The sequence below is a fragment of the Phaseolus vulgaris genome, chromosome 11, assembly GCF_000499845.2.
Source record: "Phaseolus vulgaris cultivar G19833 chromosome 11, P. vulgaris v2.0, whole genome shotgun sequence".
Taxonomy (NCBI): Eukaryota; Viridiplantae; Streptophyta; class Magnoliopsida; order Fabales; family Fabaceae; genus Phaseolus; species Phaseolus vulgaris.
This window is the reverse complement of record NC_023749.2, coordinates 24,833,417-24,905,505: the sequence shown is the minus strand read 5'-3', so window position 1 is coordinate 24,905,505 and position 72,089 is coordinate 24,833,417. Positions and strand designations below refer to the sequence as shown.

At 37.5% G+C, this 72,089-nt stretch overlaps 4 protein-coding genes and 1 pseudogene across 4 annotated transcripts; 4 read left to right on the top strand and 1 right to left on the bottom strand.

The window, feature by feature from the left end:
• Positions 1-14,418: 14,418 nt before the first annotated feature.
• On the top strand, positions 14,419-17,741 carry LOC137837845 (uncharacterized; annotated as a pseudogene).
• A 15,200-nt stretch (positions 17,742-32,941) lies between these two features.
• Positions 32,942-33,337, bottom strand: LOC137837836 (uncharacterized). Its single transcript, XM_068646987.1, has one exon. It carries the CDS (start codon positions 33,335-33,337, stop codon positions 32,942-32,944), a length of 396 nt encoding a protein of 131 aa, XP_068503088.1.
• Positions 33,338-48,848: 15,511 nt separating this feature from the next.
• On the top strand, positions 48,849-49,961 carry LOC137837826 (uncharacterized). Its single transcript, XM_068646975.1, has one exon. It carries the CDS (start codon positions 48,849-48,851, stop codon positions 49,959-49,961), a length of 1,113 nt encoding a protein of 370 aa, XP_068503076.1.
• A 2,037-nt stretch (positions 49,962-51,998) lies between these two features.
• Positions 51,999-52,358, top strand: LOC137837812 (uncharacterized). The gene has a single exon (XM_068646953.1). The coding sequence runs from the start codon at positions 51,999-52,001 to the stop codon at positions 52,356-52,358; it is 360 nt and encodes a 119-aa protein (XP_068503054.1).
• Positions 52,359-62,444: 10,086 nt separating this feature from the next.
• LOC137837787 (uncharacterized) lies at positions 62,445-62,798 on the top strand. Its single transcript, XM_068646920.1, has one exon. It carries the CDS (start codon positions 62,445-62,447, stop codon positions 62,796-62,798), a length of 354 nt encoding a protein of 117 aa, XP_068503021.1.
• The last annotated feature ends 9,291 nt before the right edge of the window (positions 62,799-72,089 follow it).

The following is a 72,089-nucleotide window of genomic DNA, read 5'->3' as shown; positions in this document are numbered from 1 at the left end:
CCATTTGTGACTCACCTCTCTTTCCTGGGAGTTGACTTGGGTTGTTTCTTAAAAAAAAAAGATTTTGCTCTGAAGGGTCTAATAGGAAATTCAATTAATACATGTCCAGTGATACAACCTCGTCTTCTAGTTCATCACCAACTGCTACTGTAAATCCTAGTTCATCACTGACTACTGCCGTAAGTCCTAATTTTGGAATTATGGAAGGACGGACCCTCAGAGAACTTGTTGCTCCAAATGTTTCCTTCCAAACTATGTGTATCCAATACCCAGATGGGCAATGTGAGCTTAAATCTGTTTGATACATTTATTGCCTAAATTTCATGGCGTTGCAGGTGAAGACCCACACAAACATCTTAAGGAGTTCAACCGATTAAATGTAAGTTTTGTTAACAATTTTTTGAAAACTTGTTTTAACTATTTCAGTTACTTAAATTTTCCTTAAATGATGGTTTTTCAAAAGTTATAAATATAGTCTTCTTTCAAATGTTTGATATACGAGAGAGAAAAAGTTTTACACTTTGATTTGAGATCAATTTGATAGATTATCAACTGTTTGTGAAAATGTGTTTTTCCAAGTTTAGCAAGATTGCCTTTGGGCTTTGCTATGATTCAAGAACTGATCAATAGGGTTGGCTGAGTGCAAAGAGGGTAAGTAGGCTTTGTGGGATTCAAAGTCACCTCTTTGTGGTGTGTGTTTGTAATCTGTGATTGGTTACATAGTGGAATACTCAATGGTTTGACTGAGGATTGGATGTAGCTCAGAGATTGAGTGAACCAATATAAACCTTGTGTGTAAATCTCTCTATATCTTCTCTCCATAACTGTTTGATATTTCCGCTGTCATAAACAACCGGTTAAATCGTTCTTTTAACCAATTATAATTCTGATATCAGTTTCTGTTTGACTATTTGATTGACTTTCTGAATTGCTTATCTGAATTGATTGTTAAAGATTCATTCTAAGGAAAGTATTTGTGAAAATCTTTTATAAACAATTCACCCCCTCTTGTTTTAGCCATCAATCCTAACAATTGGCATCAAGAGTTAGGTTCTTGAAAGTTACTCATGTCTTTGTTTTTTGAAAATCTTTTGATCGCTGATAAAATGCCCTTTGGGGAAGGTTCCTCAATAAACAGGCCACCACTATTTTGTGGAGTTAAATCATTTAAAGTTCTTCTTATTAGTCTTTTCCAAAGATGAGGCCCAAGCCCAAAGCCCAAGCCCAAGAAGGCCCAAGCCCAAGAAGCCCAAGTCCATCCCATGAGGGGCAAAGCCAAGCATTAAATAAAAGAGCATCATTTGAATTACTATTGTATAGTTGTAGGAGGTGTGGATATTAAATAAAGGAGTGTGAATATGTAAAATAAAGTCACATTGTTCATGTGACTTAGTAGAGTAGGTGTAGGTGTAGTTTTTAGGAGGTGTCATAGTAGAAAAAGGTCACACCTCCCATGTGACTTGTTTTTGGTGGGAATTTCAAATGAGTTTCATTTGAATTTTCCCACCTATTTTTCAGCACCCTCACACTATAAATAGAGGTGTGGGTTGTTGTAAAATTCAGAATTGGATAATTGATATAGAGAAACTCTACTCATTTGGAGAGAGATTTGTGTGAGATTTTGATCTCTTAGCTTAGTCTCATCTTGTGAGCTTTTGGAGAGCTTCAAGTGGCGGCTTCCTTCACTCATCTTGGAACTCCATCACCAAGTTGCGTGAGCAACTCCAAATTCCATTCCAGCGGTCTTCAATCACTTAAGTTTCATCTTCTTTCATCTACATTTTCATTTCCAATCGGTAGTTTAGCTTGTTCTTCAATTTCTACCGTTTATTCTCGTTCTAGGTGTTGTTTTAAGTTTCTATTCGGTTTATCTTGTTCCTTTGATGATTTCAATTGGTAGATTCATTTCTTGATTCAATTTTGTCCAGTTTTCAGTTTACACATTTCAATTGTGCTTCTATTTGTGTTCTTGTTTTGTTCTTGCTTTCCTTTCAATTCCGCCAAGTGTTTGTGATAAGGACATGACAGTCATGATGTATATGAGTTTGGCTCTTCATTTGGATGGCATTGTCCTCCATTGATTTGTCCTTAAGCCTCCTTAAAGTGTTGTTTCTTGTTAAGTGTCAATCCAACTCATATCATGTGGTATCTAGAGCTATGGTTGTGTGCAAATTTTTTTTTGAGTTGCTGGATACTTTGATTCTGTTTTTGTGATTAGTGATTCTGTTTTTGTCTTTTTTTTTGAGTATTTCTTGCTGTTTTACTTGTTAATTCATTGTGCTTGAGTCTTTTTAAATTTTGAATCCCAACTTGTTTTGTCTAGTCATGTTTTTTCCTATAATGTCATCAATTCCTTGTAGTACTTTTCTTGCTATCTTTGGTTGATTGCTTTTAGTTGAGTACAAATTTTGGTTTCTGTTTTTCTTGATCCTTTGGTGCATTTTCTTTTTAGTTTTGAGTTCATGCTTGTATATTAGATCTATACAAGTTCTTAAACATCAATTCTATTGTGTCTTTTGAAATTTCTCCATTCTGTTTTTCATTCCAGTATAGGTTCCTTTGTTTTTCTTATAAACGTGCTGACTGTTTGGTTTATCAAAATTTCTGTGATTACTAGAAAATTCTGATATTCTGGATTTAAGTAGTTTGAAGTGTTACAAAAGAGTGAAAAAAAGAAGTACATCAAAATTCAATATACACAAAAAATGATAAATGAAATACGTACAGTGTGTAAAATTTTGACGCTGAAAAACATTGATTCGGCAGTAATTTTCGGAAATTTATCACAATTAATTGGCTTACTGTTTTTGAGTGATTCCAGTGCCAATTTTTAGATAACATCTTGAATTTCCAGTGATTAAAATTTCACATTCCAGTTCGCTTTCTAAAGTTACAGTTAAATCTTTAAAGTCACGCATAGTTTTAACAAAAAAAATTTCAGTAGCATTGTTTTTGTTTTCTTCATCTATTCCAGTACTATTCTTTAGGATTCCTTTGTGTGCTATCCTTTCTTTGTGTGCCTTACTTTTCTTGCTTGTCTTTTAATTCATATTCTTTTCCAGTTTTGTCATATCTTACATTCTGTTTTGGTTTAGCTTTTCTTGCTTATATTTTTTCTTGATTGTCTTCTTGTTTCCTCTAAGTTTTGGTGGTGACTTGTTCTTAAGTGAGTGTGGTTTGCTTTGACATTTTTCATTTGAAGCTCATCCAATCCACAAGAGAGGCTTGGTTAAGGAAAGAACACTTTTCTTGGAGTGGTTTGAGTACATTCTTTTGGCCTTTTCCAGCAAGCTACATTTTGCTTTATTTTGCTAACAAGTTTCCTTACTCAAGCCCATGAAGCCCAAGCCCAACAAGGGGCCCAAGCCCAACGAATCACTAGGAGCATGGCAAGAGCTTTGGGACAAGAGTATCAAAAGCTGACTCTTCTTATTTCTATTGTGTAGAGTAGGGGTGCGGATATTAATAAATAGGTGTGAACTTAGTAAGGGATGCTAGGGGGAGTGTAGATATGAGTTAGGAGGTGCCAAACTAGGAAGGAAAGTCACACTTCCTTCATGCACTAGTTGGCGCCGAATTTGAATGTCATCAGGGCACATTTAGCTTTGCATTTCAGCACCTTATAGGCTATAAATAAAGTTGATGCCCTTGTACAAATCAGAATTGGAAATTAGAAGTAGAGAAACTCTACTCAAGTTTAGAGAGAAATTGTGAGTCTTGTTGTCTTCTTCTTCCTTTGCCTTATCTTGTGTGCCAATGGTGAGCTTCAAGTGGCGACAACCTTTCACTTATCTTGGAACAAGACTCCAAGTGGCGTGAATGCAGTTCCAAATTCTCAAATCCAGCAAGCTTCATTCAATAAGTGTTCATTCTTTCATCTCTTGCAATTTCAATCGGTAGTTTCCAATGTTTTAGTGTTCTTCATCCTTTTCACCGTTTGAATTTGTGTTTCTTAGCTTATTCTTCAATTTCTGTTCGGTTCTTGGTGTTTCTGTTTTCAATTACGTTTTGTATCTTGTTCTAAGGTTGTGTACAAGGAAATAGCACTCATAATGAGTTTGGATCATCATTATGGAAGGCTTGGTCTCCATTGATGACTCCTTAAGCTTCTTTGCAACCATTCTGTTTTCAGCTTGTTGTTTTTTGTGGTTCTGATTTCGTTGTCCTTATTCAAGCACTCTTTGATCCTTTAATTGTTGTTATCCTTTTCCTATAATGTTGTTTTTAAGAGTTCTAATGTGTCTATGTTCAATGCAACTCATATCATGTGGTATCTAGAGTTGTGGTTATGTGTAAAATTTTTTTTTGAGTTGCTGGACACTTTGATTCTGTTTTGTGATTAGTAATTCTCTTTTTAGGCTTAATTTGAGTTTTATTGCTGTTTTCCTTTATGATGCCTATCATATGTTTGAGTATTTTCTTTTTGAATCATTTCAAGTTTTGTCTTAGTCATGTTATTCCATAATTGTCATCACTTCTTGTAGTACTTTTATTGCTTTGTTTGTTTCTTGCTTTGGTTTACTTTCTGTTTTTGAGTTTATTGCTTGATCCTTTATGCATTTTCATTTTTTAGATTTGAGTTCATGCTTGTATTCTAGATCTATACAAGTTCCTCTACACAATTTCCATTATGTCTTTGCTAGTTCATCATACTGTTTTTCATTCCTAAATAGGTTACTCTGTTTTCTTACAAACGTGCTACTATTTTCAATTTACTGCAATTAATTGGCTCACTGGAAATTTGTTAAAACTTGGATTTACATTCTTCAAAGTGTTACAAAAGCATAGCAAAAAGAAGTACTCAAAAATTCCAAGTACACAAAAAATGATAAATAAAATACGAAAAGTGTACAATACTGCCGAAAAGAATACGGTAATTGGGCAGCAATTTTGAAAAAATTATTACTCTCAATTGGCTTACTGTTTTTACCTCATTCCAGTGCCATTATTGAGTTAAGACATTGAAGTTTCGGTGGTTAATTTTTCACATTCCAGTTCGCTTTCAATCATTCCAGTTAAATCTGTAAACATAGCACAGTTTGCATACAACATTTTTTTCTTGTAGTTCTGTTTTTGTTTCTTAAATCTACTCTAGTACTTTTCTCTAGGACTCTTTTGGTGTGCCTTCTTTATTCATTGAGTTCCTTATTTTCTTGCTTGTCTTTCATTCATATTCTTTTCCAGTTTGTCATATATTGCTTTCTGTTTTGGTTTAGCTTTTCTTGCTTATACCTTTTCTTGCTTGTCTTTTTGTTCTTCTCAAGTTTTGTGGAGACTTGTTCTTAAGTGAGTGTGGTTTGCTTTGACATTTTTCATTTGAAGCTCCTCCATTCCACAAGAAAGGCTTGGTTGAGGACAGAATACTTTCTTGGAGTGGTTTGAGTACTTTCTTTTGGCATTTTCCAGCAACCTATATCTCACTTTATTTTGCTAACAAGTTTCTTTAATTGTTTGTTTTTGTTTTTTGTACTTTTTGATCATGGCTCATTTTTCTAGTGGAGAATCCTCCAAACCTTGCTCACCTCAAAAGGCAGCTCTCTTTGAAGATTTAAAGAATGCTAGACAATCAAATGCTCAATATCTTGATGTGATAAGACAAATGGAGGCAAGGCTCCAAAGCTTGGAGTTAAGCCGTGAAGAAGTCCATCAAAACCGGGAGAGAAGACATCATCCTCCTCTTCGACATTCTTCAAGGCATTCTCATTCTTCTCATGTATATTATGAAGACAATGCACGGCCAAGGCACCATCACCATGAAGAGAGGCGCCAACATGTGGTGGCCCTTATTCACCTAATGTAAAACTTCCTAGCTTTAGTGGTGAAAGTGATCCTAATGTGTACTTAGGGTGGGAGGCTAAGGTTGAGCAAATATTTGATGTAAATGGGGTTAGAGATGAGCATAGGGTTAGATTAGCATCTTTAGAATTCTTAGACTATGCCATGCAATGGTGGCATCAATATCTCATGGACATTGACCTACACAAGAGATCGCCCGTGGTCTCTTGGAACGATTTGAAAGCTTGTTTACGCGCTAGATTCGTAACCCCACACTTTAGGAAAGACCTATTGTTGAAACTCCAACGGTTTCATCAAGGCACGCTAAGTGTGGATGATTACTTTAAACAACTAGACACGCTTTTAATTCGAGTTCATATGGATGAGAGTGAGGAAGCTAAGATAGCTAGGTTTGTGAGTGGCCTTCGAAGGGACATTCAAGACGTGGTAGAGTTACAAGAATATTCTTCTTTGGAAAATGTGGTTCACCTTGCTAGTAAAATTGAAAATCAACTTGCAAGGAAAAATGCTTTCAAAAATTCTTCTAAGGATAACTACTACCACTCTTCTTGGAAAAATAAAAATAGTTGTTTCTCAAATATCCTTTCTAAGGACTCTACTTTCAAACCTAGAGATTCTAAGCCTTCCACTTCCACTTCCAGGCCTAAATCACCACCTAAATCGTCTAGTAAGAAGTGTTTTAAATGCTTAAGCTATGGACATATTGCATCTAATTGCCCTTCTAAGCGAACTATGTATATGCATGATGGGGTAGATGGTAGTGAGCATGAGTCCGAATCTTCTAGACATTCCTCACCTTCTAGATCCCCAAGTGAGAGTGAGAGTGAGAGCCCACATGAGGGTGACCTATTAGTAATAAGACGCATGCTTGGACAAGTTTTAAAACCTTTTGATGAAACTCAAAGAGAAAATATTTTTCATTCAAGGTGTCTTATTAATGATAGGGTATGCTCTTTGACTGTGGATGGGGTTGTGGATGGGGGGAGTTGTGCTAATGTGGCAAGCACAAGAGTGGTAGACAAACTTGGATTACCTACCATCTCTCATGCCAAGCCCTACAAGTTACAATGGTTAAGTGAGGTTGGTGAGCTAGTGGTTAACAAGCAAGTCCTCATTACATTTTCCATTGGTAAATGTAAAGATGAGGTCTTGTGTGATGTTGTCCCAATGGAAGCTACTCATATTCTTTTAGGTAGGCCATGGCAATTTGATAGAAAAGTTTTTCATGATGGCTTTACCAACAAAATTTCTTTTAACTTCCATGGGCACAAAGTCATTCTTAAGTCTCTCTCTCCAAAGGAAGTACATGAGGACCAAGTCAAAATGAGAGAAAAGAGAGAGAAAGAAAATGATAAAAAAGAGTTCCAAGAGAAGCCTTCTCATGTCTACACAACAAGTTCAAAAGGTAATAGTTACTCAAAAGCCTATTTTTTTAGCTATTACTAGAACTATTGAATGTGAGTCGGCTAAGGATAGTCCCACATGTTTGGACAATTTGGTAAAGGAATATGAAGATGTGTTTCAAGATCCTCCTAAAGGCTTACCACCTCTAAGAGGGATTGAACACCAAATAGACTTCATGCCCGGGGTTTCTTTACCAAATCGCCCTGCATATAGGACCAACCCCCAAGAGGCCAGAGAAATTCAACATCAAGTTGAGGATTTATTAGCTAAGGGGTGGGTACAAGATAGCATGAGCCCATGTGCTATGCCTGTCATACTTGTTCCAAAAAAAGATGGGACATGGAGGATGTGTACGGATTGTCGCGCTATAAATAACATTACCATCAAATATAGGCATCCCATTCCTAGGTTAGATGACTTGTTGGATGAATTACATGGGTCTAAAATATTTTCCAAAATTGATCTTAAGAGTGGTTACAATCAAATTCGAATTAAACATGGTGATGAATGGAAAACCGCTTTTAAGACCAAATTTGGTTTATATGAGTGGTTAGTCATGCCTTTTGGCTTGACTAATGCTCCTAGTACCTTCATGCGACTCATGCATCATGTATTAAGAGCATTCATTGGCAAGTTTGTTGTGGTTTACTTTGATGATATTCTTATATATAGCTTGTCTTTAGAAGATCATGAGTCACATGTTAGACAAGTCTTAGAAACTCTTAGGAAGGAGAAGTTATATGCTAATCATGCTAAATGTTTCTTTGCATTAGATCATATAGACTTCCTAGGCTTTGTGGTAAGTCATAAAGGGGTGCATGTAGATCAAACAAAAGTTGCAGCAATTCAACATTGGCCTACACTCACCAATGTCAATGAGGTACGAAGTTTTCATGGACTTGCTAGTTTTTATAGGCGGTTTGTGAAAGACTTTAGTACAATTGCCGCACCTTTAAATGCCATCGTAAAGAAGGATGTGGTTTTTAAGTGGGGACAAGAGCAAGAAAACACTTTTCAAACTTTGAAGGAAAAATTGACTAAAGCCCCCATTCTAGCCCTTCCTAACTTTGCTAAAACATTTGAAGTAGAATGTGATGCCTCTAATATAGGCATTGGGGTTGTTCTCCTTCAAGAAGGACATCCCATAGCTTATTTTAGTGAGAAACTCAAAGGGAGTCATATCAATTACTCCACTTATGATAAAGAACTTTATGTTCTTGTTAGAGCTTTGCAAAATTGGCAACATTATCTTTTTCCAAAGGAATTTGTGACTCATAGTGATCATGAGTCCCTTAAATATTTGAAAAGCCAAAGCAAGCTTAATAAGAGACATGCTAAGTGGGTGGAGTTTATTGAACAATTTCCTTATGTGATCAAACATAAACAAGGTAAAATTAATGTGGTTGCCGATGCTCTTTCAAGAAGATATACCTTGTTAAATGTTTTGAATGTTCAATATTTAGGATTTGATCACATAAAGGAACTTTATCATGATGACCTAGATTTCTCTCTAATCTATCAAGAGTGTTCCAAGGGAGGTCACAAAGACTTTTTCTTACATAATGGTTTTCTTTTCAAAGGAAAAAGACTTTGTGTTCCCCATGGATCCATAAGACAATCTCTTGTTAGAGAGGCTCATGAGGGTGGGCTTATGGGACATTTTGGGGTAGCTAAGACTTTAGAAACATTGCATGAACATTTCTTTTGGCCTCACATGCGCAAATCCGTACATAACTTCTGTGATAAATGTATAGCATGTAGGAAGGTTAAATCTAAGGTCCAACCCCATGGTTTATATACCCCTCTTCCTATCCCTACAATGCCTTGGGTTGATATTTCTATGGATTTTATCTTAGGACTTCCCAAGACATCGAAGGGTAAGGATTCCATCTTTGTGGTAGTGGACCGTTTTTCTAAAATGGCTCATTTTTTTCCATGCCACAAAGTGGATGATGCAAGCCATATTGCAAATCTCTTCTTTAAGGAAGTTGTTCGTTTACATGGACTTCCTAGAAGTATAGTATCCGATAGGGATTCCAAGTTCTTAAGTCACTTTTGGAGGACCTTATGGGGGAAACTTGGCACAAAACTTCTTTTTTCTACTACTTGCCACCCTCAAACTGATGGTCAAACTGAAGTGGTTAATAGAACTTTGGGTCAATTATTGCGATGCTTTATTTCCGGGAATCCAAGGGCTTGGGAGGATTTACTACCTCATGTTGAGTTTGCTTATAATAGGGTAGTAAATTCCACCACTAACCATTCTCCTTTTGAGGTTGTCTATGGGTTTAATCCCCTCACACCTCTAGATCTTCTTCCCATTCCTGTCCTTGATGAGGTTCTATGCAAGGATGGTCTTGAAAAGGCTTATTTTATTAAAGACTTGCATACCCGCATCAAGTTACAAATTGAGAAGAAAATTGGTAAGTATGCTGAAACTGCCAACCAAAGGAGGAAGGCATTAATCTTTGAGCCCAGCAATTGGGTTTGGCTTCATTTGAGAAAGGATAGATTTCCTTCTCTAAGGAAGTCCAAACTTATGCCTCGTGGTGATGGCCCTTTCCAAGTCATCAAGAGGATTAATGATAATGCCTATGAGTTAGATATGCCTAATACTTATCTTGGTAGTAATTCTTTCAATGTTACTGATCTCACTCCTTTTGATGCAGGTTTCCCAAATTCGTGGACGAATTCTCTCCAACCCGGGGAGTATGATGGAAACCAAGTAGAGGACGCTCAAGCCCATGAAGCCCAAGCCCAACAGGGGCCCAAGCCCAACGAATCACTAGGAGCGTGACAAGAGCTTTGGGACAAGAGTATCAAAAGCTGACTCTTCTTATTTCTATTGTGTAGAGTAGGGGTGCGGATATTAATAAATAGGTGTGAACTTAGTAAGGGATGCTAGGGGGAGTGTAGAAATGAGTTAGGAGGTGCCAAACTAGGAAGGAAAGTCACACTTCCTTCATGCACTAGTTGGCGCCGAATTTGAATGTCATTAGGGGCACATTTAGCTTTGCATTTCAGCACCTTATAGGCTATAAATAAAGTTGCTGCCCTTGTACAAATCAGAATTGGAAATTAGAAGTAGAGAAACTCTACTCAAGTTTAGAGAGAAATTGTGAGTCTTGTTGTCTTCTTCTTCCTTTGCCTTATCTTGTGTGCCCATGGTGAGCTTCAAGTGGTGGCAACCTTTCACTTATCTTGGAACAAGACTCCAAGTGGCGTGAATGCAATTCCAAATTCTCAAATCCAGCAAGCTTCATTCAATAAGTGTTCATTCTTTCATCTCTTGCAATTTCAATCGGTAGTTTCCAATGTTTTAGTGTTCTTCAATTTCTGTTCGGTTCTTGGTGTTTCTATTTTCAATTACGTTTTGTATCTTGTTCTAAAGTTGTGTACAAGGAAATAGCACTCATAATGAGTTTGGATCATCATTTTGGAAGGCTTGGTCTCCATTGATGACTCCTTAAGCTTCTTTGCAACCATTCTGTTTTCAGCTTGTTGTTTTTTGTGGTTCTGATTTGGTTGTCCTTATTCAAGCACTCTTTGATCCTTTAATTGTTGTTATCCTTTTCCTATAATGTTGTTTTTAAGAGTTCTAAAGTGTCTATGTTCAATACTTCTCATATCATAGGGGGAGCAACCATTCAACTCTATCTGAAGAAGATCTTCTCTTGATCTACTCTATCATGAATAAAGTGAAGATCATCTGGATTAACACAATCAAAGAGCACATGCAAAAAGCTATGAGGTTATGTGATTTTCATTATCCCTATGCCATTTTGATTTATAAGTTTCTTCACTATTTTGAAGTGGACATAGAAGGAGAGCTAGCAAAAGTAATTAAGCCCTCAAGGGAGATCAACAGTGGATCCCTAAGTAAGATGGGATTTACTAAGATTGGTGGAAGATGGGTAAGCAAGGATGATGATCAAGCTGGCCCAAGTGGAACTAATGAAGGTGATGAAACTGAAGCGGCAGCAATGCAAGATGAACCGGTTGCTGAAACGCAAGAAGGTGTACATCATAACATCAATATGGATGAAAGGATGTTAAACATGTCATATTTTGAAAGGCAAATGATCAATAGAATGGACACCTTTGCTGACAATCAAAGGAACCTCTATGAAATGTGTGAGTCAAGGTTTACCAACATGGATACACGGTTCTCTACTCTGGATGAACAAATTGAAGAAGTTCAGAGACAGATTCTGGAATTGCAATTTCAAAGGGAGGATAACCCTTCTTTTTAGCTTAACAACTTTTAAATTTCTATTTTCCTTATGTTGTTTTTAATTCTACCATTTGTCTATTTGATGAGACAAATAGGGGGAGAAGTATTGTTGGGAGTTGTAATGTTCTTAATTGTGTTTATTGCTTTTGAACATTGCTATTATTGACTACGTTAAACTGCTTTAATTTTGGAGTTTTAAAACTGCTGTTTTCTGGTTTACAGAATTTTAACCGGTTATCTCTGTGAAATAACCGATTGTTCTTATAAAACTCTGCTTATTTGAAAATTGATGTAAGGTGTATATCTGTTTTGGACTAGATTATCCTATGTTTCTCAATGAATGCAGGATTCAACAAATTCTAAACAAAGAACATTCCTAAAAGCTTTCAAGGATTTGTCTCCATCAAATAGGGGGAGATTGTTGAAGATGGGAAGCTTTGATGTTTCAAATTCTCATGGAGCCTGAAGCTATGTTCTGTTTTAGGTTTGGGTTTAGTTAAGGGGTTTAGAATCTTTGTAAGATCAGTCTTGATTCTCAAACAAAGCCTATTTCAATCTGTTTTAAAGATTAAAGTGTTTTTCCATGCAAAGGGGAAAACAACCGATTAAAGTTTCAAGACAATCGGTTGTTTATCACTTAACTCGCAAAAGAGTTTTTGAAACTGTTTTTTGAATCATTTGTATAATTGTTGAAACCATTCAACCTGTTAAATCATAGTTTCAACCGATTAAATGTAAGTTTTCTTAACATTTTTTTTGAAAACTTGTTTTAACTATTTCAGTTACTTAAATCTGCCTCAAACGGTGGTTTTTCAAAGGTTATAAATATAGTCTTCTTTCAAATGTTTGATATACGAGAGAGAAAAAGTTTTACTTTCTTATTTGAGATCAATTTGAGAGATTATCAACTGTTTGTGAAAATGTGTTTTTCCAAGTTTAACAAGATTGCCTTTGGACTTTGTTGTGATTCAAGAACTGATCAATAGGATTTCTGGTGTACTGTAATTCCAGGTGTTTTCTACCCTTGCTTAGTTTCTTGTAATTGTTCATATTACACTTTGTAAAACTGTTTGTAAAATCCTGTAAAGTCAGTGTGATTCTGGCTTGAGGTGTTGGCTGTGTGCAAAAAGGGTGAGTAGGCTTTGTGGGATTCAAAGTCACCTCTTTGTGGTGTGTGTTTTTAATATGTGATTGGTTACATATGTAAGAATGTATGGCTTTAAACTAGAGGGAGGGGGGGGGGGGGGGGGGGGGGGGGAGGGGGGGCGTGAATGGTTTAAAGAGGGTTTTCGCAAACTTTTAAGTCTAGAATGAAATTACTTCGAGAAAACTTGATTAAGAATTCAGTTTGCCAAAAACACAAAGCAATTTAGCACAGCACCAGAAAAACAATTGGTTGTTTCGCAGAAACAATCAGTTGTTTATACCAGTTCACAAATATAAACTGAATTTAAAGAGTCCAAGGGATAGAGAGATTGAACGCACATGTTTATACTGGTTCACTCTTAACCAAGTGCTACATCCAGTATTCCTAGAAACCACTGGGGAATCCACTAAGCAATCAACCCTAGATTACTTACAACACCACCAAAGAAGTGACCTGGATCCGCTCAAGACACACTTCCTTTGGCTCAGCACAAACACCACTAAGAATGTTGATCTTGACAACCTCAAGAACACACATCACTTCTCAGCTTCACACACAAAGTTTCTTCAAAGTACAAAAGGATTACACTTGTTACAGAAAAGATCTGAAATCAATACAAGATGAAAATCCTATATCACACTCTCTTTGATCAAAGCAATCTCCAACTCTTCAAAAGCAAAATCAGTGAAAAACTCAAATATGTTTTTCTTTTATTAAATCTCAGTTGTTGTTTGTTACATAATCTGAACAAACTATTTATTGCATTCAAAGACTGGTCAAGGCATTTAAAACTGGAGTGTATTTAGTTAGAAAATCATTTAAAGCTCAGTCAAAGCACAAAATCGTTTTCTGTTATGGTCCCAAAACAAACAATCGGTTGAATGCTCGAATCAATCAGTTGTTTTGGTTTGACAGCAAGTCAACCATCAAAAACGGTTTTCAACCTTTCTAAAAACACCTAAGTATAAAACAATCGGTTGTTTCGACAAAACAACAGGTTGTTTTCCACTTAGTTTGAAAAACACTTTTCAATTAAAAGGTTTGAGAATGCTTAAGCTTTGGATTCAATCAAGAGTGGATTTAACACAGATAATCTACCCCAAATCCTATCTAAAGACAGCTCAGCAACAACAAGCATATTCAGCCTTCCATCAACCTTCAAAGGGTTTGGATTCTTCAAAGCTTGAACACACTTGATTCAACAACATAGTGGAATACTCAATGGTTTGACTGAGGACTGGATGTAGCTTAGGGATTGAGTGAACCAGTATAAACCTTGTGTGTAAATCTCTCTATCTCTTCTCTCTATAACTGTTTGATATTTTCGCTGTCATAAACAACCGGTTAAATCGTTATTTTAACCGATTATAATTATAATATTAGTTTTTGTTTGACTATTTGATTGGCTTTCTGAATTGATTGTTAAAGATTCATTCTAAGGAAAGTATTTGTTAAAATCTTTTATAAAATTTCACACCCCCGCCTCTTGTTCTAGCCATCAATTCTAACATGCACCACCATGAGGCCAGCTGGGGTCATAGAGGAGCACATGAAGCTTAAAGCATTCACTTCTTCACTCCAAGATGCAGGTAAAGATTGGCTATATTATTTGCCGGCAGAATCAGTGACTAATTGGGAAGGGTTGAAAAGAGTGTTCCTTGAAAAATTCTTTTCAGCATCTAGAGTCACATCAATAAGAAAGGAAATATGCGGGAACAGGCAACAAGATAGAGAAAGAGTCTATGAATACTAGGAAAGTTTCAAGAGGCTATGTACAAGTTGTCCATACCATCAGATTAACGAACAACTTCTAATACAATATTTTTACGAGGGTCTGATGGCTATTGATAGACAGATGATAGATGCGGCCAGTGGAGGAGTGCTAGTTGACAAGACGAGCAGAAAAATGGAAGAGGCTGACAAGGAGATTCTCAAGACATTCAGAAAGGTTGAGGTGAACATTCCTGTGTTAGACGTTATTAAACAGATTCCTAGACATGCCAAATTTTTAAAGGATCTGTGTACACATAAAAGGCGTCTTAAAGGGAACGAAAAGGTAAACATGGGAAGGAATGTTTCTGCTCTCATTGAAAAGTCGGTGGCAGCAATACCTGAAAAATGCAAAGACCCAGACACTTTCACCATTCCTTGCATAATAGGCAATAACCGATTTGAAAATGCAATGCTTGACCTGGGAGCATCTATAAATGTTATGCCTTTATCTGTGTTTACTTCTTTGTCTCTTGGTCCTCTTAAACCCACAGGCGTAGTCATTCAACTTGTTAATAGGAGCACAATTCAACTTGCATGACTTATTGAAGATGTCCTTATTCAAGTAAATAAACTTGTTTTTCCTGTAGATTTCTACATTTTGGACATGGGTGGAAAGGATTCACATTCTAGTGCAACAACCATCATCTTGGGCATACCTTTCTTGAAGACAACCCGCAACAAGATTGATGTTCACGCAGGCACACTAACTATGGAGTTTGGAGACAATCTAGTCCAATTCAATATCCTAGACGTTATGAACCACCCAGTTGAAGATCACTCCGTGTATCATCTTGACATTTTGGATGATATTATGGATGATAATGTGTTGGATTTTTTAGAGGACTGTGATCTTTCTGATTTAATTGATTGGACAGACTCTGAGATAGATGGGTTTATATCATCTGATGGTCTAAATCGTTCTAACCTTTCTGATGCAGGTTTTGCAACTAAAGCAAATGTTGTTGATACACACTTGACAACATTAGACGATTCTAACCCTGATAAATTACAGGTTGTTGAAGTTTCTCTCAGTAATAGACCATTACCATCCATCATCCAACCACCCTCACTTGAACTGAAGCCACTTCCAGATCATCTTAAGTATGCCTATTTGGGAAAAAAAGGGAGCAACTTCCAGTGATTATCTCCACTACTCTATCTGATGAACAAGAGCAAAAACTGTTACAGGTGATTAGAGAGCACAAGAAAGCCATTGGTTGGACGGTGGCAGATATTCCAGGTATCAACCCTGCTATTTGTATGCATAAAATTCTACTAGAAGAAGGGACAAAACCTGTGAGATAGCCTCAACGTCGGCTTAATCCCCATATTCTTGATGTGGTGAAGAAAGAGATCAACGAGCTGCTACAAGCTGGTATCATATACCCTATCTCTGACAGCACTTGAGTGAGTCCAATTCAAGTTGTTCCCAAGAAATTTGGGATAACAGTGATAAAGAATGAGCGTAATGAACTTATTCCCACTAGAGTGCAGAACAACTGGAGAGTCTGTATTGATTATAGACGCTTGAATCAAGCCACGCAGAAGGACCACTTTCCCCTTCCTTTCATCGATCAAATGCTTGAGCGCTTAGCTGGCAAGACACAGTACTGTTTCTTGGATGGTTTTTCTGGCTATTTCCATATTTGGATTGCACCAGAAGATCAACACAAGACTACCTTTACCTGCCCCTTTGGAACCTTTGCTTATAGAAGGATGCCCTTCGGTTTGTGCAATGCCCGTGGAACCTTCCAATGTTGTATTATGAGCATATTTTCTTACTTGATTGAACATTGCATTGAAGTTTTTATGGATGATTTCAGAATTTATGGTTCTTCTTTTAATGTTTGTTTGACTAACCTTAGTAAGGTACTTGATAGGTGCATAGAAAATAATCTTGTTTTAAGCTATGAAAAATGTCATTTTATGGTGTCACAAGGCATAGTCCTAGGCCATATAATTTCTTAAAAAGTTATTCGGGTAGACCCTGCTAAATTGAATGTTATTTTATTGTTACCTTACCCCTCCTCTATTAGAAAGGTTAGATCTTTTCTTGGACTATCTCGCACATCTGAACTCATACCTTGGTATGTTGACATAGTGAACTACCTTGCTACTTCAATTTTTCCACCATTGGCAACCAAGGCACATTGAGACAAATTCAAGAGTGAGTCCAAGTACTATATTTGGGATGATCCTTACTTATGGCGTTTTTGCAGTGATCAAATCATACGTAGATGTATTCCTGACCATGGGATCCCATCTGTGCTGAATTTTTGCCATGCGTCACCCTTTGGTGGACACTTAACTACACAATGTACTGCAAGAAAAGTATTGGACTGTGATTTCTTTTGGCCAACCATTTTTAGAGATGCATGGATCATCTCATCCACATGTGAGAGATGTAAAAGAGCAAGCGCTGCTATCTCCAAAAGACAACAGATGCCCCAACAACCCATGCTCTTTTGTGAAGTCTTTGATGTGTGGGGTATTGATTTTATGGGTCCCTTTCCTGTCTCTTTTGGATTCACTTATATCTTACTTGTTGTGGACTATGTCTCCAAATGGGTGGAGGCAATAGCCACAAGAACTAATGATTCTCATGTTGTTGCAACTTTTATTCGCTCTAACCTCTTTTGCAAATTTGGGATTCCTAAATCTATCATCAGCGACCAAGGCACACATTTTTGTTTCAGGTTACTAGATGGTCTATTTAGGAAATATGGGGTGATCCATAAAGCATCCACACCATATCATCCACAAACAAATAGCCAAGCTGAGGTCTCCAACAGAGAAATAAAACGCATTCTGGAGAAGATGGTTAACCCAACAAGGAAGGATATGAGTAAATGTCTTGACGATGCCATTTGGGCCCATCGTACAACCTATAAAACACCTATTAGGATGTCTCCCTTTAGGGTCGTCTTTGGAAAAGCTTGTCATCTACCTGTGGAGATCGAGCACAAAGCTTATTGGGCAATAAAGGCATGCAACATGAATTATGACAAGGCAGGAGAGCAGCGAAAACTCCAGCTGCAAGAGCTGGATGAGATCTGTTTGGAGGCATATGAGAACTCAAAATTTTACAAGGAGAGGACCAAGCATCTCCATGACCACTTCATCACTAGGAAGGAGTTTGTTGCAGGCCAACGTGTGTTAATGTTCAACTTCAGATTAAAGCCTATGCCAGGAAAGTTGCACTCAAGATGGATTGGTCCATTTTTTATCACCCATGTCCATCCTCATGGTGTTGTAGAATTGCAAAGTCTAACGTCTACAAAGAAATTTAAGGTGAATGGACATCGTCTAAAGCTCTTTCATGAGATTCCTCAAGAAGAGACGGTCGAAGAGATTACCTTACAAGCCCCCAATTACCTTCAAGCTTGAAGAGGGAGTATTCCTTTTCTTACTTTTATCGTACACATTTATTAACTGTTTTTACATCGAGGACCATGTTTGATTTAAGTGTGGGGGAGGAGAATTATAGTTTAGGATTTTTTTTTGTCTCTTGCTTTTGTTTGCTTTGTTTGAGTTTAATTTTATGCTTAAATAAAATAAATTAGCTTTTTAGGATGGTCTAATGACTGGATGTTTCATAATTCTTGCAAATCTTGGTTTCTTCATATTTGTTGTTTCAGTCATTTTGCTATCAAATTAATATGAATCAAGCGTAAACTTGTCGAATCCTAGAAAGATAATATTATAACAGTGGTCAGATGACCCCAAGTCGTCTCCCAAAGAATCCAATAGTGAGTCCAGTGAACAAACTTTCATAGCTAATTAGATATCAATTTAGAAACTATTTAACAATAATATAAACTAATTTTTTTAAGTCTTTGGTCTCTAATTTATTAACTATAACAACTAATTATTTTTTGTTTCTAAAATTAGTTTGTATTAGTAGTGATGTTCCACAAAAAGTAGTTAGAAATTGAAACCTGAAAGTAATTAGCTTATAAATTTTACGTTTTGAGATGTTTATAGTTTTGGTTTTTAAAAATATATATTTTAAATCTTTAAATTTTTATTAGTAGATGGATTATTTTAATTGCAATTTTTTTAGTTTCAATTACTGCTTTTATTTTATATTATATTATTAATCTTATACTATTTCATAAAATATTTTTAATCAAAATTTTAAAAATAATATTAATAATACTATATCAATTAGTGTATTGGAGTAATAAATTAAATATTATAATAAATTCAAAATAAGTTAAATAAATAATAACTCGCTCTAGTTGAAAAAAAACGAAAGATTTGATAAATATTTAAAAAATAATAATAGAATAAATTTAAAAAATTAGAAGTTAATATTTTAAAAATCTACTTCAAATAAAAATTGATTTGCAAACAGGTTCTAATCATGTTAAACGAGCTTCTTAAATAATATAAGTTAGAAACTATCTAAATAACCTGGTAAAAATATTATATCTAAGTTTAGTTTTACAAAAATTAATGAAAAAGTTATGTAAACTTTAATTTTTCAATTAAACTTTAAAACTTCGTTAATACTCTAGAAATGAACTTATTTTATATATTTATACAAAAATCTTTTTTAATAACAACACTCTAAAAAATATAAATGATAATATTTAAATTTTTTCATGTAAAAATTGATATTCAACTATATATTAATCTATTATAAAAATTACATATTAAAATTATTTTATTCATTAAACTTCTATTAGATTCACGTTAAATACTAGTGAACAATAAATATCATTTTTTCTAAAAAATAATAGATGTAGAGAAAAGTCACGTCAGCATATATTATCTCTGAATTCAAATTCATTTATTATCCTGTTATAGTATTTTTTTTTTCATTACGGTGAGGTTTTCTAATATTAAAAAATATTATTTTTTATTTATTTAAAATGTGATTTATTTTTTAATTTTATAATATATGTTTAATATTTTAAAAAATTACTTAGAATTTTTGTTTTTATTTAATTTGTTGTTGTGTTTATATTAATATATTTTTGTGTATAATTATTATGTTTATGAGTTATAATATATTTAATTATAATGTTTTATAAAAAAAATTATTGTTAATTATGTTATTTTTTTTCTTGTAATATATTTGAATTTTCATTATTACAGGTTTTTTAATGTTAAAAAAATAATTTATTTATTTATTTAATGATTTATTTTTTAATTTTATAATACATTTTAATATTTTAAGAAATTACATAAAGTCTTTTTTTTATTTAATTTGTTGAATACATATTTCTTTTAATTATAATTTTTAAATTTATGAATATGTGAAAGTTATTTATTTTTAAACAAAAAGAAACTCATTTGATTATTAATTTTTTTAATAGGTAAGGGTAAATTTGTAAAGTAACATTTTACACTTTTAGAATAATTCAAAAAATTCCCTCACAAACATCACATTACCCAAAAACTCCAATAAACTTTCCTCATATAATCACTCTAACATATTTCAATCCAAACATTTCTCACTTCCCTCTCATATCCTCATAAATTCACTCCTCAAATCCCCACAAATTCTCTCTTGAATCGAATTCTTTTCTATATGAATTCAATATCATGGGAGATCATCTCCTTCATAATATCAATTTTAATACTGAACCTAAAAATTCCTATATAATGTTCTTTTTTGAAAATAAATATATAATAAATTATAAACTTACCAATCATTCCCCTATAATAATATTAAGCATAATATATTAATAAAATATAATAAATATAATAATAATATAGTGAAAAGATAAACAAATTATAACACTTATAAAAATAAGCATAGTAATTGAGGTGTCAGTCTACCTGAAATGTCAAGTTGCATAATGATGTCTAACATAAAAAAAATTTATAAAAAAATAAATAAACATAGTAAGACATGTTTTTATTCTATGATTTTTTTTAATTATAACTCTCATTAATCTCCATTTCATTGTATTATTGTTTTCTTTTTTATTTAAAATGTCTCAAACTTTGAGAATCTATAATATTAAAAATTAGTATAATAAGTGTTACTTATAATATTAGTAATAAGTGTTATTGGGTAGTGTTAAAGACATGCTTGTAAAACATTTCTCTCTTCACTATTTTTCTACAACCAACTAATTAAAAATAAATAAAACTTATTAGGGTGATATTAAATTGATATTTATATTCCTATTTTTCACTTGATATATACAAAATCCAGAAACATTTATAATACTTTCTTTTTTATAAAAAACTTTCATGTTAGGTATAACTATGCAACTTGACATCTCAGCTATACTAATACCTCAAGCAACCACAATCATCTATCATCATATGAAAAACAATATTAATAAAAAATAAAAAATTAAAGAAGGACTAATCCAAAATTTCATATGTTAAAAAAAACCTTACATAGGTAGTTTATATCTATTTTCTATTTATAAATATTAAAATGAAATTTTTTCTTTGTACAGTAATAATTAGCTTTTAAAGGATATATTGAATTTTACAAAATCAATGAAAGTCCTGTTAATTTTTATTTTCTAATTAATATTTAAATATCACACATTAATTCATATATAAATTTATTTTATATAATGACGCGTAACTCTTCATTAATGACAATATCTTAAAAAGATATTGAATCTTTAACATATACACTGAATTTTACAAAATTAATAATTAATAAAAGTCATGTAAATTTTTATTTTTCAATCAATATTTAAAAGCTACACATTAATAATCTTTGAATCAACATCAAATTTATAAATTAATTTTTAATTTGATATATAATTAATTACCAATGTTTTAACTACAAACTTTAGGATTTAAATTAATCGCTAGCTATGAATTTAGAGAGTAGTTTATAGATAATAAAAATTACTTTATATACCAATAAATTATTTTAGTCTCTAAAATAATATCTAATTTAATCAAATAACTAATTATTATTTTTCTCTAAAATCAATTTCTATTTAATGATTTTTTTAATGAAAATTAAAGAAAATCATGTAAATTTATTTTTTAATTAATATTTAAAACTTACACATTAATACTCATAAATATTCAATTATATTATAGTATTATGAAAATAAAGTTTATAGTTGAGTATTAGAATATGTTGAATTTGAATTCACATGTATATAAAGACAAATGTATATTGACAAATCATATAAAGCATATTGAGGGAAAAGTAGGAAAAATTGTAAGAATGGCTGGTTATTCAGTAATGTGGATGATTTTGTTCAAAGTTCTGCTTGCAACAACAATTGTTCTTGTCATTTCATCTGGTATGTATAAATTATTATATTATATTTTAGAACATATATTTGTGAAACATGTGTGTCTTTGAGTTTTGGTTTTGGTGAATTGTTCTTAATTTTAGTTTTGAAAATCCATAATGTAGGTGTGAGGAGTCAAGATCCACCGAAGTGTCCTGGAACATGTTCTCAATTTCCTGACTGTGATGCTCAGTGCAGGTTCATAGGTTATGGTGCAGGAAAATGCACAGGCAAATTGTGTTGTTGCTCCTTTGATCTTCAACAATTCTCTTAGTTCAGATCTTACCAGATCTGGTTGCAAACAAACAATTTATTCCTTCAATAATATTGCAACATCACGTTTATAAAACCATGTTTACAACTAAACTCTCTCTCTCTATATATATATAATATTACATATACTCTTATTTTATCTAATAATAAATTAACAATGAAATTACATTACTTAAGAATTATAATTCACCGTAAAATTTTAATTTCTTTTATTAAACAAATCAGATTTTGTATTCATACTAAAAAACATCCGTTAATTTATTATGATTTTTGTTCAAGCAATATGTTGAATTTTGTCTTTGGTTGTCGTTATTGTTAAAAATAGAGAAAAAAAAGATAGACCGTTTACTAAAGATAACTTTAACTTTCATACTTGTTAGATCCAACATTTTTTATCTACAAATTTAATTTATTACTTTTGTACAATGTTCCAATATTGTTGATAAAATTTTATATGATTATTTTTAATTTCTAAGTAAAACATATCGGTCAAACTTCATGATACCAATTATTGAATAATTTGTTATTAGGTAAAAAAGATTTATAATTGATAAGGTAACTTTTTACTTAAGAGTATAAAATGACTTGACAAATATAGTATATAGTGTAAAATAATTAATGTAAAAAGAACCAATATTGTTTATAATTTGTTTTTTAAATGTTGTCATATAAAATTTCAATATCAATTTTATCATTTATATAGACCACACATTGATCAATTTTCAATCACAATCATTGGATTTCATTTTAATCTCACTGAAAATAAATTTATCGTCTTCCGGAAGACTCATTAAGTATGAACATCTAATCCAAAGATTACTAGCAAATCCAAAAGAAATTGACACCGATGTGTATATATCTTAGTCTATATTCATCCCAGATCTATGACATAAATTTCTTACAATTTTCATCATTCATATATAGTACATATATAATACATATCATGTAATTTAGATTCTAACTACCAATTATTTAGATTATAAATTTGGTAGAAAAACCTTCATAGCTAATTAGATACCAATTTAGAAACTATTTAACAATAATAGAAACTAATTTAAAAACTAATTTTTTTTAAGTCTCTAGTCTTTAATTTATTAACTATAGCAATTATTTATTTTTTTCTTTAAAATTAGTTTTTATTAGTAGTGATGTTTCACAAAAACTACTTAGAAATTGAAACCTAAAAGTAATTAGCTTATAAATTTTACGTTTTTATAGTTTTGGTTTTTAAAAATATATATTTTAAATCTTTAAATTTTTATTAGTAGATGAATTATTTAAATTGCAGTTTTTTGAGTTTCAATTACTGCTTTTATTTTATATTATATTATTAATCTTATACAATTTAATAACATATTTTTAATCAAAATTTTAAAAATAATATTAAAAATACTATATCAATTAGTGTATTTGAGTAATAAATTAAATATTATAATAAAGTCAAAATAATACGTATAAATGGAGGGGTTTAAGTTAAATAAATAATAACTCGCTCTAGTGGAAAAAAACCCGGAAGATTTAATAAATATTTAAAAAATAATAATAGAATAAATATAAAAAATTAGAAGTTAATATTTTCACAAGCTACTTCAAATAAAAATTGATTTGCAAACAGGTTCTAATCATGTTAAACAAGCTTCTTAAATAATATAAGTTAGAAACTATCTAAATAACCTGGTAAAAATATTATATCTAAATTGAGTTTTACAAAAATTAATGAAAAGCACATGTAAACTTTATTTTTTATAACATTTAAAACTTTCATGTTAATACTCAAGAAATATGTTAATACTCTATAAATAACTTATTCTATATATTTATACATAAATCTTTGTTAATAACAACACTCTAAAAAGTAATAATATTTAAGTTTTTTTATGTAAAAATTGATATTCAATTATATATATTAATTAATTATGAAAATTATATATTAAAATTATTTTATTCATTAAATTTCTATTAGATTCACATCAAACTCTCCACCAGTTGACTACCTCTCTTATCATAAAGTCATTGACATTAACATTACAATGCCATAGATTTATTACACTTATCAGACTACCTTCATTAAGTTGTCTCACAGTAATACTACATAATGATAATAGAAAGAATTTACTTGTGTTACTCAAAAAATTCATGAGACCTACCATACACAATTTTGTTCCTGTCGGTTAACTCGCTCCGCTGATTGATTCTAACAGCAGCCTTTGGCCCTTCTATCTCCGCTTGAGAATTGTGTTTCCTGATCAAGAAATCTCTCACCTACAAATACAAAGGGGCACCTTTACGGCCGTTTGCACTCTGACGCTAAAGTCAGTATAAGGGCAAAGAAACACCAAGTGTATAAAGTAGTTTCAGTCTTAGAAACTCTGTACCTTGCTAGGGTTCTTAGCACCCTTTATATAGGTTGAAACTAGGGTTTACCTTTGTGTTGTTACCCTTGTCTAGGGTTTCTTGCAAAATGTCCCTGCGCCGCTATTTACATAATCTTAGCGTATTTGGCACATAGAACTTCCCTTAACCGGAATGCCACGAATAGCAAAGTGGTCGCTTGGGTACCAACCTGTGTACCCAATCTCTAGCGCCATTTGCTTTGTGGGTGCCCTAAGCATTCACGTGCCATGCATGCAACTTTCCCTAGAAATCCTAACCCTAATGGGCCTTAGTGCCTCCCAGGAATATTCTTTCGTATCGCGCCTACATGCGCTATACACACCACGTGCATGGATCCTTCGTGACTTAGGCTTCCCACATATCTCATGTCTTAACTGTTAACTTATCATAACTCTAGGGCCTACCTTATGTGGCCCACTACATCGTTCATACCGCCGATGTCCGATCTCTCCCTCTGTTGGCGATGTCTTATGTCTATCTCCAATGTCGGGGTCTACGATATCAATATCCGAAGACTAACCAATTCCCTGGTGAGTGCGTTTGGGCCCACCTTACGTGGCCCCTTCCACTATCGGTTTTTTTGACCATGATGGAGTTATTTTTTTTGGTTTTTACCAAAATGGGGTCCGTTTAAAAAAAATTACAAATTTAGACAAGTCGTGCCAATTCGGTACGACTTCATATGCAGAAGTCGTCCCAATTAGGCACGACTTCTACCATGTCATACTAAAGTCATGCCAACTTGGCAGACTTCAACCCTGTCATATTGAAGTCGTGCCAACTTGGCACGACTTCTGCCACATCATAATTTTTTTTTAATTTTATTGTTTATATATTGGGTAGTAAGTTATGTAATGTTAAAAATTAATTTGATACATAATTTTTTAAGAGTGTTAGTTTTAAGGAACAAAAAATTGGATAATCGTGTATGGATCATGTTTGATGGTAATGTAATACAATAACTTGATTATTTGATTAATTAAAAAATGAAGAAAATTGTTATTGAGTTTGGAAATAAATACATAAATGAAAATTCATTGTATTTGGAAAATAAATAGAGAATTATTGTTGTGAATTTGCAAAATAAATAGCTTGAGAAGTAATGATTTTACAGAACACGTAATAATGAGAAGAGATTAATTAGAACTAAACAAATTAGTAAGATTCATTACAAGATATAAAATAAAACTATAAAGTTGAACTAGAAGTAAATTATTTATGGGAAGACATGACACAATGTGGTCTTCGTATTTGTCGTCGAGGTCTTCGTGGAAGAGGATCATCAACGACATGTTCATCATCGTTATTATTGGCTTCATTATGAGATGCTGGTGAGGGCATTGTCGGTCGATAGTGGTGAATGATGTTGGATTGTATGCAGAAAGAGGGGTGAATGCCGAAATTCCAAATACATTTGGTGGAGTGGAAAAAGTATCTGAAAGAGAAGGTAAAAAGTTATACGTGTAAGGAATCTGATGGTGTGGAGAATGAAGTGACAGGGCATAAGTCGTGCCAAGTTGGCATGACTTCAGTATGACAGGGCAGAAGTCGTGCCAAGTTGGCACGACTTCAATATGACAGGGCAAAAGTCGTCCAAGTTGGCACGACTTCAGTATGATAGGGCAGAAGTCGTGCAAAGTTGGCACGACTTTAGTATGACATGGCAGAAGTCGTGCCTAATTGGGACAACCTCTGCATATGAAGTCGTGCCGAATTGACACGACTTGCTTAAATTTGTAATTTTTTTTAAACGGACCCCATTTTGGTAAAAACAAAAAAAAAAATAACCCCATCATGATCAAAAAACCTCCACTATCAGGCACCGGTGTGCGATGTCTAAGGTCAGTCAGTAGGATCGATGACCGAAGACTGGTCGGGAAAAATTCTTTTCTCACACCACATAAAATTTTCCTTCTACTCTTAGCGTCTGTTTGCTTCTGTGAATGTACTATTTACAAACAAATAAGTGAGGGGATAATAACTATTTGGATTCAGAATTTTGTGGGGAAAAGAAGGAGAAGATATACCTGTGCACAGTAAATATAATTTTCCCTCAAAATAAATAGATGTAGAGGAAAAGTCACGCCAGCATATATTATTTTTGAATTCACACTCATTTATTCTCCTGTTATAGTATTTTTTATTTTCCATTATTGTAAGGTTTTCTAATATTAAAAAATATTATTTTTTATTTATATAAGATTTGATTTATTTTTTTAATTTTATAATATATTTTTAATATTTTAAAAAATTATTTGGAATTTTTGTTTTTATTTAATTTGTTGTTGGTGTTTATATTAATATTTTTTTTTGTGTATAATCATTATGTTTATGAGTTATAATTTATTTAATTATAATGTTTTATGAATTTTTTTATCGTTAATTATGTTATATTTTTTCTTGTAATATATTTTATTTTTCATTATTACACGGTTTTTAATGTTAAAAAAAATATATTTATTTATTTATATAATATCTTAGTTATTTAATGATTTATTTTGGAATTTTATAATACATTTTAATATTTTAAGAAATTACATTAAGTCTTTTTTTTATTTAATTTTTTGAATACATATTTGTTTTAATTATAATTTTTAAATTATACCTATAATACATATTTATTTATTTTTAATTATAATTTTTAAATTTATGAATATGTGAAAGTTATTAATTTTTAAACAAAAACAAACTCATTCATTATAATTTTTTTAATAGGTAAGGGTAAATTTGTAAAGTAACATTTTACACCATTAAAATAATTCAAAATTTACTCACAAACATCACATTACTCTGAAACTCCAATAAACTTTCCTCATAGATCCACTCTAACATATCTCAATCCAAACATTTCACACTTCCCTCTCACATCCTCGTAAATCCACTCCCTCAAATCCTCACAAATTCACTCTTTAATCGAAACACACCCTTAGCACATAATATTTTTTTCTATGTGAATTAAATATCAAGGGAGGATCATCTCCTTCATAATCTTATACTTAATACTGAACCTAAACATTTCAATATAGTGTTCTTTTTTGAAAATAAATATATAATAAATTATAAACTTACCAATCATTCCCGTATAATAATATTAAGCATAATATATTAATAACTTATAATAAATATAATAACAATATAGTGAAAAAGATAAACAAATTATAACACTTATAAACATAAACATAGTAATTGCAGTGTCAGCCTAACTGATATGTCAAGCTGCATAGTAATGCCTAACTTGAAAACTTTTTATAAAAAAAAAACATAAACATAGTAAAACATGTTTTTACTCTATGTTTTTTTAAATATAACTCTCATTAATTGTAACACCTTAAAAAACACATCTAACTATTTTAAAACACGTTCTACATCTTTCTATACAAACTTAAAGTTTTTCAAAATATTTCTATTACAAGATTATGACTTATAGAAATACAAATATTTACATATCCATAGCTCAAAATAAAACTCTGAAACCTTTAAGGCTCTCCTGCACCTATATGGTCATCTGCTCGTGTACATAGTACAGTCATTGCAGTTCAAACACAACACGAAAAACAAGGGTAAGCTTGTGAAAATAAAAATGTATAATATACGCAATTAAATTAAAAGAGAAAATCAAATTGCATGGTCAATTTCTCAATTATTCAATCTTCTTCAAATTTCAACATAAAACAATCACATAGATCTCACATGGATCTACACATCTTGAATATTCAACAAACAACGTCTTTCGGAAGACCCGTATTAAGTAAGTCCTACCAGAGACTAACACCTGATCCGAAGATTACTAGAGAATCTAACAGAAAGGATCAGGGTAAGTTCAATACAACCCAAGCCGTGCATCTCATATGTCACGGTGTGCATGAACCTCCCCATCAGCTTCTCACCACCTGATATCTTAGTTTATGTGACTTAGATCATCAGTGAAGCTTGGAGATCTCTATTACCACATAGGAATCAATACTTAATACACAACAAACATCAGTCCATACATTATCCCAAATGTATGAATTCAATTCCACACCATTTCATCATACAATATCATTCCAAACACAATCCACGACATTCAAAAGCTTAATTAACATAAAAAACAACACTTAAATATTAAACCAGCAAAATCTAATATTTTTATAAATTTTAAATTATATAAACAAATAACACAATATATAAACACACAATATATCCCTACAAGTGAAATTGAATATTTGGATCATGTCCCTTCCACATTAAGATCTTCTATCCTAGGGTGCTATTAAAAATTAAATTTCGCTTCCCTTACCTTAATTGATTGCTTTCCAAGCAACCTCTAGAATTTTATTCCCCATAGTCTGGATAAGCTTCAAGATTTATGGGCCTAAAGCAAGTTATCCAAACAGAACTAAAATTCAGTATATAGTAGAATAAGTTGAGAGGATTAAACTTCTCAACTGACCCCACCAAGATTGATGACTAAATCCTAAGGAAAAACAGAGAACAAATGATCTTTAGAGCAAAAATGAACTTACTCTGTTTAAAATTCTGATCGGGTACAAATGTTCCGTAACTCCTCAACTACAACCTGGTATGATCAGATTCTAAAATAGATGAGGTATGGAGTGAGAAATTAAGAGAGAAGATGGAAGGGAGAAATGGAGAAAGAAATAAGAAGGAGAAAAAGAAGACTGTGGTGCAGTGAGGGCTTCTCTGCTTTTGTACCACGCTGTTACGTTATCTCCAACTACAAAAAATTTTGTCCTCGAAAATGAACTTACCAAGAAAGAGATTAGGGTATGATGCTTGTATCTCCTCTTAAATTTCCCAAGTAGAATCTATAGAGAAGGATCCCACAATACTTTCACCATGGGAATACTTCTTTCATGAATTTGTTTCACTTGTGAATCTAAAATTCTTATTGACTTCACTTCAAATGACAGATTTTCTTTCACTTGGATGGAATCAGATTTTAGAATGTGGCTGGGATCAGATACAAATTTTCTTAGCTGGGATACATGGAAAATATTGTGAATGTTAGCTAAAGGAGGAGGAAAAGCAATTTCATAAGCCACAGGGCCTATTCTCCTGAGAATTTGATAAGGTCTTATGAACTTTGGAGTCAATTTCTTGGATTTGAGTACTCTTCCAACATCAATGAACAGTGTAACTCTCAAAAAGAAATGATCACCTGCAGAGAATTCTAAAGGTCTTCTTTTTTTCGCATAAGATATTTGCTTGCTAAGAGATGTTTTCAATCTTTCTTGAATCTTTTTGACTTTCTCATTGGTTTGTTCTATTAATTCTGGTCCAATTAACACACTCTCACCATCCTGAAACCAACATAGAGGTGTCCTTCACTTTCTTCGATACAATGCCTCGAAAGGAGCCATTCTTATGCTAGCTTAGTAATTGTTATTGTAAGTGAACTCTACCAAAGGTAGAATTTCATCCCAACTGCCCAAATGATCTAACACACAAGTCCTAAGCAAATCCTTTAAGGACTGGATAGTTCACTCTGATTGTCCATCAGTCTGAGGATGATATGCTGAACTAAGTCTGAATTTAGTCCCCAAAGCTTCTTGAAGTGTTTGCCAGAATCTGGAGGTGAATCTAGGATCTCTATTTGAAACTATACTGGAGGGTACACCATGCAATCTGACTATTTCATCTATATAAATCTGGGTAAACTTTCGCATAGAGATTCTCAAATCTATAGGTAAGAAGTGTGTCGTCTTTGTTAACATGTCCACTATGACCCAAACAGAGTCATGCTTCCTCAAAGTACGTGGTAAATAGGTAACAAAATCCATTGAGATGTTATCCCACTTCCACATTGGAATGCCTAACTGAATTAACATGCCTCCAGGTCGTTGATGTTCAATCTTTGATTTCTGACAAGTCAAGCAAGCATCTACAAAAGTTAGATACATCATTCTTCATGCCATGCCACCAATACGACTTCTTGAGATCTTGATACATATTGGTCATTTTTGGATGTAAACTGAGTTTGCTTTATTTCATTATCCTGGTATGCATATTCTATTCTTAAATCTCAAAATACTATCCACTCCTAAAGAGAAGTCTTTAGCTTTGTCAGTATTTAATAAGCCCATGAAGTTCTTCAACATTGAATCTTCCAACTGCTTCTCGTTCACTTTCTCTAGAAATTCATTAGTTATAACAAGTGTATTACAACTAATGCAATTTGAAGACATGGAAACCTCCAAATTCATACTCCTGAAATCTTCAATCAATGCTAGCTCTCTAATCATAAGCAACAACATTTGTATCTTTTTACGACTCAACGCATCTGCAACAACATTCGCCTTCCCAGGATGGTATATTAGGTGGAAATCATAGTCCTTTAAAAATTCGATCCACCTCATCTGCGTCATATTAAGCTCCTTCTGATCAAACAAATACTTCAAGATTTTATAATCACTGAACACATTAAAGCTAACTCCGTAAAGAAAATGTCTCCATATTTTTAAAGCAAAGACAACTTCTGCCAATTCTAGATCATGAGTTGGATAGTTTCTTTCATACACCTTTAACTGACGAGAAGCATAGGCAACTATTTTCTTATTCTGCATCATAACACAACCCAATCCTTGATAGGAGGCATCATAGAAAACTTCAAAAGACTGATTGGTACCAAGGATTGTCAATACAAGAGCATTAGTCAACCTTCTTTTCAACTCTTCAAAGCTTCTCTCACATTGTTCAATCCATGCAAAAGGATGATCCTTTCTAGTCAATTGGGTCAAAGGAGCCACTATTTTAGAAAAGCCTTCTATAAATCTCCTGCTAACCCGACAAAGCTTCTAATTTCTATAACTATTTTAGGACGTTCCCACTGAAGTATAACCTCCACTTTAGAAGGATCTACTGATATTCCGTGTGCAGAGATGACATGTCCTAAAAATTATATTTCTGACCTCCAGAAGTCACATTTTGAAAGTTTAGTATATAGTTGTTTTTCTCTCAAAATGTTCAGGACAGTTCTAAGATGTTCTGCATGTTCTTCCCTTGTACGAGAATAGTTCAAGATATCATCTATGAACATTACCTCTGGCGGCATTGGTGGAAGTTGCTACAACTTTAGATACAACCGTCTTAAAGGTTCCATGAGATGCCAATGTATTTTGAAGGCATAGTAATCTACCGTTGTACGTTCACCTGTCTGATTTGTTGAACCTTGCATCCAGAGATCAAGAGATTAACCTAACAGTTCTGCAATTATGGATGATGTAAGTTCAAATATTAAAATCTTTATACTTTTGATTTATTAAATATATTAGTACTAACTTATTGAAATTTAGGTATCTTTTTTGGATTATGCTTGGATGAGGGGAAACAAAATATATATGGTTTTTAGACCCTCAAGTCATTCAATTAATTGGAAAAAAGAAGTCGGAAACACAAACATACATCACCACTGCCTTAAAGAATGGTGGAAAACAAATTTATTTTGCTCTGTACATCCATGAGTAAGTCCTTATTTGTTAAATAAGTTATAATAAATTATTGAAATAAGAGAAACTAATTAACTGATTTGTTATATAGGCGTCATTGGCAACTATTGATCATATTTGTTCAAGATCATACAACTGAATAGTTTTGCTCCTTGCATTAAAAAACCACCTACCTATTTTAAAAACATTATAGATAGGTACGACAGTTTCATTTAACATTTATTATTACTTATACATTATATAATGTTATGTATTCTTACATGCAATCTTATTATTTTAGTGCTTACTCTGGATATAATATGTTGTGTGGGAGAAGAAGTTCAAACGCACAAAAACTCACTTGGATGTACCTTAAGGTATTTAAAGTATATTTGTTCACTCAATTTAATGCGTATCACTCATTTATTTAATACATTTATTTTCACATGCAGTCCAACAGGCAATCTGGAAATTATGAGTGCGGTTACTATGTTATGTAGTGGATGTTGACTATTTTGCAAGCTGCAATTAATAAAGGTTGGGATCAGGTAATACCTCAATACAATAAACACTTTAAAATTTGGGGTTTATTACTCATGCACTAATTCAAAAAATTTCAAATGTCACAGTTGTTCAACGACCAACACCCGCTAGATTCGGAAGCATTGAAATATGTGAGAACAACATGGTCAAAGTATTTTGTAACCATGTATAACACCTTAGAATAGATAAATCATTAGAATGACAAACTTTTTCATATATTAGCAAAACTTTTTTTTGTATAATGTTATAATTTGTTGTATGTAATTTCTATATTTAAATTATGATTTTAAATGTTTTGATTTTCTAGAATTGAAAATTTTATGCTGGATTGAGATTTATTAAAAAACAATTTTTTTTTTCAATACCTAAATATAACGACGGTTCCAACGTCTTTAAAAGCACATACTTACAACGACGGTTCTTGTGGAAACATTCTTTAAAAGCCTCTTAATTTTTTTTAAATAGTTAGAAGCCACTTATAACGACGGTTGATATAACCGTTGTTATAAGTTTGGTTTTTAATAACGGTTGAAGAATCGTCGTTAAAAACCCCCACATTTTAACGCACGCAATAACGACGGTTCTGGAACCGTCTTTACATGTTGATTTTAACCGTCATTAATCTACCTTTTTGTACTAGGGATAGTGACCATACCTTGATCTAAATGCATAGACTTGATGAACCATCCTTCTTCTTCACTAATAGCATTGGAGCTCCCTATTGTGAAACACTAGGTCGAATGAATTGTTTCTCCAATAAGTTTTCTAGTTGTTTCTTTAATTCAACTAACTCTGCTGCTGCCATTCTGTATGGAGAAATTGACACCGGGTCTGCTCCAGGAATCAAGTCTATTGCAAACTCTATCTCTTTTTTAGGTGGAAGTCCAGGAATCTCATAAGGAAATACATCCATAAACTCTTGAACTCCAAACATCTCTCTTTGTACTTTATTTGTAACTATAGAACAAGCCAAGAGCATAAATTTCTTTGCACCTTCTTGTATCTCTCTTTCAAACTGTGGAGCTGAGATAACCTGCATTCCTTCTAATCCAACGAAAATTAACTTCTTCCGACCACAATCTATAACGATATGATTAGCAGACAACCAATCCATTCCTAATATAACCTCCAAACAACAAATATCAAGAAACCAAGATTTGCAAGAATTATGAAACATGCCAGTCATTAGACGATCCTAAAAAGCCAATTTATTTTATTTAAGCAGAATATGAAACTTAAACAAAGCAAACAAAAATAAGAGACAAAAATAAATCCTAAACTATAACTCTCCTCCCCCACACTTAAATCAAACATTGTCCTCAATGTAAAAACAGTTAATAGATATGTACAATAAAAGTAAGAGAAGGAATACTCCCTCTTCAAGCTTGAAGGTAATTGGCGCGTTGCTGGGGAATCCAATTTGATTTTGGTTATCAGTTTTTTTTTTCTTTATTTGCAATTTATTTATTTATTTATTTTTACTTTTTTTATTTATTTTTATTTTCCTAATTTAATTTTTTTTTGCATATTTAAATTTTATTTTCTTTCTATTCAGGATTTTGGGACATTTTGAAACGAAAAAAAAAACAAAAAAAATCTAATATTCAGGATTTTTCTCCTTCTTGTTTAATTTTATAAAAAAAAAATAAAAAAAACGAAAAAAAATATAATAGTCAGCATTTTTCTTCTTGTTTTTATTTGTTTTTATTTTATTCCTTTATATCTTTTATCTTTATCTTATTTTGTTTTGCCTTTATTTTTTATCTTTTCTGTTTTTTGTTATTTTGTTATTTTGTTTTCTCATGCTTTATTTATTTATGTTTTTGTTTTTATTTTTATTTTTGTTTTCTATATTTTAGTTATTTCTTTATTTATTTTTGCATATTTTTTCTCTAACTATTCTTTTTAAAGCATTAAATGTAGCATTTTTTTTATATAGAATTTTGCATTTAGGGTAGTGATCCTGCCTGTTGACCGGAGCGCTGGAGAATGCCTCGTCAAAGGATCGACGTGCGCACCGCTTATCACCTTCGTTCCTCCTCTGGATCTACCTCAAGAACCTGCAAAGAAACGACACGGCGCCGCTGCGGCCGATCGCACTCCGACGCTCAAGTCAGTGACGGTATCACCAAATACTAAGAACTAGAACCGTGCAAACTCTCTCTCACAAACAGCTCTGTCACTCGCAAGCGTAAAGTGTATGAACTGAACGTGCGTACCTCAGAAAGTTCGTTAAGAGCTCTTATATACCTGGTGATTTTCTCTCTCCTGGCAGTTACAGACTTGGACACGTGGCTCGTATCCAACTGTACACGTGCCATCATCTGGAGGTTCCCTGACTTGGCGCTGCTTCTACTCTCATTTTGGCTAAGTTACGTATGCATGGTACTGCCCAGTGCATAGCAAACTTAGGAGTGCGATCTCTACTGAAACTGGCGAGTTAGGGCCTTCATACACCTTCCCTGTGGTCTCGCCGGCCGCCTTCATATTCTGCTTCTCCTTCATCTCCGGCGATGTGCTTGTTCTGGCGATCTCCGACTGCTTGGTCGCCTGAGTCTGCATCTGGCGACTTCATCCTCAACCTGGCGATCGCCTATTCTGGCAAGCTGGAGATCGGAACACGCCAACTTAACAATCGGCGACTACACGTGCCTCCCGACTTCCTTCCTAACTGCCAACTTGGCGCCTTGTCAACACGCCTATACTGTAGCAGGGTGCCACGTCATCATACCCGACCACCAGGGCGGTACAGGTAGATACTTCAATTGCTACTCTTTGATTTTTTTTTAAAGAAATCCGGGGAAGACTCTGTTTAGGAAAGACTTGGTTTTTAAGTTTGTCCATTTGTGACTCATCTCTCTTTCCTGGGAGTTGAAGGGTCTAATAGGAAATTCAATTAATACATGTCTAGTGATACAACCTCGTCTTCTACTTCATCACCGACTGTTGTCGTAAGTCCTAATTTTGGAATTATGGAAGGACGAACACTCAAAGAACTTGCTGCTACAAATGTTTCCTTCGAAACTATGTGTATCCAACACCCAGATCGGCAATGTGAGCTTAAATTTGATTTAATACACTTGCTGCCTAAATTTCATGGCCTTGCAGGTGAAGACCCACACAAACATCTTAAGGAGTTCCACATAGTGTGCACCACCATGAAGCCAGCTGGGGTCACAGATGAGCACATCAAGCTTAAAGCATTCCCTTTTTCACTCCAAGATGCAGCTAAAGATTAGCTATATTATTTGCTGGCAGAATCAGTGACTAATTGGGAAGGGTTGAAAAGAGTGTTCCTCGAAAAATTCTTTCCAGCATCTAGAGTCACATCAATAAGTGTACCGCCCTGGTGGTCGGGTATGATGACGTGGCACCCTGCTACAGTATAGGCGTGTTGACAAGGCGCCAAGTTGGCAGTTAGGAAGGAAGTCGGGAGGCACGTGTAGTCGCCGATTGTTAAGTTGGCGTGTTCCGATCTCCAGCTTGCCAGAATAGGCGATCGCCAGGTTGAGGATGAAGTCGCCAGATGCAGACTCAGGCGACCAAGCAGTCGGAGATCGCCAGAACAAGCACATCGCCGGAGATGAAGGAGAAGCAGAATATGAAGGCGGCCGGCGAGACCACAGGGAAGGTGTATGAAGGCCCTAACTCGCCAGTTTCAGTAGAGATCGCACTCCTAAGTTTGCTATGCACTGGGCAGTACCATGCATACGTAACTTAGCCAAAATGAGAGTAGAAGCAGTGCCAAGTCAGGGAACCTCCAGATGATGGCACGTGTACAGTTGGATACGAGCCACGTGTCCAAGTCTGTAACTGCCAGGAGAGAGAAAATCACCAGGTATATAAGAGCTCTTAACGAACTTTCTGAGGTACGCACGTTCAGTTCATACACTTTACGCTTGCGAGTGACAGAGCTGTTTGTGAGAGAGAGTTTGCACGGTTCTAGTTCTTAGTATTTGGTGATACCGTCACTGACTTGAGCGTCGGAGTGCGATCGGCCGCAGCGGCGCCGTGTCGTTTCTTTGCAGGTTCTTGAGGTAGATCCAGAGGAGGAACGAAGGTGATAAGCGGTGCGCACGTCGATCCTTTGACGAGGCATTCTCCAGCGCTCCGGTCAACAGGCAGGATCATCAGGCGCCCACCGTGGGGCCGTGTAAAACGTGCTCCCATCCACAGCGTGAGTTCGTGGAAGTTTTCGAGGTTTTCTGCGCGGTTGTGTGCTGGTGCAACCGTCGTGTGCAGTTTCTTTGAGTTTCGTTCGGTGAGTTCGTGTTTTGTACCGTTTGTTTAGCTTTCAATCAGTGGAGTGAGGTCTTTTGTTGCTTGCGCGCAATCTGTCTGGTGGAAGTCCGAGTTCTTTTGTGGTTTTCTGCGAAGGTTTGCGATGTTCTTGAGTTCTTGCGCAGTTTCTTGAGTTTTCTCCGATTGATCGCTGTTTCGATCGTGGTTGAAGTGTTGTTTGCTGTATTCCTGTGGTTCGCTGAAGTTAATGAGAAAGATGAGAAGCAATCGTTCCAGTCCCGTGGCTCCCGTCGCTGCTGAAGGCGACGCCGCCATGACCATGGCGCAGATGGCAGAAATGATGCGCTCGTTGCAGGCAACTGTGGAAGCCTCGCGCGTAGAGCAGGCAAGGATACATGAGGACCTGGTCGCCTCTCGCGCTAGGAACGAAGAGCTCAGCAAGGTAGCTGAGGAGCTGCGTCGAGCTCTTCAGGAGCAGCAGGGACGTTCTTCTGCTGAAGAGGTGGCACCGTCGACGCCACCTCGTGTGTTCCCAATGCCTTTTGTTCAGGCGATTACCGACACGCCAATTCCCACGAGCGTGGTTCCGGTTAAAGCTGTTTTTACCGGCGTGGAGGATCCAGAGGCTCATCTGACCACGTTCCACACGCAGATGATGCTGTCGGGAGGGTCAGACGCCGTCTACTGTAAGATGTTCGTGAGCACGCTCCAGGGAACGGCGATGGAGTGGTTTGTGAGCCTGCCTAATGGCCACATAACCAATTTTCAACAGTTCTCGAAAATCTTTGTCGAGCAGTACATTGTGAATAAGGCACCGCCCAGGGTGTCCTATGATCTGTTTGATATAAGGCAGTACCAGAGGGATCCCTCAGAGACTACCTCAATCGCTTCGGAGCGCAGATGGTCAGATCGCCGGCCAAGGATGAAGAAATGCTGGTCTATGCTTTCAAGAAGGGCGTGCAGCCAGGGCCATTCTGCGAGGCCTTGATCAGGGCTCATCCAGCGACGTTTGCTGAAGTCAGGCGACTAGCGGTGGCCCACATCGCCGACGAGAGTGAAGTCGCCGAGAAGAGAGGCAGCGTGGCTCCCGCTAGGCCACGCGCCCAGACCAGGATCCAGCCGCAGAGGGTGCTGGAAACGGCCGCAGCGGCCAGAAAAGACCAAAGGACTCGCTATCCTTACGATAGGAGAAATAAGGGAAGAAGCCAAGCGCGCCAACCACCAGCACGCCAACAACCAGCACGCCGAGAGTACAATCGCCCGCCTAAGCACAAATTCGTCATGGGACTAGCGGACCTGATCGCTATCCCTAACATATCTGCTAGATTGAAGGCGCCCGAGAAGGTGGGCGACAAGGTGCTGGGATCAAAGCCGGACGTTTGGTGCGAGTTCCACCAGTGCTTTGGCCACAACCTGGACTCGTGTTTGTCTTTAGGATACCAGCTCGACGATCTGTTTAAGAGCGGGTTCCTAAACGACTATCTGCTGGACAGAAGGACCGGAGGAGCGTCGAGTTCCCAGCCAGCAGGTGGAGAAGCCCAGCAACACGAGATGCCTATCCATGGGGAAATCCACACCATTGCAGGGGGTTTCTCAGGTGGTGGATGCACCGCATCGCAGAGGAAAAAGTATGCGCGATCGGTGATGTCAGTGGACATGTTTGAAGATCACTCGCCGGAAGTGGACATTACGTTCACCAAGCAGGATCTTCGGGACGTTGTGCCTCATGACAACGATCCCATTGTTATTTCGTTGATCACGGCGGGAAGGAAGGTCCACAGAGTTCTGGTGGACCAAGGAAGCTCGGCAGACGTGATGTTCTGGCCGACTTTCACGCAGCTGGAATTGCCCCTTGACCAGCTAAGGCCCTATGGAGGATGCTTGTATGGGTTCGCTGGCGACCAGGTGGAGGTCAGGGGATACATTGAGCTGAGAACCACGTTTACAGATGAGGCTGGGTCGAGGACGGAAAAAATCAAGTACCTCATCGTAAACGCCCCCTCAGCGTATAACATCCTGTTGGGGAGGCCCACTCTTAACAGGATAGGCGCCATTCCATCGACTCGGCACATGAAGGTGAAGCTGCCGTCAATGGAAGGGGTGGTGATCACGATAAAGTCTGATCAGAAAGTAGCGAAAAGGTGCTATGAGAATAGCCTGAAAAACAAAAGATCAGTGAGCTATGTAACGACCACCCCGCCTCCCGGTGTGAAGCCCAGACCGCCGGTAACAGAGGAGGCCGCCGGGAGGGATGTAGAGATGGTAGATGCTGAGCTGGGGGAGAGGAATGCTGGCCTGGAGGAAGAAGAGGCGCGGAATCGCCCTGAGGAAGCAAGGGAACAGGGAATCGCCAGGGCGGTGATCGCCAGAGAATCCAGGCCCAAACCCGTCGAGCAGTGGCTCGAAAAGGAGATCGGAGGGAAAGTCTTCAAGCTGGGAAGATCTCTGGAGGTCGATCTCCAGGACCAGATCGCCAAGGTGATTGAGCGGCATCTGGACGCGTTTGCATGGTCCGCCTCGGACATGCCCGGGATCGATCCCGACTTTCTGTGCCATCATCTGGCGATGGACAACATGGTGAGACCAGTGCGACAAAGGAGAAGGAAATTCAACGAGGAGAGGAGGCAGGCGATCAGGGACGAGACCCAGAAACTCCTCGCTGCAGGCCACATCAGGGAAGTCCAGTACCCTGAATGGTTGGCGAACGTCGTACTGGTGAAGAAGAGCAACGGGAAATGGCGCATGTGCGTCGATTTCACCGATCTGAATAAAGCTTGCCCGAAGGATTCGTATCCTTTACCAAGCATTGATGCCCTGGTTGACAGTGCTGCAGGGTGCAAGCTGCTGAGCTTTCTGGATGCCTTCTCGGGCTATAATCAGATCAAGATGCATCCCATGGATGAAGAGAAAACAACCTTCATGACGGAGAGGTCGTGCTACTGCTATAAGGTGATGCCCTTTGGGCTGAAGAACGCGGGGGCTACGTACCAGAGGCTGATGGATCGAGTACTTGCACCAATGCTGGGAAGGAACGTGCAAGCTTACGTCGATGACATGGTCGTGACCTCGCAGGAGAAAAGCAAGCACGTTGCAGACTTGGAAGAATTGTTCACGACGATCGCCAAGTTCAAGTTGAAGCTCAACCCGGAGAAATGCATTTTCGGCGTGGAGGCTGGAAATTTTTTGGGTTTTCTCTTGACTGAAAGAGGAATAGAAGCTAACCCGGACAAGTGTGCCGCGATCTTGGCGATGAGAAGCCCGACTACGGTGAAAGAAGTCCAGCAGCTGACAGGTCGGATGGCAGCCCTATCTCGCTTCGTGTCAGCTAGCGGAGAAAAGGGGAAGCTTGGACGAAAGAGTGCGAGGAAGCTTTCGTCAAGCTGAAGGAGTATCTGGCGAGCCCGCCGGTTCTGTGCAAACCACTGGCGGGAATCCCTCTCAGGTTGTATTTCGCTGTGACTGAGAGGGCGGTGAGTGCGGTGCTCGCCCAGGACCAGGATCAGGCTCAGAAGCCTATTTATTTCGTGAGCAAGGTATTGCAGGGCCCAGAAACGAGATATCAGGCCCTGGAGAAGGCTGCGCTGGCTGTGGTGTTTTCGGCGAGAAGGTTGCGCCACTACTTCCACAGCTTCACGATACTGGTGATGACTGACCTGCCCATCCAGAAGGTCTTGAAGAAACCTGATGTTGCGGGAAGAATGGTGAAGTGGGCAGTGGAGTTGTCAGAATTTGACATTAAATATGAGCCCCGAGGCCCGATCAAGGGGCAAATCTTTGCAGATTTTGTAGTCGAGCTCTCATCAGAGGCGACGCGGGTTGAAGGAGATGACTTCCGTTGGGTACTCTCGATGGATGGATCGTCGAACCAGCAGGGTAGCGGTGCTGGAGTCATATTGGAAGGACCCAACGGCGTGCTGATCGAACAATCGTTGAGATTCGCCTTCAAAGCCAGCAACAATCAAGCAGAGTATGAAGCGCTGATCGCCGGGATTCTGCTGGCCAAGGAGATGGGAGCTAGGGTGCTGATGGCTAAGAGTGACTCGCTGCTAGTCACAGGGCAAGTAACAGGCGAGTTCCAGGCTAAAGATCCACAAATGGCGGCTTACTTGGCGTATGTGCAGGAATTGAAGAGTTCCTTTGCCTCTTTTGAAGTGGTACATGTGCCCCGAGAACAGAATGCCCGAGCTGACTTGCTTGCTAAGCTCGCCAGTTCAGGCAAGGGGGGTAGGCAGAGGACGGTGATTCAAGAAACTCTGAAGACGCCAAGGGCATTTGTAGCAGATCACCTGGTCCTTCAGATAAGCAAGTCGACGGAGAGAACAGCGAGAAGCCATAAGTCTTTGACGCAAGAAACTCTGAGATCGCCAAGAATTAGAGCATGTCGAGGAGAGAAGGTGGACGTGATGCAGGTCGGCGCCACCCATGAGCCAGACACCTGGATAACACAGTACAAGCGGTGCTTGGCGGATGGTCTCCTCCTGCCGGATCCAACAGAAGCTAGGAAGGTGAAGAAAAATTCCAGCAAGTATACATTGATTGATGGCGATCTGTACAGGTTTGGGTTCACACACCCACTCCTGGAATGTATACACGGCGAGAAGTGCACGAGAATTATGGCAGAGCTCCACGAAGGAATATGTGGGAGTCACGTCGGGGGTCGAGCTCTGGCCGCGAGGACTCTCCGTGCAGGCTACTATTGGCCATCCATGAGAGAAGATTGCAAGAAGTATGCCCAGTGCTGCAAACAATGCCAGCAGCACGCCGATTGGCACAAGGCACCTCCCGAGGAGTTGAAGTCGATCTATAGCCCTTGGCCGTTTCATACTTGGGGAATCGACATCCTGGGACCTTTTCCACTGGCGATCAGGCAGATGAAGTACTTGGTGGTGGCGATTGAGTATTTCACCAAGTGGATCGAAGCAGAACCAGTGGCCCAGATCACCGCACACAAGATCGAAGGCTTTGTATGGAAGAACATCGTGTGCCGGTTTGGAGTGCCTAAGCGCCTGGTGTCAGATAATGGGACGCAGTTTGCAAGCCACCTGTTGAAGAAGCTTTGCGAAGGGGTTGGAATTCAACAAGTGTTTGCATCCGTCGAGCACCCTCAGACGAACGGCCAGGTGGAATCAGCTAATCGGGTGTTGTTGAGAGGTTTGAAGAGAAGGCTTGAGAAAGCCAAGGGAAGTTGGGCTGAGGAGGTGCCCCGGATAGTCTGGGCGTACCACACCACCGAGCAGTCAGGAACCCATGAGACCCCGTTTAGCTTGGTCTATGGGTGTGATGCCATGATTCCAGTCGAGATCCAGGAGAGCTCGCCGAGATTCCAGAACTTCGTAGAGGAGGACTCGAATGAAGAGAGAAGGCTGAACCTGGATCTGCTGGATGAAGTCAGGGAGGAGGCAAGGCTGAAGGCCGAGGCGGTGAAGAGAAGGGTCGAGCGAAGGTACAACTCTAAGGTGATGCCAAGGCAGTTTAGAGAAGGCGATCTGGTGATGAGGAAGGCCCACCAGTACGAGATGGAGAATAAACTATCACCAAAGTGGACTGGACCGTTCAGAATAACCGAGGCGCTCGGGAACGGGGCCTACCGCTTAGAGACGCTGGAAGGAGGAGCGATCCCTCGTACCTGGAACGCCACACATCTGAAGTTGTACTATAGTTGAGAGCTTTGTAAGTAAAGACAAACACAAATGTTATATTACAATGTCTTTGTTAAAACAGTTTCAAGGGGGCACTCTTTTTTCCCTAAGGAGGGTTTTTAATGAGGCCACCCAATAAAAGAAGAGTTTTCGAAGTATAAGGTGTTTTCAGATTGCATGTGTGCTATTTTCGAAAGTTTTGAAGAAAGACCTTGTCATTCGTACATGATTTAAGGCAAGAAAAGATATATCGCGTGCTTTCTAAAAAGTTTTAAGTCCTCATCGTTTTTCGGCGATTAGAGGCACCAGTTAAGTTTTAAAGTCCTCATCGTTTTTCGGCGATTGGAGGCACCAGTTAAGTTTTAAAGTCCTCATCGTCTTTCGGTGATCGGAGGCATCGGACGAAAGACCTCAATGCCCTCGCGCGTTTTGAGGCAAGTTAAAAGACCTCCTCGCCGTTGAGCGAGTGCAGGCGAGAAAGAGAAAAAGTCCTCCGTGTTTCTGGGAGCGAGAAGATGTAACTCCTGGGGCAATGTCGAGGCAAGTTAAAAGACCTCCTCGCCGTTGAGCGAGTGCAGGCGAGAAAGAGAAAGGTCCTCAGTGCATCCGGGGGGGGGGGAGATGTACGCCCTGGGCAAGTTGAGGCACCATATAAAGTCCTTATCGCCGTTGTGCGAGCTAAGGCCCATTAAAGACCTCCTCGCCGTCGAGTGAGTGCAGGCGAGAGAAAGAAAAGGTCCTCAGTGCATCCAGGGGGGAGGAGATGTACACCCTGAGCAAGTTGAGGCACCAGACAAAGTCCTTCTCGCCGTTGAGCGAGTTAAGGCCATTTAAAGTCCTTCTCGCCGATGAGCGAGTTCAGGCGAGTGAAAGTCCTTCTCGCCGATGAGCGAGTTCAGGCGAGTTAAAAGACCTTCTCGCTTACGTGCGAGCGCAGGCAAGATAAAATCCTTCTCGTCTCGAACGAGTTCAGGTATGGCGAAGAGGGTGGAAGAAGCTTGAAAGGTGGCTAAGGTAGGTTCGAAGAGAACGCCTAGCCAGCCGGTCTTTTGCTTTGAAGTTCAGGAGGGCAAAGGAAGATTCCAACGGGCGTTTCTACCCCAGATAAAGAAACGATTACCAAAGCATGAGGCTAGAAAAAGCTGATGTTACCAAGGGGTCTTGGCGATCGGGAAAGGTTCAAACGACGGCGAGAAGTTTGAAAGACTTGTTTGATAAAGCAGGTCGAGTGGAACGTTGTTCGAGCCAATGATTAAGTTACAGTTCGTTGCTTGAAGGGTATTCCTGTAACGAGGTTAGTTGCCTTAAGAGTACAAGTTGTTTAAAGTGATTTTTGCTTAAGTTTGAATTGGCTCTAGGCGGTTACGTCAAAGGTCGCGTTTGCAAAATCACTAAGTTAAATCCGACAAAGTTAAACATACAAAGAAGGCTAAAGCGCTTAAAAGAAGTCAAGTGAGAGAATATCCAAGTTCAACAATTGAAATAAGTATCTGTTCAAAACACATATGCAAGAGTTTTTACAAGGTAAATACAAGTGAATTTATAAAGAAGCAGATGGGGTGGAGTTGGTTGAGTCTTCGGCGGGAACGACCTTTCCATCTACTACTTCGTTGTTTAACGACACCATGCTGAGGTCGAGATCAGGGAATAGGCATGCGAATTGCTCCCGAGCGGCTTCGAATCCAGCAGTCAGAATCTGAGCAGAATTTAGCTTAAGTTCTTCAAACTGCCCTTGAAGTCCTTCAACCTGTTCCTTGAGCTCTTTGTTCTGCTGCCCCTGCTCTTCAATCTGTTGTTGGAGTTGTTTGTTGGTCTCTTGAGCGTGGAGAAGGTCGTCAGTAACCTTCTTGGATTCTGTTTGAGCTTGGGCCAACTCGGCAGCCATCTTCCCTTTCTCCTTGTTTGCCTCGGCGAGGTCAGCCATGGCGTCGTCCCTCGCTTTTTCTACTTGCCCAAGTAGCTTCTCGCGGTCAATCGACCTCTGCTCCAGCTTTTGCACCCTGGCGGCGTCAGCTTGAATGTGAGCCTCCAGGTCGCTCGCCTTGGTGCGCAGAGGCACGATCTTGCTTTCTAGTTCAACTTTCTCTTGGGCAAGTTCATGGACTTTGCGGCGAAGGTCGGCAGCTTCCTTGCGCGCAAGCCTAAGCTCGGTACTTAGGGCATCCTCTACTCGGGAGTGTTCCATTTCCGCGAGCGTTAGGCTGAATGACACCTTCTCCACCTCAACCTTCATTGTGCTGTTCTCGGTCTTGAGGTGGTAGACATCATCTTGAAGCCTCCTGGTGGAGCTCTCCACAGCCCTCGTTATGATCGATGGGATATCCTCTGCTATGGTTTTGAGTTTGGCAGTCAGAGGTTCCCACATCCTTGTGACTTCAAGGGAAAGGTTTGATGCTTGGAGAGGCGCCAGGGGGGCTTGTTGAGGGTTCTCGCCGCCACCTTCCTTAGCAGGATTTTCAATGTTTGCTTCCTGGGATTCGGTAATTAGAATTGGAGAGGTGTGAGCAACCTCATCCCCGGTTGGAACGTTCTCTGCAGCTGAAGCGTTTGAAGGGGGGCCCCCTCCAGCTGAGATGTGAGGCGTAGAGGCACTTGGGGGGTCCTCCAGAAAGTTTGGCTCTTGAGCCTCAGCTGCTGGTGGCGCAGTGGCCAGTGGAGTTGCTTGGACTGGTGGTGAAGGGGCTGGTGGTGTTGGCGATGAGGGAGGAGGAGCAGGTGTTGATGGTGGTGTTGAAGCTGGAAGAGGGGTGGGGCAGGTGGTGAAGGTGGTGCCACCCTTTTCCTCTTTGTAACGAGGCCATCCTCAGTGACCTCGTCGTCCTCTTCCTCCTCCTCTTGGACGACTTGGGGGGCTTTTCGCTTTGGCCTCTTAAGGACCAGTTTCTTTCGCTGGGTGGGTTCCTTGGGCGGTGATCGCCCATGAACGATAGCCTTCTCGACCGCCGAGTTGGGAACCGTCTGAGAACCGGTCGCCAACCCGTGGTTTCGGGCGAGCGCCTTCAAGTCGGCGAGCATGTTTTTACCCAGCATATTATCTGCATGAAACGAAAATGCATGAATTAGCTCAGAGAAGAAAGAGATGGGTGTATGAGGCAATGAAACAGCAAAACAGGTATATGCAGAAAAGGTAAAACCAAAGTCTTGTGCGTATCGCACAAGACGCCCAGAAACAGTATCAGAAGCAATATCAGAACAAGAGTGTAGCGCCCTAACCTATTTGGAATTCTAGCTGGTCCTCAAAGAATTCGAAGGAGATCAGGGTGGGGGTCAAGAATGTTATGTTGGCATCCGACACCCTCTTCCAGAATAGGCAGAGGTCTCGGTCCAAAGCTCCCATGCTATCAGGACTTCTGGGCCTCCTGAAGCAGCTTTTGGACTCCTTTTTCCCCTTGTCCACCCAGTACAAGGGGAAACCGTCGAGGAGGGAAGTGTCTTTATCGTTTGCGCGAACCTGGATGAATTTCCCCTTCCAATCTTTGTATGATTGCTGGAAGATGGTAAAAATGGATCTCCCAGCAATGGCATTCAGGCTGACCCACAGGCGGTCTCCTGGGTGCTTGGCCTAAAAAAGAAACAGAAACACGTCTACCGATGCAGGCAGCCCCAGGTGGTCGCACGTTATTTGAAAGGCTCGAACAAACGCCCAGCTGTTGGGGTGAAGCTGGGCGGCAGCAATGTTGAGCTCGGTCAAGAGTTCCCTCTCGAATCGAGTGAGGGGAAATCTGAGTTTGACCTTCTTGAAGAAAGTCGTGTAAACAAAGCAAAAGGGCCCGTCGGCGCTTACTTTGTCATCAGCGCATACTGGCAGGGCGGCGGGGCAAGGCAGCACCATCATCCTTTCATCGTGCTCCTTGTGAAACGATTGATAGGCCTCGTCCCCCTTTGTCAACCGCAGAACTGCTCCCGCAGTGTTCACCGACGAGGTCTCCTTTAGAAGGGTTGGGGTGGCCCAAGGATATAGTGTTTTGAAGTCTGGCAGAGGCACGGGGGCTCCTCCAGCGTTAGGTGGAGTCGCCTGGGCCAGAGCAGTTTTGGAAGATGCAGGCCTCTCAGCCTGCGAAGAGGAAGCGCCACGGACTTGGGTTGGGTTGTGCGCTTGTGAAGAAGGGTTTCGTGCTGATGGAGGGGGGTTCGGGGTGATCTTCGTAAAAATTAATAGGTGGGATGATAGTGATAATTCTAGTTATAACTCTTTGGATTATTTAGTAGGTGCCGATAACATACAGGATTTCCTATCTGATAAAACTTTTTTAGTTAGGGATAATAAGAGGAACAGTTATTCCATATATTTAGATATTGAAAAGAAAACTTTGGAGATTAACAACAATCATTCTTTTATAAGTGAACAAGAAAATTTTTTTTCTAGATATCTGAATACTGTTATTAAGAGTGATTACGATCATTACATGTATAATACTCCATTTAGTTGGAACAAGAGTCATGATAGCAACTGCAAACGAAGAAGAAAGAAAAAACGATCAGGGGATTACAGGGGCTGACTCGGTCATGGAAGGAAGGTGAAACGACGAACGAATGTGAGTTCGTTGCGACGATCGGCAAAGCCCTAAGTTACGCAGAAGAGAAATGGAGAAACGACCCACAGCGTATGCACCAGGCAGTTACAGGATGATGCAAATCGGTGAAAATGCAAGGAAACCCAGCAGATGAAGGAAAGTAATTACCTTTCAATGATCAGGAAGACGAGGGAGGAAGATGGAGATCTGGAGCGTTGAAGAGCGTCGAGAGTTTCGCAGAGGGAAGTTAGAGCGTTTTGCAAGCAAGAAGAAAGTGATGGAACAGTGGAACGTAATGGGTTTAAGGGTTTTCGAAATGATTTTGGGAAGCGCTAACGGCAGATGAAGATAGCCGTCGATGAAAGCCACGTGTCGAACGATGCGCGAAGGGTTTGGTGGAGCGTCAGAGCAGCAGAAAGTACTATCGCTTGGAATTCTGCGTCAATGCCACGTAGACCGGTGTTAACGAAGGCTCTTTCAGTCTTTTCGCTAGACAAGTCTTCGCTTAAGACTGGGGGGCTTGTGTACCGCCCTGGTGGTCGGGTATGATGACGTGGCACCCTGCTACAGTATAGGCGTGTTGACAAGGCTCCAAGTTGGCAGTTAGGAAGGAAGTCGGGAGGCACGTGTAGTCGCCGATTGTTAAGTTGGCGTGTTCCGATCTCCAGCTTGCCAGAATAGGCGATCGCCAGGTTGAGGATGAAGTCGCCAGATGCAGACTCAGGCGACCAAGCAGTCGGAGATCGCCAGAACAAGCACATCGCCGGAGATGAAGGAGAAGCAGATTATGAAGGCGGCCGGCGAGACCACAGGGAAGGTGTATGAAGGCCCTAACTCGCCAGTTTCAGTAGAGATCGCACTCCTAAGTTTGCTATGCACTGGGAAGTACCATGCATACGTAACTTAGCCAAAATGAGAGTAGAAGCAGCGCCAAGTCAGGGAACCTCCAGATGATGGCACGTGTACAGTTGGATACAAGCCACGTGTCCAATTCTGTAACTGCCAGGAGAGAGAAAATCACCAGGTATATAAGAGCTCTTAACGAACTTTCTGAGGTACGCACGTTCAGTTCATACACTTTACGCTTGCGAGTGACAGAGCTGTTTGTGAGAGAGAGTTTGCACGGTTCTAGTTCTTAGTATTTGGTGATACCGTCACTGACTTGAGCGTCGGAGTGCGATCGGCCGCAGCGGCGCCGTGTCGTTTCTTTGCAGGTTCTTGAGGTAGATCCAGAGGAGGAACGAAGGTGATAAGCGGTGCGCACGTCGATCCTTTGACGAGGCATTCTCCAGCGCTCCGGTCAACAGGCAGGATCAATAAGAAAGGAAATATGCGGGATCAGGCAACAAGACAGAGAAAGTCTCTATGAATATTGGGAAAGATTCAAGAGGCTATGTACAAGTTGTCAATTCCATCAGATTAACGAACAACTTCTAATATAATATTTTTACGAGGGTCTGATGGCTATTGATAGACAGATGATAAATGCAGCTAGTGGAGGAGCACTTGTTGACTAGACGCCAGTCGCTGCAAAACAATTGATTAAGATCATGGCTTCTAACAATCAACAATTCCACACACGTAGCAACTTTGCAACACCTGTTCGTGGAGTTCATGAGATGACAACCAATTAAGCAGCTAATCATGCTCAGATGAAGGCACAATTACACAATCTCATATCCATGATGAAGCAACTAACTATGCCTCAGATGGTTGCAAGGGTATGTGGAATTTGCACCGCTAACCATGCCACTGATGCTTGCCCCACTCTTCAAGAAGTTGAAGAAGGAAACAATGTTGAATGTCCTCAAGCCTATGCTGCAAAGATATTTAATGGTGGTAGACAGTCTAACCCACCTCAACAACCATTTAACTATGATTTGTCCACTAATAAGTATACTCCGGGTTGAAGGAATCATTTGAATCTTAGATGGGGTAACTCACAGCAACAACAACAATCCCCACCACCAGCTGTTGTATCAGAAAAAGGTGGATCTTCTCTGAAGGATGTAATAAAGCACATGGCTGAAGTTAATACGCAATTCCCACACAGAACAAGTGAAATAGTACAAAGAACAGATGAAAGAATACAAAGAACATAGGTAAGCATTCATAACTTGGAAAATCATATTGGTCAGTTAGCCACTCGTATGAATGAGATAAATTCCAAAGGGCCTGATAAGCTTCCCTCCCAGACGACCATCATCCACATAATGTCAGTGCCATCACTATGAGAAGTGGTACTCAGTTGCATGCACTTGTGCGAAAACCCACCAAAGTAGACAATCAACTGAGATCGTCTAACACCTCCAACATTACTACTCCTCCAGCGAATGATGATCAAAGAAGGGTCAAAACAAGGAATAATGACATGGATGCTCCTCCTAGACCGTCTCATGAAGATGATGTACAAGGAGAAATTGTTAGTCTTGACAAACCATCTATTCGTCTTCCTTTTCTAAAAAGAGTTGTTCAGACAAGTAGAAAAATGGAAGAGGCTGACAAGGAGATTCTAGAGACATTCAGAAAGGTTGAGGTGAACATTCCTCTGTTAGACGCCATTAAACAGATTCCTAGATATGCCAAATTTTTGAAGGATCTGTGTACACATAAAAGGCGTCTTAAAAGGAATGAAAAGGTAAACATGGGAAGGAATGTTTCTGCTCTCATTGAAAAATGCAAAGATCCAGGCCCTTTCACCATTCCTTGCATAATAGGCAGTAACCGATTTGAAAATGCGATGCTTGACTTGGGAGCATCTATAAATGTTATGACTTTATCTGTGTTTATTTCTTTGTCTCTTGGTCCTCTTAAACCCACAGGTGTAGTCATTCAACTCGCTAATAGGAGCGCAGTTCAACCTGCAGGATTTATTGAAGATGTCCTTATTCAAGTAAATAAACTTGTTTTTTCTTCAGATTTCTACATTTTGGACATGGATGGAGAGGATTCACATTCTGGTGCAACAACCATCATCTTGGGAAGACCTTTCTTGAAGACAGCCCGCACCAAGATTGATGTTCATGCAGGCACACTGACTATGGAGTTTGGAGACAATCTAGTCCAATTCAATATCCTAGACGCTATGAACCACCCAATTGAAGATCACTCTGTGTATTATCTTGACATTTTGGATGATATTATGGATGATAATGTGTTGGATTTTTTAGAGGACTGTGATCTTTCTGATTTAATTGATTGGACAGACTCTGAGATAGATGAGTTTATATCATCTGATGGTATAAACTGTTCTAACCTTTGTGATGCAGGTTTTGCAACTAAAGCAAATGTTGTTGATACACACTTGGCAACATTCGACGATTCTAACCCCGATAAATTGTAGGTTGCTGAAGTTTCTCTCAATAATAGACCATTACCGTCCATCATCCAACCGCCCTCACTTGAACTGAAGCCACTTCCAGATCATCTTAAGTATGCCTATTTGAAAGAAAAAAAAGGAGCAACTTCCAGTGATTATCTCCACTTCTCTATCTGATGAACAAGAGCAAAAACTGTTACAAGTGATTAGAGAGCACAAGAAAGCCATTGGCTGGACGATGGCATATATTCCAGGTATCAGCCCTGCTATTTGTATGCATAAAATTCTACTAGAAGAAGGGACAAAACCTGTGAGACAGCCTCAACGTCGGCTTAATCCTCAGATTATTGATGTGGTGAAGAAAGAGATCACCAAGCTGCTACAAGTTGGTATCCTATACCCTATCTCTGACAGCACTTAGGTGAGTCCAATTCAAGTTGTTCTCAAGAAATCTGGGATAAGTGTGATAAAGAATTAGTGTAATGAACTTATTCCCACTAAAGTGCAGAACAACTGGAGAGTCTGTATTGATTATAGACGCTTGAATCAAGCCACGCGGAAGGACCACTTTCCCCTTCCTTTCATCGATCAAATGCTTGAGCGCTTAGCTGGTAAGACACACTACTGCTTCTTGGATGGTTTTTCTGGCTATTTCCATATTTGTATTGCACCAGAAGATCAACATAAGACTACCTTTACCTGCCGCTTTGGAACTTTTGCTTATGGATGATTTCAGCATTTATGGTTCTTCTTTTAATGATTGTTTGACTAACCTTAGTAAGGTACTTGATAGGTGCATAGAAAATAATCTTGTTTTAAGTTATGAAAAATGTCATTTTATGGTGTCACAAGGCATAGTCCTAGGCCATATAATTTCTGAAAAAGGCATTCAGGTAGACCTTGCTAAATTGAATGTTATTTCACAGTTACCTTACCCCTCTTTTGTTAGAGAGGTTAGATATTTTCTTGGACATGCAGGGTTCTATAGGCGGTTCATCAAGAATTTCAGCACGATAGCACTACCTTTATCTAACTTGCTGTAAAAGGATGTATCGTTTGATTTTGGAGAAGGATGCAAATAGGCATTTGATTCCCTTAAAGCAGCACTTGTGACACCGCCAATTTTAAAACCCCTTGACTGGACAATCCCTTTTGAAATCATGTGTGAGGCCTCAAATTATGCTCTTGGAGCCGTTCTTGCACAACGAGTAGATTGTCTGTCACATGTGATCTACTATGCCTCTAAAACATTAGACAATGCTCAATCTAATTACACCACCATGGAAAAGGAGTTGTTGGCCATTGTGTTTTCCCCGGATAAGTTTAGATCATATCTCCTGGGATCCAAGGTGGTTGTTTTTACTGATCATGCTGCCTTGAAATACTTGATAAAGAAGACTGACTCAAAACCAAGGTTAGTTAGGTGGATGTTGCTGCTCTAAGAATTTGTTTTGGAGATTAAGGATAGGAGTGGGGCATGTAACCTTGTGGCAGATCACCTTAGTCGTATTGAGAAGGAACAAGATGTAGTGCCCATCCATGATGATTTCCCATATGAGCATCTTCTTCTCATAACAAAATCAATAAAAAGTCCAACCATAGCGTCTAATGCATATTCTAGGTTATCTAGCACATCTGAAATCATACCTTGGTACGCTGATATAGTGAACTACCTTGCTACTTCAATTTTTCTACCATTGGCAACCAAGGCATAGAGAGACAAACTTTAGAGTGAGTCCAAGTACTATGTTTGGGATGATCCTTACTTATGGCGCTTTTGTAGTGATCAAATCATACGTAGATGTATTCCTGACCATGAGATCCCATCTGTGCTGAATTTTTGTCATGCTCACCTTTTGGAGGACACTTAGCTGCACAACGTACTGCAAGAAAAGTATTGGATTGTGTTTTCTTTTGGCCAACCATTTTTAGAGATGCATGGACCGTATCATCGACGTGTGAGAGATGTCAAAGAGCAAGGGCTGCTATCTCCAAACGACAACAGATGCCCCAACAACCCATGCTCTTTTGTGAAGTCTTTGAGTGTGGGGTATTGATTTAATGGGTCCCTTTCCTGTCTCTTTTGGATTCACTTATATCTTACTTGTTGTGGACTATGTCTCCAAATGGGTGGAGGCAATAGCCACAAGAACTAATGATTCTCATGTAGTTGCAACTTTTATTCGCTCTAACCTCTTTTGCATATTTGAGATTCCTAAAGCTATCATCAGCGACCAAGGCACACATTTTTGTAACAGGTTACTAGATGGTCTATTTAGGAAATATGGGGTGATCCATAGAGCATCCATAGAGGTCTCCAACAGAGAAATAGAGCGCATTCTGGAGAAGATGGTTAACCTAACAAGGAAGGATAGGAGTAAACGTCTTGACGATGCCCTTTGGGCCCATCGTACAGCCTAAAAAGCACCTATTGGGATGTCTCCCTTTAGGGTTGTCTTTGGAAAAGCTTGTCATCTACCTGTGGAGATCGAGCACAAAGCTTATTGGGCAATAAAGGCATGCAACATGGATTATGACAAGGCAGGAGAGCAGCAAAAACTCCAGCTGCAAGAGCTGGATGAGATCCGTTTGGAGGCATATGAGAACTCAAAATTTTACAAGGAGAGGACCAAGCGTCTCGATGACCACTTCATCACTTGCAAGAAGTTTGTTGCAGGCCAACGTGTGTTAATGTTCAACTCCATATTAAAGCTTATGTGATGGAGAAGTGCCTTCATGATTGGAGTTTTTGTTGGTGAAATGGCGGAAGCACAATGGATGTCTACGGTCAAGGCCTCTTAAGAGGTGTGGTGGCCTTGGAGGTGCATGCTAGGTAGGGAATAAGAGTGGTGAGGCAATCTCTCTTTGGTAGTGATATGAACCCAAGAGCATGATATGAACATGTTATGAATTCAATATGAGTTGGAACATTAATAGGCACCTTTAGAATTGGATAAAGATTCTTTACCCATTCAAGAACTTAATCAAGAACACAGGAACCAAGCCAAACTCACATAGAAACCCATTTTTCAATATATGAACAGAATGAAACAAGGAAAGAAAGCTAATGCACCGATTACAACTTCAACAAACACATTCAGAACCACAAGAACAACAAACCCATGCAAACCACCAAATATAATCACAAACTAAACAAGTTCTACCGATTGAAACAACAAGAAACAACAAAGACATGTTTTAGAGTTTGATTTGGAATGGGTATGGAAGAAGAAGATGAAAAGGACAAGGAAACTTATGTGGTTGGAGCTTTTGGAATTGTGCACGCCACTTGAAGGATGGTTGGCTTCAAGATGAGTGTTGTTGCTACCACTTGAGAGCCCAAAAGATCTCCCAAGATAAGATTAGAAGAGGAGAAGACACAAGCCTTTCACACTCACTCACCAATTTGGTAGAGATTCCTTTCTAAAAACTCAATTTCAAACTTGTTATTTCGAAGACCCAAGCAACCCTTTTGTAATAGAGAGGGTCGGTCACAAATGTACAAAAGAGAAGGAGCTTGAAGGGTGACTTTCTAGTTCCTTCTAAACTAGCGCCTAAGCCATAAAGGAATAGAAATAGTCATTTCTTTTATCCTTTTCCTAAATTAGCGCCTAAGGTGCTATACAAATGGAGGTGTCTTTTTGGTTTCCCTCTTAGCACCTTCGTAAACACTACTCCTATATTTTTACAATTTTATACAAGGGTAATTACAAAAAGGGAAAACATTTGCACCCTATTACCCAAAACTTTAGCTTTGCTCCTTGTAATCCTTTGAGGTATGAAGGATGATGAGCTAATTTGCCTTTGAGAATCTTGAACTTGAGCCTCAGTCTCTTCTTCTACTTGATCTCCACCATGCTCCCCGAGTTGGAGAGAATTCGACCACGAATTCTGAAGACCTGTAGAAAAAGGAGTTAGATCACTGATATTAAAAGTATGACTACCAAGAAAAGTATCAGGCATATCTAACTCACAAGCATTATCATTAATCCTCTAGATGACCTGAAAAGAACCATCTCCACGAGGCATAAGCTTTGACTTTCTTTGAGTAGGAAAACGATCCTTTCTCAAATGAAGCCAAACCCAATCAACAATTTCAAAAACTAATGCCCTTCTCCTTTTGTTGGCATTTTCAGCATATTTGCCAACTTTCTTCTCAATTTGTAACTTGATGTGATTATGAAAATCTTTTATAAAAGAAGCTTTTTCAAAACCATCTTTGTATAGAACATCATCAAGTATTGGAATTGGAAGAAGATCCAGAGGTGTTAAAGGATTAAATCCATACACAACCTCAAAAGGAGAATGGGAAGTGGTAGAATTTACTACTCTATTATAAGCAAACTCAACATGAGGTAGTAAATTCTCCCATACCCTAGGGTTCCCATAAATAAAACATCTTAGCATTTGACCCAAAGTTCTATTAACCACCTCAGTTTGGCCATCAGTTTGGGGGTGGCATGTAGTAGAAAACAAAAGTTTTGTGTCAAGTTTGCCTCATAAGGTCCTCCAAAAGTGGTTTAAGAACTTAGAATCTCTATTAGAAACAATGCTTCGAGGAATCCCATGTAATCTAACAATTTCCTTAAAGAAAAGATTTGCACTAAAGCACGCATAATCTACTTTGTGGCATGGTATAAAATGAGCCATTTTAGAAAATCGATCCACAACCAGAAAGATAGAATCCATTCATTTTGATGTCTTGGGAAGTCCTAAAATAAAATTCATGGAAATATCTACCCAAGGCATTGTTGGAATTGGAATAGGGGTATACAAGCCATGGGGTTGCACATTAGATTTAGCCGTTCTACATGCTATACACTTATCACAAAAGCTATGTGCGGATTTTCGCATGTGAGGCCAAAAGAAATGCTCATGCAAAGTATCTAAAGTTTTTGCTACCCCAAAATGTCCCATTAATCCTCCCTCGTGTGCTTCTCTAACAAGAGATTGTCTAATAGAGCTTTGGGGAACACAAAGTCGTTTACCTTTAAAAAGAAATCCATCTTGTAAGAAAAAATCTTTGTGTCCACCTTTAGCACATTTTTGAAAGATGAGAGAAAAATCAAGGTCATCATGATAAAGTTCCTTGATGTGATTAAACCCAAGAAATTGGACATATAAAAGGTTTAACAAGGTATAGCGTCTAGAAAACGCATCGGCAACAACATTAATTTTACCTTGCTTGTGATTGATCACATAAGAGAATTGCTCAAGGAATTCCACCCACTTAACATGCCTCTTATTAAGCTTGTTTTGGATTTTCAAATATTTAAGAGATTCATGATCACTATGAATCACAAATTCTTTAGGAAAAAGATAATGTTGCCAATTATACAAAGCTCTAACAAGTGCATATAACTCCTTATCATAAGTGGAATAATTTAGATGACTTCCTTTCAATTTCTCACTAAAATAAGCTATGGGGTGGCCCTCTTGAAGGAGAACAACCCCAATGCCTATACTAGAAGCATCACATTCTATCTTAAATGTAGTAAAATTAGGAAGGGCTAAGATGGGAGCATTAGTTAACTTTTCTTTCAAAATCTCAAAAGCTTTTTGTTGCTCTTCTCGCCACTTAAAATCCACATCCTTTTTCACAATGTCATTGAGAGGTGCGGCAATAGTACCAAAGTCTTTCACAAACCTTTTGTAAAAAGAAGCAAGGCCATGAAAGCTTCGAACTTCGTTCACATTGGTGGGTGTTGGCCAATGTTGAATTGTTACAACCTTTGTTTGATCTACATGCACCCCTTTACTACTTACAACAAACCCAAGGAATTCTATATGATCAAGCGCAAACATACATTTAGCAAGGTCAGCATACAAATGTTCTTTCCTAAGGGTTTCCAAAACTAGTCTAACATGCATTTCATGATCACCCAAAGACAAGCTATAAATGAGAATGTCATCAATATAAACTACCACAAACTTGCCAATGAATGGTCTTAAGACATGATGCATGAGACGCATGAATGTACTTGGTGCATTAGTCAAACCAAATGGCATAACTAACCACTCATACAAGTCAAAGTTGGTCTTAAAAGCAGTTTTCCGTTCATCTCCCGGTTTAATACGAATTTGGTTATAACCACTCTTAAGATCAATTTTGGTAAAAAAATTTGATCCATGCAATTCATCCAACAAATCATCTAGCCTAGGAATGAGATGCCTATATTTGATGGTAATGTTGTTTATGGCCCTACAATTCGAACACATCCTCCATGACCCATCCTTTTTAGGGACAAGTATGATAGGCATGACACAAGGGCTCATATTATCTTGTACCCACCCTTTGGCAATTAACTCCTCAACTTGTTGGCGTATCTCTTTTGTTTCACTTAGGTTGGTCCTATATGCAGGACGATTTGGCAAAGAAGCTCCCGGAATTAAATCAATTTGATGTTCAATCCGTCTTAAAGGTGGTAAACCCTTAGGAGGATCTTGAAACACATCTTGAAATTCCTTTACCAATCTATCTAAACATGTTGGACTAACCTCACCCTTTTCTAACGCAAGAGTCCTAGGAATAGCTAAAAAAATAGGCTTGTGAGAAGCTATTACCTTATTGACCACATGGCTAGAAATAAGAAGGTTCTTCTTAGAACTTTTTTTATTTTCATTCTCCCTCTTTTGCTTCATTTGAACTTGGTCCTCATGGACCTCTCTTGAAGAGAGAGACTTTAGTATGATCTTGTGTCCATGGAAGTCAAAAGAAAGTTTATTGGTAAAGCCATCATGAAAAATTTTCTATCAAATTGCCATGGTCTACCCAACAGAACATGTGTAGCTTCCATTGGAACAACATCACACAAGACCTCATCTTTGTATTTACACATAGAGAAATTAATGAGGACTTGCTTGTTAACAATGATCTCTCCTACTTCACTTAACCATTGTAATTTGTAGGGCTTTGTATGACAGATAGTAGACAATCCAAGCTTATCTACCACTCTTGTACTAGCCACATTGGCACAACTACCCCATCCACAATCAAAGAACATAACTTGTCATTAATGAGATATCTTTTATGAAAAATATTTTCTCTTTGACTTTCACCAAAGGGCTTTAAAACTTGACCAAGAAGACGTCTCACTACCAACAAGTCACCCTCAAGTTGACTTTCGCTTTCATGCTCACTTGGTGTTCTAGAAGGGGAAGAATGCCTAGAGGATGCAGAATCATGCCCACTAACCACTACCCCATCATGTATAAACATATTTCTTTTAGAAGGGAAATTAGAAGCTGTGTGACCATATCCCAAACATTTAAAACACTTCTTACTAGACGATTTGGTTAGAGACTTATGATTAGACGTTGAAGGCTTATAATCTCTAGCTTTGGAAGATGACTCTTTAGGAGGATACTTTGAAAAAGATTTGTTTTTATTTTTCCAAGAGTTGTTGTAGAAGCCATCATTATGAGTGTTTTTTAAAGCATTTTTCTTTGAAATTTGAGTTTCAACCTTGATGGCAAGGTGAAGTAAAGTTTGTAAAGATGAATACTCACGAAGTTCCACAACATCTTGGATATCACTCCTAAGAACACTTACAAACCTAGCCATTTTAGTTTCAACCCTAAACCCTAAACCTTAATTAAAAGTGTGTCTAATTCCTTTGCATCCACGCTTAGTGTGCCTTGGTGAAGCCTTTGGAGCTTCAACAATAGGTCTTTCCTAAAGTGTGGTGGAACAAATCTATCACGCATACACTCTTTTAAATTGTCCCAAGAAACCAAGGGAGGTCTCTTGCTTAGCCTAATGTTCATAAGAGTCTGATGCCACCATAACATGACATAGTCTAAAAATTCTAAAGAGGCTAATCTAACCCTTTGGTCTTCTTGGACCTCATGTACATGAAAGATTTGTTCACATTTAGGCTCCCAACCTAAATACACATTAGAATCACTATCCCCACTAAAACTAGGCAATTTTACAATTGAAAATAAGGCTTTGCCACATTTTGGCGCCCATCTTCATGATGATGCCTATCTCCATGATGGTGATGATGCCTCCTTCTTCTATGTTATTTTTCATTGCCGTGAGCATTGGAAGAAATCCTTGAAGAATGTCTATGAGCATGGTGGCTTCCATGGGTGGAATTGGTTGATCTATCATGATTCATTTCAAGTCTTTGTAATCTTTCCTCCAGCTTTTTTATAGCTTCATCCTTTTGTGCAAGGGAGCGTTTTTCCTCTTTCAATTCACCAAGAATAAATGCTCTATGAGGAGAGTGTGGTTTGGAAGAGTCACCACTTGAATATGCAGCCATTAGAAAAAAGAAAGCAGCAAACACAAAGAACAAACAATTTCAAGAAAAAACAAGGTTGGAAAATGGAACAATTATGATGTTGTAATGAAAATTAAAAAGACACTCAAATTACTCCAAGAAAGAATACTTCCCTCAACCAATCTGCTCTTGGGGTTTTGTTAACTCTCAAATGAAATATGTCAAACCAAAGCACTCTCTCTTAAAGCCAATACACCACAAAACTGAAAGAACAATAAAAGACAAGCAAAAAAGGTGTAAACAAGAAAGGACTATATCAAAAGAAATACAAGATATATGACAAACTCAAAGACTAGTGAAGAAATTACAAGCAAGAAAAATAAGGTACTCAATTAAAAGATGGCACACAAAAGAAACCTAAAGAAAAGCACTAGAGTAGATGAAGAAAACAAAAAAAATAGAACTACTAGAATTTTATGTAAACTGTGCGTGACTTTACAGATTTATCTGGTACTGAAGAAATCAAACTGGATTATGAAATTTAAAACAAATAAATTTCAAGATCTTATCTCAATAATGACACTGGAATCACACAAAAAATAGTGCCCCAATTAATTGTGATAAATTTTGCAAAATTACTGCCACTTTACCATATTTTTTTTGTGCCAGAATTACACATTGGACGTATTTGATTTATCATTTTTTTTCTATTTTGAATTTTGACTCACTTCTTTTTTCTACTTTTTTGTAACACTCTCAAAAACTCAAATCCAGAATTTCAGAATTTTACAGTAATCAATGAAATTTTAATAAACCCAAACAGTCAGCACATTTTCAAGAAAACAGAGGAAACCTAATGGAAAATGAAAAAAACAAAATTGAGAACTTCAAAAGACATAATAGAATTGATATTTCAAGAACTTATATAGATCTACAATACAAGTAAGAACTCAAATCTAAAAAGAAAAGGCACCAAAGGATCAAGAAAACAAACACATAAAACTGTACTCAATTAAAAAAAAAATCAAGAAACCAAAATTATCAACAAAAGGACTACATAGAATTGATAACTTTTTGGGAGAAACATGACTTTGACAAAACTTATAGAGATTCAAAAATCAAAATGACACAAACACAATGTATTAAGAACAAGAAAACAACAAGAAATATCCAAAAATAGTAAAAAACAGAATGCGAATGACAATAAAGGCAAGGTATATGAAATTAAAGAACAAGAATGTAAAGTTCTTGAATTAAAAGTGCAAAAAACAACTCAAACACATAAGAACACACCTAATACTCATGATACCACATGATATGAACCCAAGAACATGATATGAACATGTTATGCATTCAATATGAGTTGGAACATGAATAGGCACCTTTAGAATTGGACCAAGATTCTTTACCCATTCAAGAACTTAATCAAGAACACAAGAACCAAGCCAATCTCACATAGAAACCCATTTTTCAACATATGAACTGAATGAAACAAGGAAAGAAAGCTAATGCACCGATTAAAACTTCAACAAACACATTTAGAACCACAAGAACAACAAACCCATTCAAACCACCGAACATAATCACAAACTAAACAAGTTCTACCGATTGAAAACAAGAAACAACAAAGACATGTTTTAGAGTTTGATTTGGAATGGGTTTGGAAGAAGAAGATGAAAAGGACAAGGAAACTTATGTGGTTGGAGCTCTTGGAATTGTGTACGCCACTTGAAGGATGGTTGGCTTCAAGATGAGTGTTGTTGTCGCCACTTGAGAGCCCAAGGGATCTCCCAAGATAAGACTATAAGAGGAGAAGACACAAGCCTCTCACACTCACTCACCAATTCGGTAGAGATTCCTTTCTAAAACCTCAATTTCAAACTTGTTATTTTAAAGACCCAAGCACCCCTTTTATAATAGAGGGGGTTGGTCGCAAATTTACAAAAGAGAAGGAGCTTGAAGGTTTACTTTCTAGTTCCTTCTAAACTAGCGCCTAAGCCATAAAGGAATAGAAAAAGTCATTTCTTCTATCCTTTTCCTAAACTAGCGCCTAAGGTGCTACACAAATGGAGGTATCTTTTTGGTTTTCCCTTTTAGCACCTTCCTAATCACTACTCTTATATGTTTTACAATTTTATACAAGGATAATTACAAAAAGGGAAAACATTTGAACCCTATTACCCAAAACTTTAGCTTTGCTCCTAGTAATCCTTTGAGGTATGAAGGATGATGAGCTAATTTGCCTTTGAGAATCTTGAACTTGAGCCTCAGTCTCTTCTTCTACTTGATCTCCATCAGGTAGTGTGGAGTTTGAAGATCAATAGTCTAACCTTGAGAGGTTTTTGACAAGAAGTGAAATTGACTCAAATTTGGAAGCAATTCACTAGTATATTAATCTTGTGAAAACATGAACTAAGCCACTCCTTATATAGCAAGTGAGAGTCGATTTACATACAAGCAAAAGGAGGGAAATTCAAACTTACTCTAATTGAAATTGGCGCAAAAAATGGGAGCACATGGAAGGCATGTTCAAGGATCTAGAATGTACAAGGATTCTAGAACTTGCGCTCCAATTGGGCTTGCTTTGGACCGGCCTAGGTTTAATTAGAAGTTTAGGAAACTCTAATTAAACCTAGGTTGGTATTTTAGGTACCAATCTTCATTTTAACAAAAATTACAAAAGAAATTTCCTATGCTAATTTTGACAAGAATTTAAATGCTACCCTACACTAGAGTCTATGGCGTCTTGAACATGTATAAGAAAGTTTCTCAGCCATCAGTAGCAGTATTCCAGTCTTCTTGAAGCTTCTTAGCCATGGCTCTAGTGGTTGGCCCAATTCTACACTTTGGTGGGCTTTCATTTGAGTTGGTGCTTGGGCCTCTTCCATCATCCCCTCCCTCTTGAAAAGGATTTGTCCTCAAATCCAATGCTTCTTCGTCTTCATTATTACCTACAAAAGGAGACAAATCAATGACATTAAAAGTATCATGCACTCCATATTCCACAGGTAAATCAAGTTTATATGCATTGTTATTGATTTTCTTGAGGACTTGGAAAGGTCCATCACCTCGGGGACTAAGTTTAGACTTTCTCTTAGTTGGAAATCTATCCTTCCTAAGATGAAGCCAAACTAGATCTCCTTCCTCAAAAATGATTTCTCTCTTTCCCTTATTGTTATGTTTAATATATTTCTCAGTTTGTTGTTGTATTTGTTCTTTAACCCTCTCATGCATTTTCTTAACAAATTCAGCTTTTGTAGCTCCTTCCTTATGCACAAAAGTTTGTGGATTAGGAAGGGGTAACAAATCTAAAGGAGTAAGAGGATTAAATCCATATACAACTTCAAATGGAGTCATATTAGTAGTATTGTGAACTACTCTATTATATGCTAACTCAATATGGGGAAGGTACTCATCCCAAGATTTGTGGCTACCCTTCATGACCGCCCTAAGCATAGTAGAAAGAGATCTATTGACTACTTCCGTTTGTCCATCCGTTTGAGGATGACAAGATTTTGAAAATTGAAGTTGAGTGCCAAGTTTCCCCCAAAGGGTTTTCTAAAAATGACTTATGAATTTTGGATCTTTATCTGATACTATGCTTCTAGGTAATCCATGAAGTCTTACCACTTCTCTAAAGAAGAGTTTGGAAACATTTTGAGCATCATCCACTTTGTGGCATGGAATAAAATGTGTCATTTTGCTAAAACGGTCCACAACCACAAAAATGGAGTCAAAACCTCTTGCAGTTCTAAGGAGCCCTAGAATAAAATCCATGCTAATGTCTTCCCACGGAGCACTTGCAATAGGTAAAGGAGTATAAAGTCCATGAGGCATTGTTTTAGATTTAGCTTTTAAACATGAAATGCATCTAAAATAATGTCTTTGAACATCTCGTCTTATATGAGGCCAAAAGAATTTTCCTTTTAAAAGATTAAGAGTCTTATATACTCCAAAATGGCCCATGAGACCTCCTTCATGAGATTCCTTTACAAGAAGTTTTCTATGTGTTCCTTGGGGTATACAAAGTTCTCCTTCCTTAAAATGATACCCCTCAGACACATTAAATCCTCCTTGTGCTCTATGTTCACACTTAGCGAAGATGGATGCAAAATCATGATCTTCTTTGTAATGTTCTCTTATGTTGTCAAATCCAAGAATTTGAGCTCTAGGTTTTGAAAAGCTTGTCATCTACCTGTGGAGATCAAGCAAACCTTATTGGGCAATAAAGGCATGCAACATGAATTATGACAAGACATGAGAACAGCGAAAACTCCAGATGCAAGAGTTTGATGAGATCCGTTTGGAGGCATATGAGAACTCAAAATTTTACAAGGAGAGGACCAAGCGTCTCCATGACCACTTCATCACTAGCAAGGAGTTTGTTGCAGGACAACGTGTGTTAATGTTCAACTCCAGATTAAAGCTTATGCCTGGAAAGTTGCGCTCAAGATGGATTGGTCCATTTTTTATTACCCATGTCCATCCTCATGGTGTTGTAGAATTGCAGAGTCTAACGTCTACAAAGACATTTAAGGTGAATGGACATCGTCTAAAGCTCTTTCATGAGATTCCTCAAGAAGAGACGGTGGAAGAGATTAACTTGCAAGCCCCCAATTACCTTCAAACTTGAAGAGGGAGTATTCCTTCTCTTACTTTCATCGTACACATTTATAAACTGTTTTTACATTGAGGACAATGTTTTATTTATGTGTGGGGAAGGAGAATTATAGTTTAGGATTTATTTTTGTCTCTTGCTTTTGTTTGCTTTGTTTGAGTTTAATTTTCTGCTTAAATAAAATAAATTAGCTTTTTAGGATCGTCTAATGACTGGCATGTTTCATAATTCTTGCAAATCTTGGTTTCTTGATATTTGTTGTTTCAGTCGTTTTGCTATCAAATTAATATGAATCAAGCGTAGACTTGTTCAATGCTAGAAAGATGATAGTATAATAGTGGTCAGATGACCTCAAGTCGTCTCCCAAAGAATCTAATAGTGAGTCTAGTGAAAAAACCTTCATAGCTAATTACATATCAATTTAGAAACTATTTAACAATAATAGAAACTAATTCTTTTAAGTCTTTGGTCTCTAATTTATTAACTATAGCAACTAATTATTTTTTGTCTCTAAAATTAGTTTTTATTAGTAGTGATGTTTCATAAAAACTAGTTAGAAATTAAAACCTGAAAGTAATTAGCTTATAAATTTTATGTTTTGAGATGTTTATAGTTTTGGTTTTTAAAAATATATATTTTAAATCTTTAAATTTTTATTAATAGATTAATTATTTTAATTTCAATTTTTTAGTTTCAATTACTGCTTTTATTTTATATTATATTATTAATCTTATACTATTTCATAACATATTTTTAATCAAAATTTTAAAAATAATATTAATAATACTATATCAATTAGTGTATTGGAGTAATAAATTAAATATTATAATAAAGTCAAAATAAGTACGTATAAATGGAGGGGAATAAGTTAAATAAATAATAACTCGCTCTAGTTGAAAAAAAACCGGAAGTTTTAATAAATATTTAAAAAATAATAATAGACTAAATATAAAAATTAGAAGTTAATATTTTAAAAATCTACTTAAAAAGAAAATTGATTTGCAAACAGGATCTAATAAGGTTAAATAAGCTTTAGAAACTATCTAAATAACGTGGTAAAAATATTATATCTAAATTGAGTTTTACAAAAAATTAATGAAAAAAGTTATGCAAACTTTAACTTTTTCAATTAACATTTAAATCTTCCACGTTAATACCGTAGAAATAAACGTATTCTATATATTTATACATAAATCTTTGTTAGTAACAACACTTTAAAAAGTATAAATGATAATATTTAAGTTTTTTCATGTAAAATTTGATATTCAATTATATATATTAATCTATTATGAAAATTATATATTAAAATTATTTTATTCATTAAACTTCTATTAGATTTACGTCAAATTCTCAACCAGATGACTACCTCTCTTATCATAAAGTTATTGACATTAACATTACAATGTCATAGATCTATTACACCTATCAAACTACCTTTACTAAGTTGTCTCACAATAATACTACATAATGATAATAGAAAGAATTTACTTGTGTTACAAAAAAAAAGTCATGAGACCTACCATACACAATTCTTTTCTCACACCACATAAAAAGTTCCTTATACTCTTAGTGTCTGTTTGCTTCTGTGAAATATACTGTTTACAAACAAATAAGTGAGGGGATAATAACTATTTAGATTCAGAATTTTGTAGGGAAAATGATGAGAAGATATACCTGTGAACAGTAAATATAATTTTCTCTCTCAAAATGAATAGATGTAGAGGAAAAGTCATGCCAGCATATATTATTTTTGAATTCACACTCATTTATTCTCCTGTTATAGTATTTTTTTTTTATTTTCCATTACTGTACGGTTTTCTAATATTAAAAAATATTACTTTTTATTTACATAGGATTTGATTTATTTTTTAATTTTATACAAACTTAAAGTTTTTCAAAATATTTCTATTACAAGATTATGACTTATAGAAATACAAATATTTACATATCCATAGCTCAAAATAAAACTTTGAAACCTTTAAGGCTCTCCTGCACCTGTATGGTCATCTGCTCGTGTACATAGTACAATCATTGCAGTTCAAACACAACACGAAAAACAAGGGTAAACTTGTGAAAATAAAAATTTATAATATACGCAATTAAATTAAAAGAGAAAATCAAATTGCAAGGTCAATTTCTCAATTATTCAATCTTCTTCAAATTCCAACATAAAACAATCACATAGATCTCACATGGATCTACACATCTTTAATATTCAACAAACAACGTCTTCCGGAAGACCTGTATTAAGTAAGTCCTACCAGAGACTAGCACTTGATCCGAAGATTACTAGTTCAGGGTAAGTTCAATACAACCCAAGTCGTGCATCTCATATGTCACGGTGTGCATGAAGTCCCCCATCAGCTTCTCACCACCTGATATCTTAGTCTATGTGACTTAGATCATCAGTGAAACTCGGAGATCTCTGTTACCACATAGGCATCAATACTTAATACACAACAAATATCAATCCATACATTATCCCAAATGTATGAATTCAATTCCACACCATTTCATCATATAATATCATTTCAATAACAATCCACAACATTCAAAAGCTTAATTAACATAAAAAACAACACTTAAATATTAGACCAATAAAATCTAATATTTTATAAATTTTAAATAATATATAAACAAACAACACAATATATAAACACACAATATATCCCTACAAGAGAAATTGAATATTGGGACCACGTCCCTTCCACATTCAGATCTTCTATCCTAGGGTGTTATGAAAAAATAAATTTCACTTCCCTTGGCTTAATTCCTTGCTTTCCAAGCAACCTCTAGAATTTTATTCCCCACAGTCTAGATAAGCTTCAAGATTTACAAGCCTAATGCAAGTTATCCAAACAAAACAAAAATTCAGTATATAGTAGAATAAGTTGAGAGGATTAAACCTCTCAACTGACCCCACCAAGATTGATGACTAAATCCTAAGGAAAAACATAAAACAAATGATCTTTAGAGCAAAAATGAACTTACTCTGTTTAAAAATATGATCCGGTATAAATGTTCCCTAACTCTTCAACTACAGCGTGGTTTGATCAGATTCTAAAATAAATGAGGTATGGAGTAATAAATTAAGAGAGAAGATAGAAGGGAGAGATGGAGAAAGAAATAAGAAGTAGAAAAAGAAGATTGTGGTGTAGTGGGGGCTTCTCTGCTTTTGTACCACACTATTACATTATCTCCAACTACAAAAAATTTCGTCCTCGAAAATGAACTTACCAAGAAAGAGATTAGGGTATGACGCTTGTATCTCCTCTTCAATTTCCCAAGTCGAATCTACAGAGAAGGGATCCCACAATACTTTCACCATGGGAATACTTCTTTCCCGAAGTTGTTTCACTTGTGAATCTAAAATTCTGATTGGCTTCACTTCAAATGACAAATTTTCTTTCACTTGGATGGAATCAGACTCTAGAATGTGGTTGGGATCAGGTACACATTTCCTTAGCTGGGATACATGGAAAATATTGTGAATGTTAGCTAAAGGAGGAGGCAAAGCAATTTCATAAGCCACAAGGCCTATTCTCCTGAGAATTTGATAAGGTCCTATGAACTTAGGAGTCAATTTCTTGGATTTGAGTGCTCTTCCAACACCAGTGAACGGTGTAACTCTCAAAAAGACATGATCGCCTGTAGAGAATTCTAAAGGTCTTCTTCTTTGATCCGCATAAGATTTTTGCCTGCTAAGAGATATTTTCAATCTTTCTTGAATCATTTTGACTTTCTCATTGGTTTGTTGTATTGATTATGGTCCAATTAACACACTTTCACCATCCTGAAACCAACACAGAGGTGTCCTACACTTTCTTCCATATAATGCCTCGAAAGGAGGCATTCGTATGCCATCTTGGTAACTGTTATTGCAAGTGAACTCTACCAAAGGTAGAATTTTATCCCAACTGCCCAAATGATCTAACACACAAGTCCTAAGCAAATCCTCTAAGGACTGGATAGTTCTCTCTGATTGTCCATCATTCTGAGGATGATATGTTGAACTAAGTCTAAGTTTAGTCTCCAAAGCTTCTTGAAGTGTTTGCCAGAATCTGGAGGTGAATCTAGGATCTCTATCTGAAACTATGCTGGAGGGTACACCATGCATTCTGACAATTTCATCTATGTAAATTTGGGCCAACTTTCGCATAGAGATTCTCAAATCTATAGGTAAGAAGTGTGTCGTCTTTGTCAACCTGTCCACTATGACCCAAACAGAATCATGTTTCCTCAAAGTACTTGGTAAGTGGGTAAGAAAATCCATTGAGATACTATCCAACTTCCACACTGGAATGTCTAACTGAATTAACATGCCTCTAGGTCATTGATGTTCAATCTTTGATTTCTGACAAGTCAAGAAAGCAGCTACAAAGTTAGCTACATCATTCTTCATGCCATGCCACCAATAAGACTTCTTGAGATCTTGATACATCTTGGTCATTTTTTGATGTAAACTGAGTTTGCTTTTATGACCTTCAAATAACATTGTTTGCTTTATTTCATTATCCTGGTATGCATATTCTATTCCTAAATATCAAAATACCATCCACTCCTAAATAGAAGTCTTTAGCTTTGTCAGTATTTAATAAGCCTATGAAGTTCTTCAATTTTGAATATTCCAACTGCTTCTCCTTCACCTTCTCTAGAAATTCTTTAGTTATAACAAGTGTATTACAACTAATGCAATTTGAAGACACAGAAACCTCCAAATTCATACTCCTTAAATCTTCAATCAATGCTAGCTCTCTAATCATAAGCGACAACATTTGTATCTTTTTACGACTCAACACATCTGCACTGATTATAAGGGGAATAACGTGCAGAAAAAGATAGAAACACACCAAGGACAGATTGCAGCGAACAAAGAATAGGGAAACCAACAAAGAACACAAAACGGAAGAAAAAGGAGATGGAAAGAAAGAGTTATGTGGTTGTTGATCAAGGGATGATTTTCACGCCACTAGGAGTGCCATTATATGGAATCAACTTGAGTTGGAATATGATTAGGCACTTTTATAGAATTGGATCAATGTTCTTTCATTCAAGAACTCACCAAAACTTAAGTAACCAAGCCAAAACTCATGTAGAAATCCATTTCTTGTCAATTCAACCGATTAAAAGGCACAAGAACTCAAATGAACCGATTAAAATGTCTAACTAATGAATTAAACCGAACAAAAGCATGAAAGAAGGAAGATTAACCGATTAAAAGCAGTAAAGAAGAAGATGAACTGAACAGAAAACAAGAAGAAAGCCGAAGAACCGAATAGAAATGCAAGAAAGGACCTAAAACATGTTTTAAGAGTTTACATGGACATGGAAATTGAGGAAATAGATGGAAAAGAGAAGGAGACTTATGTGGTTGGAGTTCTTGGAAGAGAACACGCCACTTGGAGGATGCAAAGCTCCAAGATGAGTGAGATGCCGCCACTTGAGGCTCCAAGTTTGCTCTCAAGATAAGACTAGAGAAGAGAAGACACAAGTCTCTCAAATGCTCACCAATTTTGGGAGAGTTTCGGTATTAACAATATCAATTCTCCATTTAGAAGGACCCAAGCCCTCCTTATATAGGAGAAGGACCGGTCATGAAGTTTACAAAGCTTACACAACAAGCTAACCAAAAGTCCCTTGCATGCTAGCCACTTCTAGCGCCTATAGTGAGACATGAAGGGTTAACTTCTAGAAAGTTCTAAACTAATGTCTAAAGATGCTTTATGATCCTGCCTGTTGACCAAAACGCTGGAGCTTTGCCTCGTCAAACTTGGATCGACGTGTGTGCCGTATTTGCCTCCGTCCTTCACCACGATCCACCTCAAGAACCTGCAAAAGACGAAAGGGCGCCGTTGCGACCGATCGCGCTCCGACGCCCAAGTCAGCGACTGAACCACCAATTACTCAAGAGTAAGACTCAAGAACTCTAAGGAACCGTGACCAGTTCTCTCTCAGTGTACTCAAGACTCGCAAGCGTAAAGAAGACAATCTGAACGTGCGTACCTCAGAAGTTCGTTGGGAACTCTTATATACCTGGGCATTTTCTCTCTCCTGGCAGTTACACATCTCGACACGTGGCTCGCATCCAGCTGTACACGTGCCATCATCTGGAGCATCCTTGACTTGGGCGCTACTTCTGACTCTTCTTTGGCTAAGTTACTTATGCATGATACTACTCAGTGCATGGTTGCCTTGGAGCGCGATCTCTCCTGGATGGCGAGTTCGGGTGCCTTCGTACACACCTTCCCTGTGGTCTCGCCGGCCGCCTTCATGATCTGCACCACCTGTTTCACCGTACACGCTCGAGTAAGCCGTCTTCCGACCTCATCCTCTGGCCAGCTGGGAAGCGTCCATCTGCCTTCATCCTCGGCGATGTCCTTTGTTTCGGCGATCTCTAATCACTTGGTCGCCTGGATTCATATCTGGCGACTTCATCTTCAACTTGGTGACCGCCGGTATTGGTATGATGGAGATCGGAGCACGCCAACTTAATAACTGGCGACTACGTAAACCCCCCGACCTCCTTCCCTTCTGCCAGCCAGGTGTCCCGTCCAACACACCTATATAATAGCTCGACGCCACGTCACTACTCCCGACTACCAGGGCGGTACACTTTACAAAAAGAGGTATCTTTTAGGTTTCCCTCTAAGAACCTTCCTAAAAACTATAAATTTAAACATTCTACATTTTATACAAAAGATACTACAAAAAGAGAAAACATTCTACCACTACTTCCTAATTCTTTAAATTTGCTCCTTGTAATTCTTTGAGGTAAGCTAATATCCTCTTGAGTACATTCAACTTCGGCTTCTACCTCTTCTTGATCTTGATCTCCATCATACTCCCCGAGTTGGAGAGAATTCGACCACAAATTCTGGAGACCTGCAGAAAAAGGAGTTAGATCACTAATATTAAATGTATGACTACCAAGGAATGTATCAGGCAAATCTAACTCATAAGCATTATCATTAATCCTCTTTAGGACTTGAAAAGGTCCATCTCTATGAGGCATAAGTTTGGATTTCCTTTGAGTAGGAAAATGATCTTTCCTCAAATGAAGCCAAACCCAATCACCTTCATCAAATAATAATGCTTTTCTCCTTTTGTTGGCAAGTTCAGCATACTTGCCAACCTTCTTCTCCATTCTCCTCTTGATGTCTTTATGCAAATTTTTAATAAAAGAAGTTTTGTCCTCACCATCTTTGCACAAGACATCCTCAAGTATGGGAATAGGAAGAAGATCAAGAGGTGTTAAGGGATTAAACCCATAGACAACCTCAAAAGGAGAATGTGAGGTGGTAGAATTTACTACACGATTATAAGCAAATTCACCATCTGGTAGTAAATCCTCCCAAACTCTAGGATTCCCGGAAATAAAGCATCTCAATATTTGTCCCAAAGTTCTATTTACCACTTCGGTTTGTGGGTGACAAGTAGTAGAAAATAAAAGTTTAGTACCAAATTTACCCCCACAAGGTCTTCCAAAAGTGACTCAAGAACTTGGAATCTCTATCGGACACTATAGTTCTAGGAATTCCATGTAAGCGAACCACTTCTCTAAAGAAGAGGTTTGCAATATGACATGCATCATCCACCTTGTGGCAAGGAATAAAGTGAGCCATCTTTGAAAAACGATCCACTACCACAAATATGGAATCCTTACCCTTTGATGTCTTGGGTAATCCTAAGATGAAATCCATAGAGATATCAACCCAAGGCATTGAAGGGATAGGTAGAGGAGTATATAAACCATGGGGATGCATTCTAGATTTAGCGTTAGGGCAAGCTATGCATTTATCACACAAACTATAAACATGTTTATGCATATGAGGCCAAACGAAATGCTCATGTAACACATCCAAAGTTTTTGCAATCCCAAAATGGCCCATTAATCCTCCCTCATGAGCTTCTCTAACAAGAGATAATCTAATGGAACTTTGGGGAACACAAAGACGTTTTCCTTTAAAAAGAAAGCCATCTTGTATAAAAAAATCTTTGTGTCCACCTTTGAGACACTCTTGATAGATAAGAGAGAAATCAAAGTCATAATGATAAAGATCCTTAATGTGATCGAAGCCAAGGAATTGAGAACCCAAAAGATTGAGCAAGGCATAGCGTCTAGAAAGTGCATCGGCTACAACATTATTTTTGCCTTGCTTATGTTTGATAACATAAGGAAATTGCTCAAGGAATTCCACCCACTTAGCATGTCGCTTGTTGAGTTTGTTTTGGCTTTTCAAATATTTAAGAGATTCATAATCACTATGAATCACAAACTCTTTAGGAAAAAGATAATGTTGCAAAGTAAACAAAGCTCTAACAAGTGCATATAATTCCTTATCATAAGTGGAATAGTTGAGATGACTCCCTTTTAATTTCTCACTAAAGTAAGCTATGGGGTGGCCCTCTTGAAGGAGAACAACCCCAATACCTATACTTGAAGCATCACATTCAATCTCAAATGTTTTAGCAAAATTAGGAAGTGCAAAAGTGGGAGCTTTAGTCAATTTTTCTTTTAAAACATCAAAAGCATGTTGTTGTGCTTCTCCCCATTTAAAAACCACATCCTTTTTCACTATATCATTGAGAGGTGCAGCTATGGTACCGAAGTTGGGCACAAACCTTCTATAAAAAGAAGCAAGGCCATGAAAACTTCGAAAACCATTCACATTGGTTGGGGTTGGCCAATTTTGAATGGCTATGACCTTAGATTGGTCGACATGAACCCCTTTAACACTCACAACAAACCCTAGGAATTCTATATGATCAAGTGCAAGCATACATTTAGCAAGGTTAGCATACAAATGTTCTTTCCTAAGGGTTTCTAAGACTTGTCTAACATGCATCCTATGGTCATACAAAGACAAGCTATAAATGAGGATATCATCAAAATAAACAACAACAAACTTGCCAATGAATGGTCTTAAAACATGATGCATGAGACGCATGAAAGTACTTGAAGCATTAGTTAAACCAAATGGCATAACTAACCACTCATATAAGCCAAAGTTGGTCTTAAAAGCCGTCTTCCATTCATCACACGGTTTTATACGGATTTGATTGTAGCCGCTTTTAAGATCAATCTTTGTAAAAAGTTGGGAACCATGCAATTCATCCAACAAATCATCAAGCCTAGGTATGGGATGCCTATACTTAATTGTAATGTTGTTTATAGCCCAACAATCTGAACACATCCTCTATGTTCCATCTTTTTTAGGGACAAGTATAATAGGCATAGCACAAGGGCTCATACTATCTTGAACCCACCCTTTAGCAATCAATTCCTCAATTTGTTGGCGAATTTCC

Coding starts and splice junctions, on each gene's coding strand:
- LOC137837836 (XM_068646987.1), bottom strand. CDS start 33,337: ATGGATTGGTTGTCTGCTAATCATATCGTTATAGATTGTGGTCGGAAG.
- LOC137837826 (XM_068646975.1), top strand. CDS start 48,849: ATGAGAAGTGGTACTCAGTTGCATGCACTTGTGCGAAAACCCACCAAA.
- LOC137837812 (XM_068646953.1), top strand. CDS start 51,999: ATGGGTCCCTTTCCTGTCTCTTTTGGATTCACTTATATCTTACTTGTT.
- LOC137837787 (XM_068646920.1), top strand. CDS start 62,445: ATGCAAGAGTTTGATGAGATCCGTTTGGAGGCATATGAGAACTCAAAA.